We start from the raw sequence: 72,089 nt of genomic DNA on the forward strand, positions 1-72,089 counted from the left end.
ACACGTGAAATCTTCCATTGCACAGATTTATCAAGAAATGCAAGGAAAAAAGTTTCTGGTTACCATGGCAAACACCAAATGCATCCAAACCATTTCTATGTCCATAATACATCCAGAAGAGGTAAACTAACTGCATCATGCGTTTTGCATGTTTCAAGCACGGACAACTTTCAAAAAAACCATTCATTTGTTCGCTATTTCTTATCATAAACAAGCACCAACATCAAAACTATTCTAGTTTATTTAGTGAATGTGTTAATATGTTTGTCTGATTTTTCCATGGTTCTCTCTTTTTGTTGCTTGATCTTCCATGTTCTGTGCAATGCTAATGTCCGATTTAATATTGAAACTGCACAAGTATGTTTATTTTTATTGGCAGAATTGAATTATTTTTTTATATATTCTTTATGTTGCATAGCTTTACTGATTAATGTGTGTTCTTTTATGTTTTCATGATTGGCAGGACATTGTTATGTCTTTTTTGGTGGACACGTCCAATGCATGGACAAATGATTTTTGGGAGATTAATGAAGTCAACCACATATTGTCATTTGTTGGCTTTTTGTAAATGTATATATATAGTTGCCTTTTTTTGGGGATTCATGAAGGTATTAATTGTTGACTTTTGTATATTGCTTTAGTTGGCTATACACTTTTAGATGCAACTTTTGTAAAATTCTTAATTAGAATATAGTGTGATACAACTTTTGTAATATAATGATCATATTTTGAATAATATATTTTGTACAAATGTGTTTGATTGGATAATAAAATTATATTATCAATACTATATGGGTGAAAAAATAAGTGTTACTATTAATGGGTAAAAGTGTTACATTTTAAAATAAAACACAAATCTAAGTGTTGCGTATGAATCAATAAGTGATGTGTTTAAGAGGTGAAAATTTTAATAAAAAGTGATGCATTTAATGGAAAAAGTGTTGCATTATTAGGTTAAAAAATTATAAAAGTGTTGCTATTAATAGTAAAAAGTGTTGCAATTGCTTAAGAGTAACAAAAAAAAAAAGTGTTGCGTTGGAAAAAAAAAGTGTTGCATATAAAGAAGTGTTGCCTTTGCTATATATCACGACAGTTTGAGAAAATGTTGCATAAAATGACAAAAGCGTTGCATTATATCTAACATGACAGGACCTGATAAGATATAATGAAAAGCGTTACCTTAGGTATAATGCAACATTTATATGGTGAGAAACAACACTTTAGGGGTGATGTCTTAGCCTCATTTTGTTGTAGTGTGCATGGACATGAGTTCATTTGGTGAGGACTCAGCACTTGAGTGACTGGAGTTAGTTTCAATCAATTGAAGACTCATTTTAATCAATTGATGGTTGAGTAAGTCAATCAACAATTGAGTCAAGTTGGAATGCTAATAAATAAAATATCATTCTAGTAGTCAATCAACCTAGTGATTAACTAAAGCAAGACTAATGAACTAATAGGTGAGATTAGTTGACTAACACATCAACAAAATTCTAGAAGATAGTTGTTTATCTAAAAAATTTATGGTTGTGAGGCGACTCAAATGCTATGGAAGATAAATTAACTAAATACAGGATCAAACGACTCAACTAGTCATTACAAGCTAGGCGGTTAAATACATGAAAGTTCAATTGACTCATCTTAAATAATAAACCAACTAAGGTAAATTAATAATTGATTGATATGACAGATTCAACAGAGCTATTAGTAGCAAGAGCCCTATAAGAGGGGATTGATTGGAAATGTTGGTATCAACGGTTGACCACTTAAAATAAATGAGATTGAAAGCTAGTAATAACAAGTGATAACAAACTAAAAGAAAGCTCGAGTTATGTAATATTTTCTTATGTTGAATTTATTTTATCTAACATTATATATCCTTGATGATGTTGTAAACTCAAATTTATAAGAGTCTTCTCCACCTCTATAAAGTATAAAGACATTCTAGGAGTGATCCAATGATATATCATATATCAATAGAGTAGGAGTTTGTGAGTTGCCAAATCACTTATCTTAGTTTTTTTTGCATGTGTTTGTATGTTTATATTTATGTTATTCTATATTTTCCTCGTCTATTAATAAATTATAAACAAGAGCACAAAATAACAATGACTAACTATTAGCTTTTCTAGCCAGAATATCAATCCAACATCTATAACAGAGAAGAATTACTAAGTCATAGAATACATTGATTAGACGAGCAATGGAGTGGATGCCACTAACACGGGGAGGACGAGTCCAAATTAATTAGGAATAGAATATGTTCATTTTAGAGGGATCAATAATATTATTAATTTATGATATTGAAAGGGAAAAATATTTATTGATTCGAGTCCCCAACCTGATTTATTCATTCATACATTCTTCTTACTAACCAGGAATAATAATATTTGTAAGGAAGAAGACAAAATGAGCTTGCACTACATCACTCCAGGGCGGAGACGACAAATGGGCTGGTCACCACATACTTACCATCATCGGAGGTCCAAGTCAACTTTCCCTCCACTAATTGATTGCCGGAAGTGGGAGGTCCGCCGGCACCCCATTTTGCGCTCACAGTGAATGACTTCTGCTCGTTTAGCTCAGTGAACGTCAATTTAGTGGGGGTGACAGTAGCCGACACAGCAGTCTTCGATATGCTCACTGACACCGTGTAGCTCGTTTTTGCTGGTCCGACGTTTGTGACCGTCCGGGTCACTTTAGCCTCCGTCCTGCCTTTGGGGGCTAGCAAAATTGATGGGTAGTTGAGCTCCTCTTCGGTCACAATCTTTGAGCAGTCCACGACTCTGCGCGCTATATTTCTTGCGCCTTCTTCGCCGAATTTGTCACAGATGTAGGAGATATAATCATCGTCGGTGATGTCGTAAATAAGACCGGGATCGGCAGCTTTGTTAGGATTAACGTGTCCTGCGCCCTTGGCGAAATAGAGCGCCGGCTCAAGTAACTCATCAAAGACATCGGCGTCTGCCGTGGTTATGATTGCCGACTTGATAGCTGCCGGCGACCAAGTAGGATGTGCGGCCTTTAAGAGCGCGGCGACACCGCTGAGGTGTGGCGTCGCCATGGACGTGCCAGATATAATATAGTACTGATCCGGAGTGTCACTGGAATGAATATAGGCTGCGAAGATGTTAAGGCCAGGGCCGGAGATGTCTGGCTTGAGGATTCCTGGTGTTGCTTGAGATGGCCCCCGGGAGGAGAAGTAAGCCACAACGGGGGCGGGGGATACTCCGAGAACTGTCCCGTTGAAGACGATCGACGCGGAGGGGTCAGAAGCAGAGTTCAAATACGATATGAGGTCGGAACCTTCTTGGATGGTGAGCACTACTCCGGGAAAGTCCATCTTCCTGATCGAGATGGTGGCGCCCTCTATCTTCGAGGAAATGGAGATCAACGCCTTGGCACCGTGGGACTTGGCGAACGACGCCACACTTACAAGATTACCAAATTCGACCTCGCATACCCAGATGCTACCCCTGTGGCTATCATCGGGAGGATCCATGTCGCAGGACGGCGACTCGGTGGAGTAGTACAAGGGAAGAGAGCTTTCAGGGAAGTTGCTAGGTTGGTCGAGAGACTCTCCGGGGATTACCTTCCCACTGGGAAGCTTCACGGAGGCTCTGAAGCTTCGATCGACGCTGCTAGCTGCAACAGTGAGCATCCATGGCGCCTCGTTGGAGAGGGTGAAGTAGTCAGGTCCATCATTGCCGCCAGCACAGCTGACAAAGATGCCCTTCCTTGCCGCCGCGAATGAACCGATGGCGATGGGATCTTGGTCGAGAGGCGTAGAACGGCCACCGAGCGAGAGAGAAAGGATGTCGACGCCATCCTTGACAGCTACGTCCAACCCGGCGAGGATATCGGCAGAATTGCAGCTGCCGTCACCGCCGCAGACCTGGTAGATGGCGAGGTGAGCCCGAGGGGCCATTCCGGCGGCCGTGCCTTTGGCGAAGCCGAAGTAGCTCGCGTTTCGGACGAAGTTACCACCAGCCGTGGCGGAAGTGTGGGTCCCGTGGCCGCCCTCGTCAATGGGGTGACGCCAACCGGTGATCATCGACCTGGCTCCGATGAGCTTGTTGTTGCAACCGGTCTTGAGGTCGCAGGATCCCTTCCACGTCGAGGGTGGAGGCGGGACCCCCTCGTCGTCGTAGGAAGGGTGGCCGGGCGTCACGCCGGTGTCGAGAACTCCAATGATGACTCCGCTCCCGAGATTCGAGTCGTCCCAGAGCCCCTTACTCCCGACCTTGAGCCCGAGGAAATCCGGAGTGTGGGTGGTCATTACGTGCAGCACTCGGTCGGGGAACACGCGCACAAAGCCATTCTTCTTCCGTATCTCCTGTAGCTCTTCCTCCGTCAGCATGGCGGCGAACCCGCTGAATACATCGCTGTACGAGTGCAGTAGCCGCCGATCGACGCTAGACTGCTCGACGGCCGGCGGCAGGAAAGATTCGTGCCACCTCTTCAGGCTCCCTTCCGACAACGGTTCAGTTGGCTCTTCCACTTGAATAATGTAACGGCTCGCAGAAGAAGAAGGAGAGGCGACCAAGGGATTGGAGAAGACGACAAGGAGAAGAAAGAGTAGCCATGGGGTAAGAGTCATGTCTGGAATCTAAATTGCTATATCTTCTGATAAAGACGGATCCTTTTGTACTTATATATATAGGGAGCCGTACGATGCCAAATATGGAGACAATGTATACTTAAAATATAATAATAGTTACTCCGTTTTAGAATCTGCTTAATATATAATATATATTTAAAATTTAATAATTCGTCCTTTGTAGAATCTACTAAACACCTAATATATTCATATGATAGTTCATTGAAATATTAAATTATGTGTCTGTTAAATACTAATTACATTCCCATTTGGTGCCTATCATTCCTCAAACCCTCTTGCTACCTCTGTAGAAATTTTACTTGTATAACATTAAAAAAATTTCCGGCAGAGTTTTTAATAAAAGTAAAACCATGTCATATCACTTGACTAGTCAAATTATATTTTTGTTAATTTTATAGATGCCACTAAATGTAATAAATCATTACCGGATCACCAAGTCGAGTGAATAATTAATGGTTTTTATTTAAATATGAAAGAAATATGTTGTAAATATTTATTCAAGGATGATTGTGTTTTTTAGGGGAGAAAGAAATAATGTCACATAAAAATTAAATAAAATGAATTGAAGGTGGATATAAGAAATATTTAAGATATTTTTTATAAATTAAAGATTTTATATTTTTTTATTACTGTTGTTTAGTAATTAATAATTTTTATTGGTTATTGCCCAATTAAGTGCATAAAAAATAAGTAAAATAATTAAAAAAAGACATCCTTAATTATTAGAATTGTGAAAAAGATACTCTATTTGATTAAAAAAATTTTTTATGTCATATTTCTCATACATAATGTTCCGATCAAAGGTCGAGGAATGAAATAAATTCCATTGGAATGACACTTGGTTGATTGGAGTATTTGCCATGTAGTACTTAATTCTATTTCTTGATGGAATGGTCGTCTCACCATAGTTCCAACGAGAGGTAAACTAAAAAGGGACACTCTTAAATAATGTAGATCCGCTGCATTAACGACCCTCGTAGTGCTAGCCCCACAGATATGAAGGGAGATAAATATAGTTTACATGCGTTAGACGCATGGTGGGGTAAATCCTACGTCGTCTTAACGAAAATTAGAAGGACGGTCGAGTCAAGCTCGACTCAGCCCCATAGAAAAGAAATGAGCCACAGGCCAAATACTGACAGAGTGGATTTCTCGTCTGGGTAAACGAGTGTACAGAAGGCCTATAATCACTTCAGAGATAACATGACCAGGAAACCATGGGCCAAATACTGAGAACTGCAGAGATGATGCACTGGTGATGATGGACGGATGTTTGACTGTGCAAGACTTTTTCCTTCTTGGGGAAACTTCCTGCGCATATGTCAATGATCCAACAGAGAGTTAGGGACCAAAAACTAGGGGAAAAGATCCCTAGAAAGGCCCTCCGACATTCCAGTTAGTATGGTCCTAAACGGAGTAATCAAGAATCGAGAAGTGCTCGCATGAGAATAGAGCTCAAATGATGTAGATAGAGTATCTTGCCAACGGAAAGGACCCCCCTTTTTATACCACCTCTCATAAGCTCCATGATCATGAGATGTCATCGTGTGTAGGAGTTTGTTAGTTTGTTGTGTAATGAGTATTCGAGAAATCTTTTATCTATCCACAAATGTACCTCTTTTGTCGCTTCTAGCTTAGACCTTTGATGAAGCTGTTACAAGGGTATATATGTTGTCATAAATGGTTGCCTAATAGGAGACAAGATAGCTTCATAAGGAGGTCCTAAAAGAATATTCTCCGACAACTCTGACAAATTGTTAAAATGTTGTTTGCTGCTTGTCTGCTGAATATATCTTGGTCGGCTAATAAGGATGACTGTCCTTATGCTTATCCTTGCATTGAGCTGCTCTATTATGTATTGAATGTTGTCATAAATATAGAATCATATGATATGTTAAGCATGCTAGAAATCTACTTTGGTAACCCTCTGATAAACTATGTGTACTAAAAATCCTTTGAACAATAAGTATACAACTAAGTTTCTTAATTCCAGTCGACCTTATGACCGACTGTAGATGAAGAGCTTTATAAGGTTAACTACTTCGAATCCGACCGACCTTTTATCCATTCGAACATATATGGAAAGATTTGGGTTGGACATACATGGAGAGATTTATGATGTTGATTGCTTTAGGCCCCGTCGGTCTTTCATCTGGTCGTGTGCACATAGAGCTTTATGATGCTGAGTGCTTTAGGCCCGACCATTCTTTTATCCGGTCGAGCACACATATATATTTATGATGCTGACTGCTTTAGGCGTGATCGATCTTCCATCCAGTCGGGCGCACATAGAGCTTTATGATGCTGAGTGCTTTAGGCCTGACTGGTCTTTCATCTAGTTGCGCTCACATAGAGTTTTATAATGATGAGTGCTTTTGGCCTGACTGGTCTTTCATCTGATAGGGCACACATAGAGCTTTATGATGCTGATCGAGCAAACATTGCGCAAGCTAAATCCAAGAACCTTGATACTAGGTCAAACAACGAGGATATATTGGGGGGGGGGGGGGGTACACTCCTATCCCAACTTTGATTGGCACGTCACCTTGACCTTGACTGCCATGTCATCTTAATCTTGACTGCCAAATCATTTCCTGAACCTGCTTATCATCACCCGTATTACTAGCCTTCCTTTCAAGTTTAGTCGAAGGAGGTGTTGCCAACTGATTGGACCCAAGTCCTGTTTTCATCCGCTCACCCCTTTTTAGAAGGGTTATCTAACTATTCGTGCTCTTTTTCGCACCTCCCAGCCCTTAGCGATTGTCTCAAAAACTGTGTTGGTGGCTAACCCTTCCGCAGTAAAAAAGGATCATGGGTGCGCTGTAAGGCACTCGGACAGTAAAATGATTTGATTGTCATGTCCAACATAAATGCCTATTTATGGGTGGGTGTCACATAGCATCACTCCTTGTCTCTCAGAGCGACCACCAATGCACACTACTACGTGCGACACAATGGCATGTCGTTCCCTACAAATCAACATCTCTTCAAGAGCATGTTGTTTTGATCAAATTGTTGCAATTAAATTGTTCTTTATAAAAACCCTAAGCAGCCGACATCCTCAGTACTTCGTACTTCATCTTCTCCAATTTATTTTCCGTCGAACCTTCTCTCTCAATCTTTTCTTCTCTCATGCCTTACATGATCCAATAAGTCATTCATTCTCTACTTCTCTCATACTTTCCACTTTCTTATGGCCAAAGAATCTCTTGCCCCTGGTATACTTTCACCAAGTCTAGTTTTGACGACTCTGATTAAGATTTCTTATACTCTAGGTATGCCATTCCTAATAATTATCATATCACTCTTCCTTCTCCAAACAATCATCCTCATCACCCTCCTCTTAACCACATCAATTTCTTTTCTGACCAGCTAGCAGTCAGCCTTTAGTCCTTCCCTTTTTGTCAGTCATAAGTCAATATGTCCATACACTACAACAAAAACCCTCATAGACATCGGTTTTCCACCGGTGTCTATTACATTTTCGACCGATGTCTATGAAGGCGATATAAAAAGTCTGCCATTTTAGACATCGGTTTAAAACTGGTGTAGTATCACTTAATGACACCGGTGTTCGAATCGGTTATTAACCGTTGTAGTATCACTTAACAACACCATTTCAATAACGATGTAAAATCGATGTAATATTATATGTTAATAACACCAGTTTTGACAGTGGTATACGACCGATGTAATTTTAGTTAATAACACCAGTTTTGCAGTGGTGGAAAACCGATGTAATATCAGTATTTTTTAACAGTACAAATTTGATTTCCAAAACAGTAACAAAAAAAATACACAAATATTCACAAATTACACAAATATTCTTCATTCAACAGTATATATAAAATACACAAATATTCACAAATTACATAAATATTCTTCTTACAACAATATCCATAAAATACACAAACTAATAAATTAGTTACTTTGGTTTTGCAAAGTAACTAATATTCTTCTTACAACAGTATTTACAACTAATAAATTAGTTGCTACTTGAATTCTTGTAATTCTATATCCTGTTCGATTAATCTTTCTTCTACCATTTTCTTCTGAAGCAAGGCATCATCCAATTGTTTCTGTAAAGCCAGAGCTCGAGCTTCTGCTTTTTCCCATCCTAACAAGTAGATCATGCATGGTTTGTTCTTAAAACAACATAGTTTCTATGTTGGGAAGAAAATGAAAGGAAAAAAAATCTAACCTGAAATTGCTTCCTCAGCTACTTTTGCTTGCTTTGCCAAAAGATCATCTTTAGCATTGGACTCGCTGCGGAAAGAAGATAGTTGTTCGTTCAAGTTTTCTACAGATTTCTCCAACTCCAGGGTCTTCCCTTTCTGAGAGAAATCATAGGCATTTACAAATTGATTCCCAACATAAGAAGAGACATATGCTCAGTCTAGAAGAGCTGAAAATTTGTTTGGTACTGATGAGTTGTTGCCTTCTTTATTTATAATCCAAAAATTAACAATAAAAAACTAGTAATAAACAATCAAAATCAGTAATAGAAGATATCGATCTTTGAGTCCGAGAATTGTTTATACTGAAACATTAGTTGTGCAAAAATCTGTAATAAACCATCAAAAAGATTATTTGATTACTGCTAACCTCAATGTTCTTCCCTGTGGACTTCCTATTCCATATCCACGTCTTGCTCTCCATGATTCCCACAAATTGCTAAAAGATAGAAAGAGCTTGAATTAAGAGGCCAGTGAAAAAAATGTCTTGTTTAAATTAAAAATGAAATTGAGAAATCCTTTGACTCTTCAACAGTAATATGTCAAATAACTTATACACCACTTGATGCACCAAGTACCACAATTCACGTCACATCTAATTTATTGCGAAGTTCAACTCTTCAGATATTTACAAATATTAGCTCCAACACACGTTGAATTTTACACGTTGGTTTTGTAAATATTCTTCTTACAACAGTATTCTTCTTACAACAGTATTCATAATATTCATCTATCTATCATTTCAACCTAATAAATTAGTTACTTTGGTTTTGCAAAGTCTCCCAATTATGTAGGAACCTCAGTAGCTTTTATCCCAAGTTCAGAGAAGAAGAATAATAATGAGGAAAATCAATTTCTGTATTTACAACACTGTTTTAATGTTAAATGATGTTAACATGTTTGTTTAACATTGTTGTCTCCTTGTTTAGGAGCATTCTTCATAGCCCGCATGAATTTTTAAACAAAAATCATGTCTAGTACTGTTTTTCATTTTTCTTATTGATGGAATTGAACCCAAATCCATCGCTAAGAATTAATTTGTCTCTAGAGCACAAAAAATTATGAATTTTCATTACCTCAATCAAAGCATTAGTTTGCTTTTTGTTCTAGCATCTAAAGCAAAAAAAAGTACATAAAGGATAGAGGATAAGGAATAACCATGACAAGAAACCAGGAAAATATATAATAACAGTAGTCCTTCAAAGATAATGAAATAAAGTAACTAACTTAAATATGAAGGTGATGCGTAAGTTCAAAAATCTTAATAAAATACTTTGAGTGAGGCCATATTGATAACAGGTAGTCAAAGATTGTAAACCTCAAATTTCATTCCCATGCTTTGATGAATCATGGTATAGAAAGATTTTAAAATTTACGTACTACTAAACAAAAATATCATGAGGAAGAATCTATAGAAGTACCTGGACAACATGGAAAAATTCATTAAGAAGTACCTTAAGGCATTTCTAAAAAAACACATAAAGCTTATAAATTATCAGAACGTTTTTTCAAGTTTGCAGACACACTAGCCTCATTAAATTTGCAAATGCACAACATTGTACATACAGTGAGAAAGGATATGCAAATTCTATGGGTACTTGATTAGAGTGTTAGTCCTTCATTGGCAATAATAGATAAAAGCTCATACACTGATAACCGAAGCTAACAAAATTAAAGATTTTAGTAAAAATTAGAAAAATTAACATATACATTGACTGGGAGAGTGAGGCCACCCAATATGCCAGCAAGACTAGACAGGAAAGGAAGTGTTACTCCAATGAAGAACGAGATGAAGCCATAAAATACTCGGAAGCCAGATCGAACCCAAATCGAGCAGGGTCGATTTGTTCGGCTTGTATAACCTGCTTCAAACTGTCAAAAACAGGCATGGAGTATATCTGAAAACTGCTGAGGCAGTTAAACACAACCAAGAGGAATGTTGTTGCTAGAAGCCCTCTTGGGAGATCATGGCTGTGATATATATAAAGGGCATTTAGTATTCCTCCTTGAGGCATCTGGAAAACATATAAAGGTGTAAGAGGAAAATCATAATTCAAAAAATCTTTTAACAAGATGCAATATTCATTATCGACTGGCATACTTACTAGGTTACCATAACCCCAGAAGCCTCCAATGGCAATAGGGAATAAACACATTGCTATTAGAAGATAGGCGACCTTGGCTCCCCTCCACATTGGAACATGTGCAGGGTGTTTGAAAATTGATGCCATTGTTGCCTGGAAACCAAGATATAACAATTTCTATAAGGCAGTAAAGAGGGTAAAGAATCTGTACATTTCAATCCCACCACACTTTTACTAAAAAACTAGAAGCAATGTGACTGAAGCAACAAGAGCTCCATCTGTTCAAATGATTACTTGAGATCAGGAACTAAATACTTGGATTTATAAAGAAAGATTGTGTCCCCTGAATGCAAATGCTATTATTCCAAAAGCATTCAAGATCAAAAAAGCAGCGGAACAAAAGGAAGATGAGGGCAGTGGCTGATAGGAGATGGAAGGGGGTCTTTCTTGGCTAACAGACAGTACCAGGAAAACAAACTCTAGAGGGTGGAATTAGGCATCGAAAACTAAATTAAAAAAAAAAACCCTAGAGGGTGGAAATTAAATTACAAAAACCTGGAGGCGGTGGAGAAGTCGAAGAGCTTGCCGCAGCTGGAGAAGATGATGAGGGAGAGTTCGACGTCGCAGAGAACAAAGAGCTCATAGGCCTTCTTCAGCGGCCCGACCTTCCTCATGGAGAAGGTCACCTGCCTATTGATCTTGTCCTCTATTCTCCTCACCTCAACCCTCCCCCGCCCCATCCTCAACCTTTAGCAATCAGACGATTAAGAAGAATGAAAAGAGGAAACGAGAGGTTTTGAAGATGACCGTGTACCCAGCGAGCGAAGAGGCCGAGAAGGAGAAAATGAAGCACGGAGAGCCCTTTATGCCTGCAATTTTAGGGTTTTAGCAGGCAGACATACTTCGTTATTCTCGTACTACACTCGATCTCTCTGCTTCAGAAGAAGGAGACCCCTTTACACAAGATTAGAGATCTCGGTGTTGTTCTCTCTTCCTTCGGATTCCCTCATGTTGCCGACCAACCGTGCCATGTGTTAGGACAAAAATGTAGCTAGAGGGGGGGGGGGGGTGAATAGCTCGTCGCGTGTTCGTGGTCGGCATTGCTTGTTTCTTCAAAGATGTGCAGCGGAAATATACAAGAAACAATACACACAACGCTAACAAGTAGATTTACTTGGTATCCACCTCCAAAGGAGGTGACTAATCCAAGGATCCACACACTCACACAGCCTCCATTAATAAAACACTCCTTTATGGTAACTACTAAAGGCGGAGAAGCCCTACAATCTCACACTACAAGAAGAAAGGGAAATGATACACCAATACAAGCAAAAGCTTACAATGAGTATAGAAAACCCTAACCCTAGCTCTCTTCCTCTTGTTGTGGATCCGCCTCTTGACTTGGAATAACCTCCAAGAGCTTCAAGAACTGGCGGTGAGAACCCTGTGGAGAAGCTCTGTGATCCCTGGTGAAGATCGGGAGTCAACAGTGCAAGCTCTGCTGAAGGAAACGCTTGCCTGCAACTAAATACGATGCCAACGGTCGGATTCCGATCGATTGGATTGCTCCCAATCGATCGGGGAGGCTTTGGATCGAATAACCGATCGATCCAAAGCGCCTCTGTGCTTTCTGGAATAGCCTGGGTCGATCGGCTGATCGATCCAGGGCTTATCGCGCACAAACAACAGCTCCCAATCGATCCACTGATCCATTGGGACCTCTGGATCGATCCATGGATCGATCCAAAGGGGTTTTGTTCGCGGGGACTCACCCGATCGATTGGGCATGATCTAATCGATCGGCTGATCGATCCAGATCTACTGGATCGATCGGCTAATCGATCCAGATCTGCTGGATCGCTCGGCTGATCGATCTAGATCTGCTGGATCGATCGGCTGATCGATCCAGATCTGTTAGATCAATCAGCTGATCAATCCAGATCTTGGTTTTTGCCCAAAAGCAAGTCCAAGCCCCCTAAACCAACATCCAATCAACTATGACTTGTTGGTACATAAAACCTAACATCCGGTCACCCTTGACCAGCTAGGACTCTCTCACCAAGTGTCTGGTCAATCCCTTTGACCCACTTGGACTTTTCTCCTCTTGTCAAGTATCCGGACAATCCCTTTGACCTACTTGGACTTTCACTAGATGTCTGGTCAACCTTGACCCATCTGGATTTCCCCGTGCCTGGCTTCACTCACCAGGACTTCCCTTCTGCCTAGTTTCACTCGCTAGGTCTTTCACCTGGCTTCACTCACCAGGACTTCCCTTCTGCCTAGTTTCACTCGCTAGGTCTTTCACCTGGCTTCACTCACCAGGACTTTCCTTCTGCCTAGCTGAACTCACGAGGACTTTCACCTGGCTTCACTCACCAGGACTTTTCTTCTGCCTAGCTTCACTCACCAGGACTTTCTCCTGTCTGGCTTCACTCACCAGGACTTTCCAGTCAAGTATCCGATCAACCTTGACCTACTTAACTTTCCTTCACATCTCAACTGGTCAACCTTGACCAAAATCGGAATTGTATCAACAATCTCCCCAAATGAACAATTGCACCTGCATTGTCCATATCATCTAAACCCAATGTATTGTCAAACATCGAAACTCAAACCAAGACTCAAGCTTGGTTAACCAGGTCAACCTTGACTTAGGGAATATTGCACCAACAATCTCCCCCTTTTTTATGTTTAAAAATACCTCTTGTTAAGTTAGGAAATTAGGCTACTCCCATAGCCTCAACTCCCTTCATGCCAATATATGAATGATGGTTCCCTTCATTCTTCTCCTTTCCTAGAGGGCAAAATCCCCCTTTAGGTCCTGAAGGCCTAACTTAACCATGCATTCTCCCCCTATTGGCACACATCACAAACATGCCCCCATCTTTGGCACACATCAAAAGCAAACTCTCCCCCTGAAGAGTTACCCATCGTTGTTTACAACTTCACTCGTTGCTCACAACACAATAATGAAGGTCACATACCCTTCATTATCATCAATTGCTCATCCGTGAGCAAACAACACTTGAATAATAAAGATATCCACTCTCCATTACATTCAAATGCTCAACCTTGAGCATATTCGCTAAAGAAGGTCAACCACCTTCCAAGGTGTATGAAAAATATTTTTCATGTCCTTAAGGAGTAACTCCCCCTAATGACTTGCACGAAACTTCTGTCATTTGCACCAACAATGTCTTGGAATCCCTAAACCTTTAGGAAACCCAAATTTAGAAGTTTGAGGTTCATAAATTCAATAATGAAACCAAACCTCAACCTAAACTTCAATTTAGTCTTCCTCAACCAATCCATCCTTGTCTTCAACATGAAAACACCCTTTTTATGTATACAAATGTATTTTGAGGGGTTAGGAATGGTTTCCTAGACTAAACTTGGTTTGGAATGCTGAAATCAGGCTTTCCCAGCTAAAATCAGCATCTTCAATCGATTGGAGTTGGGTCCCAATCGATTGAACTGTCTTGAATCGATCCACTGATCGATTCAGCCAGTCTGGATCGATCCACTAATCGATTCAGTCAGTCTGGATCGACCCACTGATCGATCCAGCGAGCTTCTGCTCGTGAGATTTGCCTTCTCAATCGATTGGGTGATCGATTGGAGTTCTGATAGTTGCTGAAATTTCATTTCAGTCAACTTCAGAAACCCCTAGAAAATTCTACAAAAATCCAAAAATTGTGAAAGTTTGTGTAGACACTATTTAGGGCATAAATTATCATGGAAAAATAGTTTTCTAAGAAAATACTTCATATTTTCAAAGATTGACACAAATTAGAGAACTTGCAAAAACTTTAGTGCTTTCCTCTAGTTTGTGCCCAACTATTCAATGATGATCACTATCAAAGGATAATCTTCATCAAGGTTTTCCAAAACATTTTAAAATGATTTTCAAAACCAATATCCCACCATTTTCCTTGGGCTTAATGCACATGACTTGTACATTAGCTTTCCCAATGATGGGAAAACACATAACTATGTGTTTTGATGAACTTAAAACCCAAAAGAGTGCACTAAATCAACATCTTGAGTTTTGTTCATCATCCTAACATCTCACTTGAATGTGCACCAAAACACATACAAGTCACCTTATGGGTCTTTGTGAGATGTAAAGTTTGGTTTTGCCCTAATCTAGGGATCATGCATATCTATCTAGGCATTTTTGAATAATAAACATCCACCAAGGATGTTACTTGTTAATAAATGTCATTAGTCCATAATTGCAAGGAATTAAAAATTAATGCTTGAAATGATATGGCATACATCCAAATGAAACATTTTCAAAAGAAAATTTTCTTATAACTACATGATGTATGTATGGCATGACATGATATTTTTATGTTTTTCATAATAAAACATGAATGCAAAAGCAAATAAATAAATATGATGTCATGACATTTGATGGACAAGCAAAGCATGACAAGGTTTAGCATAAATAAAATACCTAGATTACCTATCTAAATGTCCTTAAACCTTAGCTAAGTTAAAAATTTAAGCCCTAGATTTCCCACTATTTCCCAAGAAAATTTCAAAAACCAAATTTGACATTTCTTTTGCTTTTTCTAACTTATACCAATTTAAATAAAGCATACTCCTCAAATTTTTGACACAAATTACTCTTCTAACGATTAATCAATTGAGTTAAGGCTTAACTTTGCCTTTAATTTCCTAAGAACATACTAAAATCCCAACTTGGTAGTTCTTATGATTTTCTCCAATTTTGTGTCATTCAAAATTTCATCCAAATTCTCAAAATATGACACATTTTACTCTTTCCAAGTGTGAACCCTTTATCCTTTTCATTTTCAAGGGTTAATACTAACTTTAAAAATGCTCCTTGAGTGTCAACTTCGTCATGATTAGGTTAGCTACTCTTCCACTTAGAGTTGACACTCTTTAACCCATCTAGGGGGTAGAGAATATGCTCCTAGGAACCCAAAACCTATTGGTACTCCTTGGATGCTTGAGGTACTCACTAGGGATAACTTCCCTAGATACCTTCTTAGTGACCTTGTTTGACTTCTTAGAAGCCTTGGTCACATTTTCTAGGTCAACTCTAGGGATTGCTTCCTTGTGACCTTCTTTGTGACTTTCTTGGACTTCTTAGAAGTCTTAGTCATATTTGTTGCAAAAATACTCTTAGGGATGACCTTCCTAATATTTTTGGCTTGTCCACTAGGCCTAGAGTTGGTTCCATAGTTATATGGAACTCTATGGTAAGTAGGTACATCCTTTTTAATTTTAGGTTTGTATCCCAAACCTCTATGGCCCTTGAATGACCCTTGTTATCCTAAACCTAGATTTTGCTCATTTTGCCCTTTAAGGATATTTTCCATCCTTTTTAGGGTCTTTTCTAGTTTTTCAAGTCTTGACCTCAAGACTTGATTTTCCATCACTATGTCCTTAGTTTTTAGTTTTCCATTAAGTCCATGAGCATTTTGGTTTCAAGGCTTGTAGCTAAAATCCTTAGTGTTATTACCTAGACTTTTACCTACCTTCTTAGTCCTAGGTTTGGTAGTCTTAGCATGGAGAGCCACATGATTTTCTTTAATAACATCATGCTTTCTATTCTTATGGTAAATAGCATTAAAATGATATAAATTTGTACTATCATGCTTTTCTCCATTATTTAAAGGAGCAGGCTCAATAAATGTTACCTTCCTTTTACCTTGGAGGCTCCCTCTTGAGTTGAGCTTCCTCCTTGAGCCTTGACCGCTTTCTTCCCCTTGGGGCATTGACTCCGATAATGTCCCTTTTGATTGCAAGAGAAGCACACAACGTGCTCCTTGCTCTTCTTTGTTTCGGGAGCGGTCTCCTTGGGCTTCTCCTTGCCCTTTCGCGCCACTTGGCCCTTCTTCTTGGCCAATTTGGGGCACTTGCTCTTGTAGTGCCCGTGTTCCCTACACTCAAAACATATAATATGATTTTTATTTTTAAGTGAACTATTTATACCTTCTTGTGTAGGGGTGGCACTTTCTCCTTTTGATCCAGAGGAAGAAGCTTCCTCTTGATCCGAACTTGATACTCCTCCAATAGATTTGTCTTGACTTGTGGAGATGGACGCTTCTTCATCCTCTTCTTCTTTTGACCCGGATGTGGAGGCTTCTTCTTGCTCTTGACCCGGTGTCAATGAAAATTGCTCCCCCTCAATCCTAGAGGTGGAGGCTTCATCATCTTGTACATGGAACAAGGAGTATGCTCCCTCCTTGTTCCCTTCATTGCATTCTCTTGAAGATGAAGCTTCTTCTTGGACTTCTTCTTCGGAAGTTGAGCATCTCTCAACTTCGGAATTCTCCTCCTCTTGGTCTTGCTCCAATGAGTCACCCTCTTTGGAATTTTCTTGGATTGGTACAGTGGAGGGGATTTCATGGATTGATACCAATTTGCTCCAAAGCTCCTTGGCATCCTTGAACTCTCCAATTTTTCCAAGAATGTGGTTAGGCAGTAGATTGACCAAAAGTTTGGTCACTTTATCATTGGCCTCACATCTTTGGACTTGCTCCGGGCTCCATTTGCTCCTCTTGAGAACTTTGCCCTTTGAATTCGTTGGAGCTTCGAAGGCTTCCATAAGAGCAAACCATTGCTCTATCTCCACCATCAAGAAATTTTCGATCCTTGATCTCCAAAGATCGAAGCTTGTCATTGTGAATGGTGGAGGCACCCGTGTGTCAAATCCAAGTCCATCTTGGAATTGCATCTTGAAGTTGAGTTTCTTGAATTCTTTGACTTTGATGAATTTGCTACAACTTCTTCACCCTCTAGCTCTTTGGCACTTCCGGCGATGATTCCGGTGAAGAGCGGCCTCGCTCTGATACCACTTGTTAGGACCAAAATGTTGCTAGAGGGGGGGGGGGGGTGAATCGCTCGTCGCGTGCTCGTGGTCGGCGTTGCTTGTTTCTTCAAAGATGTGCAGCGGAAATATACAAGAAACAATACACACAACGCTAACAAGTAGATTTACTTGGTATCTACCTCCAAAGGAGGTGACTAATCCAAGGATCCACACACTCACACAGCCTCCACTAATAAAACACTCCTTTATGGTAACTACCAAAGGCGGAGAAGCCCTACAATCTCACACTACAAGAAGAAAGGGAAAGGATACACCAATACAAGCAAAAGCTTACAATGAGTATAGAAAACCCTAACCCTAGCTCTCTTCATCTTGCTGTGGATCCGCCTCTTGACTTGGAATAACCTCCAAGTGCTTCAAGAACTGGCGGTGAGAACCCTGAGGAGAAGCTCTGTGATCGCTGGTGAAGATCGGGAGTCAACAGTGCAAGCTCTGCTGAAGGAAACGCTCGCCTGCAGCTAAATACGATGCCAACGGTCGGATTTCGATCGATTGGATTGCTCTCAATCGATCGGGGAGGCTTTGGATCGATCAACCGATCGATCCAGAGCGCCTTTGTGCTTTCTGGAATAGCTTGGATCGATCGGCTGATCAATCCAGGGCTTATCGCGCACAAACAGCAGCTCTCAATCGATCCACTGATCGATTGGGACCTCTGGATCGATCTAAAGAGGTTTTGTTCGCGGGGACTCACCCGATCGATCAGCTGATCGATTGGCTGATCGATCCAGATCTGCTGGATCGATCGGCTAATCAATCTAGATCTGCTGGATCGATCGGCTAATCAATCTAGATCTGCTGGATCGATCGGCTGATCGATCCAGATCTGTTGGATCGATCAGCTGATCAATCCAGATCTTGGTTTTTGCCCAAAAGCAAGTCCAAAGCCCCCTAAACCAACATCCAGTCAACCATGACTTATTGGTACATAAAACCTAACATCCGGTCACCCTTGACCAGCTAGGACTCTCTCACCAAGTGTCTGGTCAACCCCTTTGACCCACTTGGACTTTTCTCCTCTTGCCAAGTATCCGGTCAATCCCTTTGACCTACTTGGATTTTCACCAGATATCTGGTCAACCTTAACCCATCTGGATTTCCCCGTACCTGGCTTCACTCACCAGGACTTCCCTTCTGCCTAGTTTCACTCGATTGGTCTTTCACCTGGCTTCACTCACCAAGACTTTCCTTCTGCCTAGCTTCACTCACTAGGACTTTCTCCTTCCTGGCTTCACTCACCAGGACTTTCCAGTCAAGTATCCGGTCAACCTTGACCTACTTAACTTTCCTTCACATCTCAACTGGTCAACCTTGACCAAATGGGAATTGTATCAACAATCTCCCCAAATGAACAATTGCACCTGCATTGTCCATATCATCTAAACCCAATATATTGTCAAACATCGAAACTCAAACCAAGACTCAAGCTTGGTTAACCAAGTCAACCTTGACTTAGGGAATATTGCACCAACACCATGGTGGTCGTTGGCGTCCTCTCTCTGTTCGGATCTCGTCGGCCCCTACCTTAGCCGGGAAGAGCGAAGAGAGGAAGGAGGAGGAGGAGGAGGAAGAGAGGATCGGACAAGGGGGCAAAATGGAACGATTTATGCTGCGATTTTGCTTAGGACCGAAGGAGGTGGTTTTGATCCTAATCGGGAGAGGAAGGGGCGTTGATCTAGGAAGGGGAAGAGATCCAGGAAGGGGAAGAGGGAGATGAGGCTGAGAGAGATGGTCGTAGGTTTAGGTTTAGATTTAGGCTGAGAGAAGGGGCGCGATATTGGTTTAGGTTTGGAGGGAACTTTGTGAAGTGTTGTAAATTTTGGCTGGTGGAAAAATTAAATTATTATTTTTTAGTTCATTAACACCGGGTTTTAAAAACCACTGTTAAAATCGATGGCTATTAACAAAAAAAAGGCGCTTATATACATCGGCTAAAAAACCGATGTCTATGAGCGAAAATCTACGCTCATAGACACCGATTTTTGGAAAAACCGCTGTAAAATACTCAAACACATCAGTTTTTACTTAAAACTGTTGTTGTTCCACCGATGTCTATGAGGGTTTTTCTTGTAGTGATATCTCATTACAATAGTTTGTCCTGAATGCCTTTCGACATATGTGTGGAATGTTCATGTTGTTTTGTCTATTTAACATCCCTCCTACTTCCCACAAAATCAATATTTCCATATCTCTTTTCCTATTCCAAGAAATTAGAATCTGGAGCATTTCTTTTCCAGTCTTGACCAAAGGCAGTCTTCTTTGAGGACATGCCATCTTCGAACAAAGGCTGAAAAACTCATTTCTTCTTCATGGAAATGTCCAATCCTGCTACCTGGTCCACCGAGTGACAATCTTCCTTTCCTCCTCTCCGTGACCCTAGAAAGTTTAAGCAAGATCTGATATATGTTTCGTACCTCCCCAAGTTGAGCAATCAATGTTCTCCAAAGCACAAATGCAAAGGGCACAAGATTATCCTTGCCCCTGCTCCTAAAGATGAGCATCTTCCATGGGTTCGCCCCCGTGCTTGTACCTTTCGCTCCAGAAGTGTTCGTCTTCTAACAGTCCCTCCAAGGAGCAAGCCCAACACAGGAGGGCCTCTCTCAACTAAGCAGCTTCCCACCGCCTACATTTTTTTTATCTGCTCGTGCAGAAACCACTAGTACTGCATCGAGTCGGTATTATCAATCGCCGATCACTTTTGCTCTACCATCTGCCCAGGACGCAATTGTTTCACCAACCACCTCTTCATCTGTTGTTCCCATACTGCTAGAGGGTCATCTAACAGATGCTTGGGCAGATGTTGGAAATCAACTCAGCGATCTTGCCCCTATCAATTGATGGTTGAGCCAACTAGGCAATCAATTAACATTGGTTTTCCCATGAATAGAATGTTTTTAATCATAGGAAAGATACTAGATCAAGAATAGGAAAGAAAAGAAAGTAACTTTGAAGAACAAAACTTTACCTTCCTTCCTCATAAAAGAAAGTAAGTTGTGAAAAACAAAATGCTAAAGGATATTATATTCATAGCATAAAGCAATGAGAATGCCTAATAATTTAAAGTAGATTACTTAGTAATAAATATAGAATTCAATCCTTTCTAATCATTATGTCATCATTATGAACAGTTAGTTAAAAATAGAGAAGTTATGATTATACAAGATAATTGAATGTCAAGCGTCAACCAGTGTAAGCATCACCAAGCCATATTAGGTCCAAAGTTAGGCGAAGAAGGGAATCTAAAAGACAATCCTTCAATACTTGTATATTTAAGTCCTTATCATGTGTCTTTATACAACAACAAGAAGCCATAAGCTATCATAGGCTATTGGAGTTAACTATAATTAAATAGCATTACAATTATGATCCATGGACACAAGATTATTAACAAAAATTATGCTTGTTTTTCGAGCTTAACACATCCCTCCTTTTTTATATGATTTCGGAAGTTGGAATTCGGGGGAGTGTTCTTACTTATACTGAAGCACACAATATTTGGGTTGCTGAATTGAGAATGTCCAATCGCATCCAAGGTATGGACATAACACCTATTTTTATTTTCAAGAGTGCATTTTTTATGATTTTGTTTAGCAACTACAATTGCCTTATCAATGGAATATTTTAGGACCAAAGGGAAGCCTTGTTGGACCCCGTGGTAGTTTTGATATGATCAACCAAGTTGGTTAGGTCCTGCGTTTTGTCTAATCCCTGTGTCTAAGTGTGCAGGAACTTAGGAGCACATGAAGTCGAGCGGAAGACGCAGCTGGCGAGAAGGACGGCACGGGAAGGGAGCCGACGGGCTCGGTGCGTCCGAAGGACGGAAGAACTGCGGAAGAGTACAACCGGTGGGCGAGAAGAACGTGCGCGGCATTCGAGGGACGTAAAGCCGGGGAGGAAGCCTGCTCGAGGAGAAGGCCGAGAACTAGGTTCGGGTGAGCCCTATTCCGGTAGGCCGCAATCACCCAAGGAGCCGAACCGGAGCAAGTCAACTGGAAGTTGACTTGTCAACGGTTCGGTCGATCGAACCCCATGATCGGTCGACCAAACCCTTCTTCAACTGAAGACCAATCGCTGGTGACACGTCAGCAAGCCAGCCGTTGGGGGACTGATCGGTCGACCGAACCTCTTGATCGGTCGACTGAACCAACATCTATCGAGAGACTCAGCGAGCGTTTAGATCGGGCCAGCGCAGAGGAAGAACGTTGGCCGATCGGTCGACCGAACATAAGGATCGGTCGACCGAACAAAAGCTCATCCTCTGAGACTGCACCTGGACGAAAGACTGGGCAGGTACAGCAGGTTCGGTCGACCGAACCTGGGGATCGGTTGACCGATCCCTCTCGAGTCAAACCTGATCCCGAAGATCAGGTTAACAGATAGGCTCTAGAACCCCAATATAAAGAGGGTCTCGGGCAGCTACTCAGGAAAAATGATTTCATATGAAAAACCAACTCTGTAATTCATCTTCTGCAACTTCTGTGCTTTCAAAGTGTAAAAGGCTTCTCCGCCTTCAGATAAGGAGTTTTCTTACTGAGCCTTTCATCGTCCTGGATTAACAACCCTCTTGGTTGTAACCAGGTTAAATTTGTGTCCTTTTCTCTTCTTATTTTTATTCTCAATATAGTTGCATTTATTTTAGAGTTGAAATTGCTTGAGGAGGGTATAGTTTCATTTGCAGGCAATTCACCCCCTCTTGCCGGTCCCCGCTGCACCAACAAGCCTTGGGTGCATCTAGAAGTGGTGGATGACCCACATTGCTTGTAGAACAAAATAGAGTTCTTAATATTAGTGTGGGCACTTATATGTCAAGACACTCCTTATGTATTTTATGGATAATTATTTCATAAAGACAAGTATTTGTTGTTAATTATTTACTTTTTTGTACATATGTGATTAATGATAAAGTCCCACAGATTAATGAGTATATTAATTTGAAAATAATTTTTGATCGGATAGATATCTAGAGGAAACATTGAAATCTAGATTAACGTTGATTATGACTAGATCGAGATAGACTCAGGGATAGATATCCAAGTTGTACTTAGGGTGTCTTGAGCTTAGAGGTATACACAGTACATAACCTGCTTTAGAGGAAACCGCATATTAAGCATCATTGGTCATTCCACTTATGAATGAGTGTAACTGATCTTTTGACTTGAGACCTTCATTTATTCTATGCATGTAGTTATGTACTTTAGCGTCGTTAAAAGTAGTCTTTAATTGGATTGTGATTAATAGGGTAGTTGGATGTATAGTAAAGCATAGAGAGAATAGTATTGAGTTAATAGAGGATTCAATGCTCTCTTGGATTAGGAGTTAACATCCTGGTCACTTGATAGAGATATCAATGACTAGAAGTCCTTAGACATAGAAGGAATGATTTACCATTTAAGAGTTTATTATATCTTAGAAATCATGTAAAATAATTAATTTGGTGTTAATGCATAATGTATCGAATTAATTGGGATGTATTGACAAATGGTGAAAGTACAAGTATGCCGGTTAAGGTGAATCAGAAGCTTGGAAAGTAATGAAGTTTTAACAAATCAAGAGTGTATTAGATGCTAGATTAGTAGAAATTCCATTGGAGTAGTCTATGCATGTTGAAGTGCTACTGAATCTGTAGGATCGAAAAGAATTTAGATATCTCCACAATGGTATGATATTGTCCACTTTGGGCCTAAGCCCTCATGGTTTTGCTCTTGGACTCTACCCAAAAGGCCTCATGCCAATGGAGATATCTTTTCTCTTATAAACTCATGATCTTTCCCATGTGTTTTCAATATGGGACTATGTTTGCAACCTTGCAACTCCAACAATCCCCCCCTCAAACAAAGGACCATAGGCTTCCCACGTCCAATCCTCGACCCACCAAGTCTTCCTGCCCCTCGGTCCACCCGACCTACTAGGACTTCATTGCCTAGTCGCAACTAGGACTTTCCTGCCTGGTGTCTGGTTCTCTTGATCCGAACATAAAAGCCCCTACTTTCTTTGTTTGAGGTCAATATTGTATCCAGATGACTCAATCAGACCATAACTCTTGTGCACAGTCGGCGGTTAAACCTTCTGGCAGTCCGGGCTCTGATACCAATTGTAGGATCGAAAAGAATTTAGATATCTCCACAATTGTATGATATTATCCACTTTGGGCTAAGCTCTCATGGTTTTGCTCTTGGGCTCTACCCAAAAGGCCTCATGCCAATGGAGATATCTTTTCTCTTATAAACTCATGATCTTTCCCATGTGTTTTCAATATGGGACTATGTTTGCAACCTTGCAACCCTAACAGAATCAACGTGGAACTAAAGTTGGGTAGGTAGAAATCTTGGTTTATAAAGAATGAAGTTCTAGATACACGATTTCTAAGCACGTGAATTCCAAATAAATTGAGATAAACTAATATTAGACAAATTGAGAAAGTCTCATAGACATGAGTTCATTTGGTGAGGACTCAACACTTGAGTGACCGGAGTTAGTTTCCATCAATTGAAGACTCATTTTAATCAATTGATGGTTGAGTAAGTCAATCAACAATTAAGTCAAGTTGGAATGCTAATAAATAAAATATCATTCTAGTAGTCAATCAACCAAGTGATTAACTAAAGCAAGACTAATGAAGTAATAGGTGAGATTAGTTGACTAACACATCAACAAAATTCTAAGAAGATAGTTGTTTATCTAAAAAACTTATGGTTGTGAGGTGACTCAAATGCTATGGAAGATAAATTAACTAAATACAGGATCAAACGACTCAACTAGTCATTACAAGCTAGGGCGGTCAAATACATGAAAGTTCAATTGACTCAACTTAAACAATAAACCAACTAAGGTAAATTAATAATTGACAGATATGACAGATTCAACAGAGCTATTAGTAGCAAGAGCTCTATAAGAGGGGATTGATTGGAGATGTTGGTATCAACGGTTGCCCACTTAAAACAAATGAGATTGAAAGCTAGTAATAACAAGTGATAACAAACTAAAAGAAAGCTCGGGTTATGTAATATTTTCTTATGTTGAATTTATTTTATCTAACATTATATATCCTTGATGATGTTGTAAACTCAAATTTATAAGAGTCTTCTCCAACTCTATAAAATATAAAGACATTCTAGGAGTGATCCAATGATATATCATATATCATAGAGTAGGAGTTTGTGAGTTGCCAAATCACTTATCTTAGTTTTTTTGCATGTGTTTGTATGCTTATATTTATGTTATTCTATATTTTTCTCGTCTATTATTAATATTTAAACAAGAGCACAAAATAACAATGACTAACTATTAGCTTTTCTAGCCAGAATATCAATCCAACATCTATAACAGAGAAGAATTACTAAGTCATTGAATATAGTGATTAGACGAGCAATGGAGTGGATGCCAATGACACGGTGAGGACGAGTCCAAACTAATTAGGAATAGAATTTGTTCATTTTAGAGCGATCAATGATATTATTAATTTATGATACTGAAAGGGAAAAAATATTTATTGATTCGAGTCCCCAACCTGATTTATTCATTCATACATTCTTCTTACTAACCAGGAATAATAATATTTGTAAGGAAGAAGACAAAATGAGCTTGCACTACATCACTCCAGGGCGGAGACGACAAATGGGCTGGTCACCACATACTTACCATCATCGGAGGTCCAAGTCAACTTTCCCTCCACTAATTGATTGCCGGAAGTGGGAGGTCCGCCGACACCCCATTTTGCGCTCACAGTGAATGACTTCTGCTCGTTTAGCTCAGTGAACGTCAATTTAGTGGGGGTGACAGTAGTCGACACAGCAGTCTTCGATATGCTCACTGACACCGTGTAGCTCGATTTTGCTGGTCCGACGTTCGTGACCGTCCGGGTCACTTTAGCCTCCGTCCTGCCTTTGGGGGCTAGCAAAATCGATGGGTAGTTGAGCTCCTCTTCGGTCACAATCTTCGAGCAGTCCACGACTCTGCGCGCTATATTTCTTGCGCCTTCTTCGCCGAATTTGCCACAGATGTAGGAGATATAATCATCGTCGGTGATGTCGTAAATAAGACCGGGATTGGCAGCTTTGTTAGGGTTAACGTGTCCTGCGCCCTTGGCGAAATAGAGCGCCGGCTTAAGTAACTCATCAAAGACGTCGGCGTCTGCCGTGGTGATGATTGCCGACTTGATAGCTGCCGGCGACCAAGTAGGATGTGCGGCCTTTAAGAGCGCGGCGACACCGCTGAGGTGAGGCGTCGCCATGGACGTGCCAGATATAATATAGTACTGATCCGGAGTGTCACTGGAATGAATATAGGCTGCGAAGATGTTAAGGCCAGGGCCGGAGATGTCTGGCTTGAGGATTCCCGGTGTTGCTTGAGATGGCCCCCGGGAGGAGAAGTAAGCCACAACGGGGGCGGGGGATACGCCGAGAACTGTCCCGTTGAAGACGATCGACGCAGAGGGGTTAGAAGCAGAGTTCAAATACGATATGAGGTCGGAACCTTCTTGGATGGTGAGCACTACTCCGGGAAAGTCCATCTTCCTAATCGAGATGGTAGCGCCCTCTGTTTTTGAGGAAATGGAGATCAATGCCCTGGCTCCGCGGGACTTGGCAAATGCCGCTACACGTAAAAGGCGGCCGAGTTCGACCTCGCATACCCAGATGCTACCCCTCTGGCTATCATTAGGAGGATCCATGGCGCAGGACGGGGACTCGGAGGAGTAGTATAGGGGAAGATAGCTCTCAGGGAAGTTGCTAGGTTGGTCGAGAGACTCTCCGGGGATTACCTTCCCATTGGGAAGCTTCACGGAGGCCCTGAAGCTTCGATCGACGCTGCTTGCTGCAACAGTGAGCATCCATGGCGCCTCGTTGGAGAGGGTGAAGTAGTCAGGTCCATCATTGCCGCCAGCACAGCTGACAAAGATGCCCTTCCTTGCCGCCGCGAATGAACCGATGGCGATGGGATCTTGGTCGAGAGGCGTAGAACGGCCACCGAGCGAGAGAGAAAGGATGTCGACGCCATCCTTGACAGCTACGTCCAACCCGGCGAGGATATCGGCAGAATTGCAGCTGCCGTCACCGCCGCAGACCTGGTAGATGGCGAGGTGAGCCCGAGGGGCCATTCCGGCGGCCGTGCCTTTGGCGAAGCCGAAGTAGCTCGCGTTTCGGACGAAGTTACCACCAGCCGTGGCGGAAGTGTGGGTCCCGTGGCCGCCCTCGTCAATGGGGTGACGCCAACCGGTGATCATCGACCTGGCTCCGATGAGCTTGTTGTTGCAACCGGTCTTGAGGTCGCAGGATCCCTTCCACGTCGAGGGTGGAGGCGGGACCCCCTCGTCGTCGTAGGAAGGGTGGCCGGGCGTCACGCCGGTGTCGAGAACTCCAATGATGACTCCGCTCCCGAGATTCGAGTCGTCCCAGAGCCCCTTACTCCCGACCTTGAGCCCGAGGAAATCCGGAGTGTGGGTGGTCATTACGTGCAGCACTCGGTCGGGGAACACGCGCACAAAGCCATTCTTCTTCCGTATCTCCTGTAGCTCTTCCTCCGTCAGCATGGCGGCGAACCCGCTGAATACATCGCTGTACGAGTGCAGTAGCCGCCGATCGACGCTAGACTGCTCGACGGCCGGCGGCAGGAAAGATTCGTGCCACCTCTTCAGGCTCCCTTCCGACAACGGTTCAGTTGGCTCTTCCACTTGAATAATGTAACGGCTCGCAGAAGAAGAAGGAGAGGCGACCAAGGGATTGGAGAAGACGACAAGGAGAAGAAAGAGTAGCCATGGGGTAAGAGTCATGTCCGGAATCTAAATTGCTATATGTTCTGATATATCAGATGGAACCTTTTGTACTTATATATATATGGAGCCGTACGATGCCAAATATGGAGACATTGTATACTTAAAATATAATAATAGTTACTCCGTTTTAGAATCTGCTTAATATATAATATATATTTAAAATTTAATAATTCGTCCTTTGTAGAATCTACTAAACACCTAATATATTCATATGATAGTTCATTGAAATATTAAATTATGTGTCTGTTAAATACTAATTACATTCCCATTTGGTGCCTATCATTCCTCAAACCCTCTTGCTACCTCTGTAGAAATTTTACTTGTATAACATTAAAAAAAATTCCGGCAGAGTTTTTAATAAAAGTAAAACCATGTCATATCACTTGACTAGTCAAATTATATTTTTGTTAATTTTATAGATGCCACTAAATGTAATAAATCATTACCGGATCACCAAGTCGAGTGAATAATTAATGGTTTTTATTTAAATATGAAAGAAATATGTTGTAAATATTTATTCAAGGATGATTGTGTTTTTTAGGGGAGAAAGAAATAATGCCACATAAAAATTAAATAAAATGAATTGAAGGTGGATATAAGAAATATTTAAGATATTTTTGATAAATTAAAGATTTTATATTTTTTTTATTACTGTTGTTTAGTAATTAATAATTTTTATTGGTTATTGCCCAATTAAGTGCATAAAAAATAAGTAAAATAATTAAAAAAAGACATCCTTAATTATTAGAATTGTGAAAAAGATATTCTATTTAATTAAAAAAAATTATTATGTCATATTTCTCATACATAATATTCCGATCAAAGGTCAAGGAATGAAATAAATTCCACTGGAATGACACTTAGTTGATTGGAGTATTTGCCATGTAGTGCTTAGTTCTATTTTTCTTGATGGAATGGTCGTCTCACCATAGTTCCAATGAGTGGTAAACTAAAAAGGGACACTCTTAAATAATGTAGATCCGCTGCATTAACGACCCTCGTAGTGTTAGCCCCTCAGATATGAAGGGAGATAAATATAGTATACATGCGTTAGACGCATGGTGGGGTAAATCCTACGTCGTCTTAACGAAAATTAGAAGGACGGTCGAGTCGAGCTCGACTCGGCCCCATAGAAAAGAAATGAGCCGCAGGCCAAATACTGACAGAGTGGAATTCTCGTCTGGGTAAACGAGTGTACCGAAGGCCTATAATCACTTCAGAGATAACATGACCAGGAAACCATGGGTAAAAATAATTTGACAAAAATGCTATGTTTGCTAACACATGGGAAGCTATCTGTTCGCGTTAAGCAGGAGTATTAGAAGGGCATCCTTCTACCGACATGAGGAGGAGTCCTTAGATCATGTATTCTAGGGTACATCATATTTGGAACGCGAGTAACCACAACATATTTAAGGGGATGAGGTTTGATGCATAGTTGATTTTTAGGAAGATGCATATTTATGTTTACAAGTCGCTCAATGTATACTCCTAATACACGTGAGTGTCATTTTATTATGCACTCATCATACATTACACATTCATAGCATGCATGTAGGTTAGCTCGGTTCATCAAGTATGTTGATCCTATTTGAGAACTGCAAAGATGATGCACTAGTGACGATGGACAGATGTTTGACTGTGCAAGACTTTTTCCTTCTTGGTGAAGCTTCCTTGTGATCCTGCGCATATGCCGATGATCCAACAGAGAGTTAGTGACCAAAACTAGGGAAAAAATCCCTAGAAAGGCCCTCTGACACTCCAGTTAGTATGGTCCTAAATGGAGTAATCAAGAATTGAGAAGTGCTCGCACGAGAATAGAGCTCAAATGATGTAGATAGCGTATCTTGCCAACGGAGAGGATTCCCCCTTTTTATACCACCTCTCATAAGCTCCATGATCATGAGATGTTATCATGTGTAGGAGTTTGTTAGTTTGTTGTGTAATGAGTATCCGAGAAATCTTTTATCTATCCACTAATGTACCTCTTTTGTCGCTTCTGGCTTAGACCTTTGATGAAGCTGTTACAAGGGTATGGTGTCATAAATGGTTGCCTAATAGGAAACAAGATAGCTTCAGAAGGAGGTCCTAAAGGAAAATTCTGCTGCTTGTTTGCTGAATATATCTTGATCGTCTAATAAGGATGGCTATCCTTATGCTTATCCTTGCATTGAGCTGCTCTATTATGTATTGAATGTTGTCATAAATCCGATAAGAGAATCATTTGATATGTTAAGCATGCTAGAAATCTACTTAGGTAACCGTCTGATAAACTGTGTGTACTGAAAATCCTTTGAACAATAAGTATACAACTAAGTTTCTTAATTCCAGTCGACCTTATGACCGACTGTAGATGAAGAGCTTTATAAGGTTAACTACTTCGAATCCGACCGACCTTTTATCCATTCGAACATATATGGAAAGATTTGGGTTGGACATAAATGGAGAGATTTATGATGTTGATTGCTTTAGGCCCCGTCGGTCTTTCATCTGGTCGTGTGCACATAGAGCTTTATGATGCTGAGTGCTTTAGGCCCGGCCATTCTTTTATCCGGTCGAGCACACATAGATATTTATGATGCTGACTGCTTTAGGCGTGATCGATCTTCCATCCAGTCGGGCGCACATAGAGCTTTATGATGCTGAGTGCTTTAGGCCTGACTGGTCTTTCATCTAGTTGCGCTCACATAGAGTTTTATAATGATGAGTGCTTTTGGCCTGACTGGTCTTTCATCTGATAGGGCACACATAGAGCTTTATGATGCTGATCGAGCAAACATTGCGCAAGCTAAATCCAAGAACCTTGATACTAGGTCAAACAACGAGGATAGATGGGGGGGGGGGGTACACTCCTATCCCAACTTTGATTGGCACGTCATCTTAATCTTGACTTCCAAATCATTTCCTGAACCTGCTTATCATCACCCGTATTACTAGCCTTCCTTTCAAGTTTAGTCAAAGGAGGTGTTGCCAACTGATTGGACCCAAGTCCTGTTTTCATCCGCTCACCCCTTTTTAGAAGGGTTATCTAACTATTCGTGCTCTTTTTCGCACCTCCCAGCCCTTAGCGATTGTCTCAAAAACTATGTGTTGGTGGCTAACCCTTCCGCAGTAAAAAAGGACCATGGGTGCGCTGTAAGGCACTCGGACAGTAAAATGATTTGATTGTCATGTCCAACATAAATGCCTATTTATGGGTGGGTGTCACATAGCATCACTCCTTGTCTCTCAGAGCGACCACCAATGCACACTACTACGTGCGACACAATGGCACGTCGTTCCCTACAAATCAACATCTCTTCAAGAGCATGTTGTTTTGATCAAATTGTTGCAATTAAATTGTTCTTTATAAAAACCCTAAGCAGCCGACATCCTCAGTACTTCGTACTTCATCTTCTCCAATTTATTTTCCGTCGAACCTTCTCTCTCAATCTTTTCTTCTCTCATGCCTTACATGATCCAATAAGTCATTCATTCTCTACTTCTCTCATACTTTCCACTTTCTTATGGCCAAAGAATCTCTTGCCCCTGGTATACTTTCACCAAGTCTAGTTTTGATGACTCTGATTAAGATTTCTTATACTCTAGGTATGCCATTCCTAATAATTATCATATCACTCTTCCTTCTCCAAACAATCATCCTCATCACCCTCCTCTTAACCACATCAATTTCTTTTCTGACCAGCTAGCAGTCAGCCTTTAGTCCTTCCCTTTTTGTCAGTCATAAGTCAATATTTCCATACACTACAACAAAAACCCTCATAGACATCGGTTTTCCACCGGTGTCTATTACATTTTCGACCGATGTCTATGAAGGCGATATAAAAAGTCTGCCATTTTAGACATCGGTTTAAAACTGGTGTAGTATCACTTAATGACACCGGTGTTCGAATCGGTTATTAACCGGTGTAGTATCACTTAACAACACCATTTCATTAACGATGTAAAACCGATGTAATATTATATGTTAATAACACCAGTTTTGACAGTGGTATACGACCGATGTAATTTTAGTTAATAACACCAGTTTTGCAGTGGTGGAAAACCGATGTAATATCAGTATTTTTTAACAGTACAAATTTGATTTCCAAAACAGTAACAAAAAAATACACAAATATTTACAAATTACACAAATATTCTTCATTCAACGGTATCTATAAAATACACAAATATTCACAAATTACATAAATATTCTTCTTACAACAATATCCATAAAATACACAAACTAATTGTTGGTGCAATATCCCTCAGGTCAAGGTTGACCTGGGTAACCAAGCTGAGTCTTGGTTTGGGTTTAGATGTTTGACAATAAGATATTTATTGAAGAAGAGTCAAGTAGGTCAAGGTTGACTGGATACTTGACTGGGAAGTCCTAACTGGGATGTTAGGCAAAATGAAAGACCTAGTGAGTGAAGCTAGGCAGTATGAAAGTCCTGGTGAGTGAAGCCAGGTAGAAGAAAAGTCCTGGTGAGTGAAGCCAGGCAGAAGGAAGTCCTAGTGAGTGAAGCTAGGCAGATGGAAATCCTGGTGAGTGAAGCCAGGTGAAAGTCCTAGTGAGTGAAGCTAGGCAGATGGAAATCCTGGTGAGTGAAGCCAGGTGAAAGTCCTAGTGAGTGAAGCTAGGCAGATGGAAAACCCTAGTGAGTGAAGCTAGGTGAAAGCCCTGGTGAGTGAAGCCAGGCAAGGGAAAATCCAGATGGATCAAGGATGATCGGACATCTGGTGCTGGGAAGTCCAAGTAGGTCAAGGATGATCGGACATCTGGTGCTGGGAAGTCCAAGTAGGTCAAAGGATTGACTGGATACTTGGCATGAAAGAAAAGTCTAAGTAGGTCAAAGGGATTGACCGGATACTTGGCACAGAGAAAAGTCCAAGTGGGTCAAAGGGATTGACCGGACACTTGGTAAGGGAGTCCTAGCAGGTCAAGGGAGTGACTAGATGCTAGGCATGACATACCAACAGGTCAAGGTTGACCGGATGTTGGTTTGGGAGGTTTGGGACTTGGTTTTGGACAAAAATCAAGTGCTGGATCGATCAGTGGATCGATCCGGCTCGAATCGATCGATGGATCGATCCAGGACCCCCGAGAGCCTCCGGATCGATCCGTGGATCGATCGAGGTCAATCGATCGATGGATCGATTGGGGGCCTCGCGCGATAAGCGCCGGATCGATCCGTGGATCGATCGATCCGTTCAGAGGCGCTCCGGATCGATCCGTGGATCGATCCAAAGCCTCCCGATCGATTGGGAAACATTGAATCGATCGGGATCCGACCGCTGACATCGTTTATAGCTGCGGTCGATGCCTGTGGTATCGCTTCACCGATTCACTCCAGCTCTCTCGCCAACTCCTCCACTCACCGCCAGTTCTTGAAGGATCTTGGAAGCTCTCCAAGTCAAGAGGCGGATCAAAGCCAAGAAGAGAAGCTAGGGTTAGGGTTTTGTACTCATTGTAAGCTTGTAAGCTTGTATTTCTTGTATCCTTTCCCTCTCTTCTTGTATTGAGTCTTGTAGGGCTTCTCCGCCTTTGGTAGTTACCATAAAGGAGAGTTTTATTTAGTGGAGGGTGTGTGTGTTGGTGTGGATCCTTGGATTAGTCACCTCTTGTGAGGTGGATACCAAGTAAACCAACCGTGTTAGCGTTGTTGTATTTGTTTCTGTATTTTCCGCTGCATATTCTTGAAGAAACAAGCAACGCCGAGCAACGAGCGAACGCGACGAGCTATTCACCCCCCCCCCTCTAGCTACTTTTGGTCCTAACACTAATAAATTAGTTACTTTGGTTTTGCAAAGTAACTAATATTCTTCTTACAACAGTATTTACAACTAATAAATTAGTTGCTGCTTGAATTCTTGTAATTCTATATCCTGTTCAATTAATCTTTCTTCTACCATTTTCTTCTGAAGCAAGGCATTATCCAATTGTTTCTGTAAATCCAGAGCTCGAGCTTCTGCTTTTTCCCATCCTAACAAGTAGATCATGCATGGTTTGTTCTTAAAACAACATAGTTTCTGTGTTGGGAAGAAAATGAAAGGAAAAAAAATCTAACCTGAAATTGCTTCCTCAGCTACTTTTGCTTGCTTTGCCAAAAGATCATCTTTAGCATTGGACTCGCTGCGGAAAGAAGATAGTTGTTCGTTCAAGTTTTCTACAGATTTCTCCAACTCCAGGGTCTTCCCTTTCTGAGAGAAATCATAGGCATTTACAAATTAATTCCCAACATAAGAAGAGACATATGCTCAGTCTAGAAGAGCTGAAAATTTGTTTGGTACTGATGAGTTGTTGCCTTCTTTATTTATAATCCAAAAATTAACAATAAAAAACTAGTAATAAACAATCAAAATCAGTAATAGAAGATATCGATCTTTGAGTCCGAGAATTGTTTATACTGAAACATTAGTTGTGAAAAAATCAGTAATAAACCATCAAAAAGATTATTTGATTACTGCTAACCTCAATGTTCTTCCCTGTGGACTTCCTATTCCATATCCACGTCTTGCTCTCCATGATTCCCACAAATTGCTGAAACATAGAAAGAGCTTGAATTAAGAGGCCAGTGAAAAAAATGTCTTGTTTAAATTAAGAATGAAATTGAGAAATCCTTTGACTCTTCAACAGTAATATGTCAAATAACTTATACACCACTTGATGCACCAAGTACCACAATTCACGTCACATCTAATTTATTGCGAAGTTCAACTCTTCAGATATTTACAAATATTAGCTCCAACACACGTTGAATTTTACACGTTGGTTTTGTAAATATTCTTCTTGCAACAGTATTCTTCTTACAACAGTATTCATAATATTCATCTATCTATCATTTCAACCTAATAAATTAGTTACTTTGGTTTTGCAAAGTCTCCCAATTATGTAGGAACCTCAGTAGCTTTTATCCCAAGTTCAGAGAAGAAGAATAATAATGAGGAAAATCAATTTCTGTATTTACAACACTATTTTAATGTTAAATGATGTTAACATGTTTGTTTAACATTGTTGTCTCCTTGTTTAGGAGCATTCTTCATAGCCCGCATGAATTTTTAAACAAAAATCATGTCTAGTACTGTTTTTCATTTTTCTTATTGATGGAATTGAACCCAAATCCATCGCTAAGAATTAATTTATCTCTAGAGCACAAAAAATTATGAATTTTCATTACCTCAATCAAAGCATTAGTTTGCTTTTTGTTCTAGCATCTAAAGCAAAAGAAAGTACATAAAGGATAGAGGATAAGGAATAACCATGACAAGAAACCAGGAAAATATATAATAACAGTAGTCCTTCAAAGACAATGAAATAAAGTAACTAACTTAAATCTGAAGGTGATGCGTAAGTTCAAAAATCTTAATAAAATACTTTGAGTGAGGCCATATTGATAACAGGTAGTCAAAGATTGTAAACCTCAAATTTCATTCCCATGCTTTGATGAATCAAGGTATAGCTGTTGGATCGAAAAGAATTTAGATATCTCCACAATTGCATGATATTTTCCACTTTGGGCCTAAGCCCTCATGGTTTTGCTCTTGAGGAAAATTTACGTACTACATGATATCTCCACAATTTTAAAGATTTTAAAATTTACGTACTACTAAACAAAAATATCATGAGGAAGAATCTATAGAAGTACCTGGACAACATGGAAAAATTCATTAAGAAGTACCTTAAGGCATTTCTAAAAAAACACATAAAGCTTATAAATTATCAGAACGTTTGTTCAAGTTTGCAGACACACTAGCCTCATTAAATTTGCAAATGCACAACATTGTACATACAGTGAGAAAGGATATGCAAATTCTATGGGTACTTGATTAAAGTGTTAGTCCTTCATTGGCAATAATAGATAAAAGCTCATACACTGATAACCGAAGCTAACAAAATTAAAGATTTTAGTAAAAATTAGAAAAATTAACATATACATTGACTGGGAGAGTGAGGCCACCCAAGATGCCAGCAAGACTAGACAGGAAAGGAAGTGTTACTCCAATGAAGAACGAGATGAAGCCATAAAATACTCGGAAGCCAGATCGAACCCAAATCGAGCAGGGTCGATTTGTTCGGCTTGTATAACCTGCTTCAAAGCTGTCAAAAATAGGCATGGAGTATATCTGAAAACTGCTGAGGCAGTTAAACACAACCAAGATGAATGTTGTTGCTAGAAGCCCTCTTGGGAGATCATGGCTGTGATATATATAAAGGGCATTTAGTATTCCTCCTTGAGGCATCTGGAAAACATATAAAGGTGTAAGAGGAAAATCATAATTCAAAAAATCTTTTAACAAGATGCAATATTCATTATCGACTGGCATACTTACTAGGTTACCATAACCCCAGAAGCCTCCAATGGCAATAGGGAATAAACACATTGCTATTAGAAGATAGGCGACCTTGGCTCCCCTCCACATTGGAACATGTGCAGGGTGTTTGAAAATTGATGTCATTGTTGCCTGGAAACCAAGATATAACAATTTCTATACGGCAGTAAAGAGGGTAAAGAATCTGTACCTTTCAATCCCACCACACTTTTACTAAAAAACTAGAAGCAATGTGACTGAAGCAACAAGATCTCCATCTGTTCAAATGATTACTTGAGATCAGGAACTAAACACTTGGATTTATAAAGCAAGATTGTGTCCCCTGAATGCAAATGCTATTATTCCAAAAGCATTCAAGATCAAAAAAGCAGCGGAACAAAAGGAAGATGAGGGCAGTGGCTGATAGGAGATGGAAGGGGGTCTTTCTTGGCTAACAGACAGTACCAGGAAAACAAACTCTAGAGGGTGGAATTAGGCATCGAAAACTAAATTAAAAAAAAAAACCTAGAGGGAGGAAATTAAATTACAAAAACCTGGAGGCGGTGGAGAAGTCGAAGAGCTTGCCGCGGCTGGAGAAGATGATGAGGGAGAGTTCGACGTCGCAGAGAACAGAGAGCTCGTAGGCCTTCTTCAGCGGCCCGGCCTTCCTCATGAAGAAGGTCACCTGCCTATTGATCTTGTCCTCTATTCTCCTCACCTCAACCCTCCCCCGCCCCATCCTCAACCTTTAGCAATCAGACAATTAAGAAGAATGAAAAGAGGAAACGAGAGGTTTTGAAGATGACCGTGTACCCAGCGAGCGAAGAGGCCGAGAAGGAGAAAATGAAGCACGGAGAGCCCTTTATGCCTGCAATTTTAGGGTTTTAGCAGGCAGACATACTTCGTTATTCTCGTACTACACTCGATCTCTCTGCTTCAGAAGAAGGAGACCCCTTTACACAAGATTAGAGATCTCGATGTTGTTCTCTCTTCCTTCGGATTCCCTCACGTTGCCGACCAACCGTGCCATGTGTTAGGACCAAAATGTAGCTAGAGGGGGGGGGGGGGGGGGGGAATAGCTCGTCGCGTGTTCGTGGTCGGCATTGCTTGTTTCTTCAAAGATGTGCAGCGGAAATATACAAGAAACAATACACACAACGCTAACAAGTAGATTTACTTGGTATCCACCTCCAAAGGAGGTGACTAATCCAAGGATTCACACACTCACACAGCCTCCACTAATAAAACACTCCTTTATGGTAACTACCAAAGGCGGAGAAGCCCTACAATCTCACACTACAAGAAGAAAGGGAAATGATACACCAATACAAGCAAAAGCTTACAATGAGTATAGAAAACCCTAACCCTAGCTCTCTTCCTCTTGCTGTGGATCCGCCTCTTGACTTGGAATAACCTCCAAGAGCTTCAAGAACTGGCGATGAGAACCCTGTGGAGAAGCTCTGTGATCCCTGGTGAAGATCGGGAGTCAACAGTGCAAGCTCTGCTGAAGGAAACGCTCGCCTGCAGCTAAATACGATGCCAACGGTCGGATTTCGATCGATTGGATTGCTCCCAATCGATCGGGGAGGCTTTGGATCGATCAACCGATCGATCCAGAGCACCTCTGTGCTTTCTGGAATAGCCTGGATCGATCGGCTGATCGATCCAGGGCTTATCGCGCACAAACAGCAGCTCCCAATCGATCCACTGATCCATTGGGACCTCTGGATCGATCCATGGATCGATCCAAAGGGATTTTGTTCGCGGGGACTCACCCGATCGATTGGGCATGATCTAATCGATCGGCTGATCAATCCAGATCTACTGGATCGATCGGCTAATCGATCCAGATCTGCTGGATCGCTCAGCTCATCGATCCAGATCTGCTGGATCGATCGGCTCATCGATCCAGATCTGCTGGATCAATCAGCTGATCAATCCAGATCTTGGTTTTTGCCCAAAAGCAAGTCCAAGCCCCCTAAACCAACATCCAATCAACTATGACTTGTTGGTACATAAAACCTAACATCCGGTCACCCTTGACCAGCTAGGACTCTCTCACCAAGTGTCTGGTCAATCCCTTTGACCCACTTGGACTTTTCTCCTCTTGCCAAGTATCCGGTCAATCCCTTTGACCTACTTGGACTTTCACTAGATGTCTGGTCAACCTTGACCCATCTGGATTTCCCCAAGCCTGGCTTCACTCACCAGGACTTCCCTTCTGCCTAGTTTCACTCGCTAGGTCTTTCACCTGGCTTCACTCACCAGGACTTTCCTTCTGCCTAGCTTCACTCACCAGGACTTTTCTTCTGCCTAGCTTCACTCACCAGGACTTTTCTTCTGCCTAGCTTCACTCACCAGGACTTTCTCCTGCCACACCTAGCTTCACTCACCAGGACTTTCCAGTCAAGTATCCGATCAACCTTGACCTACTTAACTTTCCTTCACATCTCAACTGGTCAACCTTGACCAAAATCGGAATTGTATCAACAATCTCCCCAAATGAACAATTGCACCTGCATTGTCCATATCATCTAAACTCAATGTATTGTCAAACATCGAAACTCAAACCAAGACTCAAGCTTGGTTAACCAGGTCAACCTTGACTTAGGGAATATTGCACCAACAATCTCCCCATTTTTTATGTTTAAAAATACCTCTTGTTAAGTTAGGAAATTAGGCTACTCTCATAGCCTCAACTCCCTTCATGCCAATATATATATGAATGATGGTTCCCTTCATTCTTCTCCTTTCCTAGAGGGCAAACTCCCCCTTTAGGTACAGAAGGCCTAACTTAACCATGCATTCTCCCCCTATTGGCACACATCACAAACATGCCCCCATCTTTGGCACACATCAAAAGCAAACTCTCCCCCTGAAGAGTTACCCATCGTTGTTTACAACTTCACTCGTTGCTCACAACACAATAATGAAGGTCTCATACCCTTCATTATCATCAATTGCTCATCCGTGAGCAAACAACACTTGAATAATGAAGATATCCACTCTCCATTACATTCAAATGCTCAACCTTGAGCATATTCGCTAAAGAAGGTCAACCACCTTCCAAGGTGTATGAAAAATATTTTTCATGTCCTTAAGGAGTAACTCCCCCTAAAGACTTGCACGAAACTTCTGTCATTTGCACCAACAATGACTTGGAATCCCTAAACCTTTAGGAAACCCAAATTTAGAAGTTTTGAGGTTCATAAATTCAATAATGAAACCAAACCTCAACCTAAACTTCAATTTAGTCTTCCTCAACCAATCCATCCTTGTCTTCAACATGAAAACACCCTTTTTATGTATACAAATATATTTTGAGGGGTTAGGAATGGTTTTCTAGACTAAACTTGGTTTGGAATGCTGAAATCAGGCTTTCCCAGCTAAAATCAGCATCTTCAATCGATTGGAGTTGGGTCCCAATCGATTGAACTGTCTTGAATCAATCCACTGATCGATTCAGCCAGTCTGGATCGATCCACTAATCGATTCAGTCAGTCTGGATCAACCCACTGATCGATCCAGCGAGCTTCTGCTCGCGAGATTTGCCTTCTCAATCGATCGGGTGATCGATTGGAGTTCTGATAGTTGCTGAAATTTCATTTCAGTCAACTTCAGAAACCCCTAGAAAATTCTACAAAAATCCAAAAATTGTGAAAGTTTGTGTTGACACTATTTAGGGCATAAATTATCATGGAAAAATAGTTTTCTAAGAAAATACTTCATATTTTCAAAGATTGACACAAATTAGAGAACTTGCAAAAACTTTAGTGCTTTCCTCTAGTTTGTGCCCAACTATTCAATGATGATCACTATCAAAGGATAGTCTTCATCAAGGTTTTCCAAAAACATTTTAAAATGATTTTCAAAACCAATATCCCACCATGTTCCTTGGGCTTAATGCACATGACTTGTACATTAGCTTTCCCAATGATGGGAAAACACATAACTATGTGTTTTGATGAACTTAAAACCAAAAGAGTGCACTAAATCAATATCTTGAGTTTTGTTCATCATCCTAACATCTCACTTGTATGTGCACCAAAACACATACAAGTCACCTTCTGGGTCTTTGTGAGATGTAAAGTTTGGTTTTGCCCTAATCTAGGGATCATGCAAATCTATCTAGGCATTTTTAAATAATAAACATCCACCAAGGATGTTAATTGTTAATAAATGTCATTAGTCTTTAATTGCAAGGAATTAAAAATTAATGCTTGAAATGATATGGCATACATCCAAATGAAACATTTTCAAAAGAAAATTTTCTTATAACTACATGATGTATGTATGGTATGACATGATATTTTTATGTTTTTCATAATAAAACATGAATGCAAAAGCAAATAAATAAATATGATGTCATGACATTTGATGGACAAGCAAAGCATGACAAGGTTTAGCATAAATAAAATACCTAGATTACCTATCTAAATGTCCTTAAACCTTAGCTAAGTTAAAAATTTAAGCCCTAGATTTCCCACTATTTCCCAAGAAAATTTCAAAAACCAAATTTGACATTTCTTTTGCTTTTTCTAACTTATACCAATTTAAATAAAGCATACTCCTCAAATTTTTGACACAAATTACTCTTCTAACGATTAATCAATTGAGTTAAGGCTTAACTTTGCCTTTAATTTCCTAAGAACATACCAAAATCCCAACTTGGTAGTTCTTATGATTTTCTCCAATTTTGTGTCATTCAAAATTTCATCCAAATTCTCAAAATATGACACATTTTACTCTTTCCAAGAGTGAACCCTTTATCCTTTTCATTTTCAAGGGTTAATACTAACTTTAAAAATGCTCCTTGAGTGTCAACTTCGTCATGATTAGGTTAGCTACCCTTCCACTTAGAGTTCACACTCTCTAACCCATCTAGGGGGTAGAGAATATGCTCCTAGGAACCCAAAACCTATTGGTACTCCTTGGATGCTTGAGGTACTCACTAGGGATAACTTCCCTAGATACCTTCCTAGTGACCTTGTTTGACTTCTTAGAAGCTTTGGTCACATTTTCTAGGTCAACTCTAGGGATTGCTTCCTTGTGACCTTCTTTGTGACTTTCTTGGACTTCTTACAAGTCTTAGTCATATTTGTTGTAAAAATACTCTTAGGGATGACCTTCCTAGTATTTTTGGCTTGTCCACTAGGCCTAGAGTTGGTTCCATAGTTATATGGAACTCTATGGTAAGTAGGTACATCCTTTTTAATTTTAGGTTTATATCCCAAACCTCTATGGCCCTTGAATGACCCTTGTTATCCTAAACCTAGATTTTGCTCATTTTGCCCTTTAAGGATATTTTCCATCCTTTTTAGGATCTTTTCTAGTTTGTCAAGTCTTGACCTCAAGATTTGATTTTCCATCACTATGTCCTTAGTTTTTGGTTTTCCATTAAGTCCATGAGCATTTTGGTTTCTAGGCTTGTAGCTAAAATTCTTAGTGTTATTACCTAGACTTTTACCTACCTTCTTAGTCCTAGGTTTGGTAGTCTTAGCATGGAGAGCCACATGATTTTCTTTAATAACATCATGCTTTCAATTCTTATGGTAAATAGCATTAAAATGATATAAATTTGTACTATCATGCTTTTCGCCATTATTTAAAGGAGCAGGCTCAATAAATGTTACCTTCCTTTTACCTTGGAGGCTCCCTCTTGAGTTGAGCTTCCTCCTTGAGCCTTGACCGCTTTCTTCCCCTTGGGGCATTGACTCCGATAATGTCCCTTTTGATTGCAAGAGAAGCACACAACGTGCTCCTTGCTCTTCTTTGTTTCGGGAGCAATCTGCTTGGGCTTCTCCTTGCCCTTTCGTGCCACTTGGCCCTTCTTCTTGGCCAATTTGGGGCACTTGCTCTTGTAGTGCCCGTGTTCCCTACACTCAAAACATATAATATGATTTTTATTTTTAAGTGAACTATTTATACCTTCTTGTGTAGGGGTGGCACTTTCTCCTTTTGATCCGGAGGTAGAAGCTTCCTCTTGATCCGAACTTGATACTCCTCTAATAGATTTGTCTTGACTTGTGGAGATGGACGCTTCTTCATCCTCTTCTTCTTTTGACCCGGATGTGGAGGCTTCTTCTTGCTCTTGACCCGGTGTCAATGAAAATTGCTCCCCCTCAATCCTAGAGGTGGAGGCTTCATCATCTTGTACATGGAACAAGGAGTATGCTCCCTCCTTGTTCCCTTCATTGCATTCCCTTGAAGATGAAGCTTCTTCTTGGACTTCTTCTTCAGAAGTTGAGCATCTCTCAACTTCGGAATTCTCCTCCTCTTGGTCTTGCTCCAATGAGTCACCCTCTTTGGAATTTTCTTGGATTGGTACAGTGGAGGGGATCTCATGGATTGATACCAATTTGCTCCAAAGCTCCTTGGCATCCTTGAACTCTCCAATTTTTCCAAGAATGTGGTTAGGCAGTAGATTGACCAAAAGTTTGGTCACTTTATCATTGGCCTCACATCTTTGGACTTGCTCCGGGCTCCATTTGCTCCTCTTGAGAACTTTGCCCTTTGAATTCGTTGGAGCTTCGAAGGCTTCCATAAGAGCAAACCATTGCTCTATCTCCACCATCAAGAAATTTTCGATCCTTGATCTCCAAAGATCGAAGCTTGTCATTGTGAATGGTGGAGGCACCCGTGTGTCAAATCCAAGTCCATCTTGGAATTGCATCTTGAAGTTGAGCTTCTTGAATTCTTTGACTTTGATGAATTTGCTACAACTTCTTCACACTCTAGCTCTTTGGCACTTCCTGCGATGATTCCAGTGAAGAGCGGCCTCGCTCTGATACCACTTGTTAGGACCAAAATGTAGCTAGAGGGGGGGGTGGTGAATCGCTCGTCGCGTGCTCGTGGTCGGCGTTGCTTGTTTCTTTAAAGATGTGCAGCGGAAATATACAAGAAGCAATACACACAACGCTAACAAGTAGATTTACTTGGTATCCACCTCCAAAGGAGATGACTAATCCAAGGATCCACACACTCACACAGCCTCCACTAATAAAACACTCCTTTATGGTAACTACCAAAGGCGGAGAAGCCCTACAATCTCACACTACAAGAAGAAAGGGAAAGGATACACCAATACAAGCAAAAGCTTACAATGAGTATAGAAAACCCTAACCCTAGCTCTCTTCCTCTTGCTGTGGATCCGCCTCTTGACTTGGAATAACCTCCAAGTGCTTCAAGAACTGGCGGTGAGAACCCTGAGGAGAAGCTCTGTGATCGCTGGTGAAGATCGGGAGTCAACAGTGCAAGCTCTGCTGAAGGAAACGCTCGCCTGCAGCTAAATACGATGCCAACGGTAGGATTTCGATCGATTGGATTGCTCCCAATCGATCAGGGAGGCTTTGGATCGATCAACCGATCGATCCAGAGTGCCTCTATGCTTTCTGGAATAGCCTGGATCGATCGGCTGATCAATCCAGGGCTTATCGATCCACTGATCGATTGGGACCTCTGGATCGATCTAAAGAGGTTTTGTTCGCGGGGACTCACACGATCGATCAGCTGATCGATTGGCCATGATCCAATCGATCGGCTGATCGATCCAGATCTGCTGGATCGATCGGCTAATCAATCTAGATCTGCTGGATCGATCGGCTGATCGATCCAGATCTGCTAGATCGATCGGCTGATCGATCCAGATCTGCTGGATCAATCAGCTGATCAATTCAGATCTTGGTTTTTGCCCAAAAGCAAGTCCAAAGCCCCCTAAACCAACATCCAGTCAACCATGACTTGTTGGTACATAAAACCTAACATCCGGTCACCCTTGACCAGCTAGGACTCTCTCACCAAGTGTCTGGTCAATCCCTTTGACCCACTTAGACTTTTCTCCTCTTGCCAAGTATCCGGTCAATCCCTTTGACCTACTTGGATTTTCACCAGATATCTGGTCAACCTTGACCCATCTGGATTTCCCCGTACCTGGCTTCACTCACCAGGACTTCCCTTCTGCCTAGTTTCACTCGCTAGGTCTTTCACCTGGCTTCACTCACCAGGACTTTCCTTCTGCCTAGCTTCACTCACTAGGACTTTCTCCTTCCTGGCTTCACTCACCAGGACTTTCCAGTCAAGTATCCGGTCAACCTTGACCTACTTAACTTTCCTTCACATCTCAACTGGTCAACCTTGACCAAACGGGAATTGTATCAACAATCTCCCTAAATGAACAATTGCACCTGCATTGTCCATATCATCTAAACCCAATATATTGTCAAACATCGAAACTCAAACCAAGACTCAAGCTTGGTTAACCAGGTCAACCTTGACTTAGGGAATATTGCACCAACACCATGGTGGTCGTGGGCGTCCTCTCTCTGTTCGGATCTCGTCGGCCCCTACCTTAGCCTGGAAGAGCGAAGAGAGGAAGCAGGAGGAGGAAGAGAGGATCGGACGAGGGGGCAGAATGGAACGATTTATGCTGCGATTTTGCTTAGGACCGAAGGAGGTGGTTTTGATCCTAATCGGGAGAGGAAGGGGCGTTGATCCAGGAAGGGGAAGAGGGAGTTGAGGCTGAGAGAGATGGTCGGAGGTTTAGGTTTAGATTTAGGCTGAGAGAAGGGGCGCGATATTGGTTTAGGTTTGGAGGGAACTTTGTGAAGTGTTGTAAATTTTGGCTGGTGAAAAAATTAAATTATTATTTTTTAGTTCATTAACACCGGGTTTTAAAAACCACTGTTAAAATCGATGGCTATTAACAAAAAAAAGGCGCTTATAGACATCGGCTAAAAAACCGATGTCTATGAGCGAAAATCTACGCTCATAGACACCGATTTTTGGAAAAACCGGTGTAAAATACTCAAACACATCAGTTTTTACTTAAAACTGTTGTTGTTCCACCGATGTCTATGAGGGTTTTTCTTGTAGTGATATCTCATTACAATAGTTTGTCCTGAATGCCTTTCGACATATGTGTGGAATGTTCATGTTGTTTTGTCTATTTAACATCCCTCCTACTTCCCACAAAGTCAATATTTCCATATCTCTTTTCCTATTCCAAGAAATTAGAATCTGGAGCATTTCTTTTCCAGTCTTGACCAAAGGCAGTCTTCTTTGAGGACATGCCATCTTCGAACAAAGGCTGAAAAACTCATTTCTTCTTCATGGAAATGTCCAATCCTGCTACCTGGTCCACCGAGTGACAATCTTCCTTTCCTCCTCTCCGTGACCCTAGAAAGTTTAAGCAAGATCTGATATATGTTTCGTACCTCCCCAAGTTGAGCAATCAATGTTCTCCAAAGCGCAAATGCAAAGGGCACAAGATTATCCTTGCCCCTGCTCCTAAAGATGAGCATCTTCCATGGGTTCGCCCCCGTGCTTGTACCTTTCGCTCCAGAAGTGTTCGTCTTCTAATAGTCCCTCCAAGGAGCAAGCCCAACACAGGAGGGCCTCTCTCAACTAAGTAGCTTCCCACCTCCTACATTTTTTTTATCTCCTCGTGCAGAAACCACTAGTACTGCATCGAGTCGGCATTATCAATCGCCGATCACTTTTGCTCTACCATCTGCCCAGGACGCAATTGTTTCACCAACCACCTCTTCATCTGTTGTTCCCATACTGCTAGAGGGTCATCTAACAGATGCTTGGGCAGATGTTGGAAATCAAATCAGCGATCTTGCCCCTATCAATTGATGGTTGAGCCAACTAGGCAATCAATTAACATTGGTTTTCCCATGAATAGAATGTTTTTAATCATAGGAAAGATACTAGATCAAGAATAGGAAAGAAAAGAAAGTAACTTTGAAGAACAAAACTTTACCTTCCTTCCTCAGAAAAGAAAGTAAGTTGTGAAAAACAAAATGCTAAAGGATATTACATTCATAGCATAAAGCAATGAGAATACCTAATAATTTAAAGTAGATTACTTAGTAATAAATATAGAATTCAATCCTTTCTAATCATTATGTCATCATTATGAACAGTTAGTTAAAAATAGAGAAGTTATGATTATACAAGATAATTGAATGTCAAGCGCCAACCAGTGTAAGCATCACCAAGCCATATTTGGTCCAAAGTTAGGCGAAGAAGGGAACCTAAAAGACAATCCTTCAATACTTGTATATTTAAGTCCTTATCATGTGTCTTTATACAACAACAAGAAGCCATAAGCTATCATAGGCTATTGGAGTTAACTATAATTAAATAGCATTACAATTATGATCCATGGACACAAGATTATTAACAAAAATTATGCTTGTTTTTCGAGCTTAACACATCCCTCCTTTTTTATATGATTTCGGAAGTTGGAATTCGGGGGAGTGTTCTTACTTATACTGAAGCACACAATATTTGGGTTGCTGAAGTGAGAATGTCCAATCGCATCCAAGGTATGGACATAACACCTATTTTTATTTTCAAGAGTGCATTTTTTATGATTTTGTTTAGCAACTACAATTGCCTTATCAATGGAATATTTTAGGACCAAAGGGAAGCCTTGTTGGACCTCGTGGTAGTTTTGATATGATCAACCAAGTTGGTTGGGTCCTGCGTTTTGTCTAATCCCTGTGTCTGAGTGTGCAGGAACTTAGGAGCACATGAAGTCGAGCGGAAGACGCAGCTGGCGAGAAGGACGGCACGGGAAGGGAGCCGACGGGCTCGGTGCGTCCGAAGGACGGGAGAGCTGCGGAAGAGTACTACCGGTGGGCGAGAAGAACGTGCGCGGCATTCGAGGGACGTAAAACCGGGGAGGAAGCCTGCTCGAGGAGAAGGCCGAGAACTAGGTTCGGGTGAGCCCTATTCCGGTAGGCCGCAATCACCCAAGGAGCCGAACCGGAGCAAGTCAACTGGAAGTTGACTTGTCAACGGTTCGGTCGATCGAACCCCATGATCGGTCGACCAAACCCTTCTTCAACCGAAGACCAACCGCTGGTGACACGTTAGAAGCCACGTCAGCAAGCCAGCCGTTGGGGGACTGATCGGTCGACCGAACCTCTTGATCGGTCGACTGAACCAACATCTATCGAGAGACTCAGCGAGCGTTTAGATCGGGCCAGCGCAGAGGAAGAACGTTGGCCGATCGGTCGACCGAACATAAGGATCGGTCGACCGAACAAAAGCTCATCCTCAGAGACTGCACCTGGACGAAAGACTGGGCAGGTATAGCAGGTTCGGTCGACCGAACCTGGGGATCGGTCGACCGATCCCTCTCGAGTCAAACCTGATCCCGAAGATCAGGTTAACAGATAGGATCTAGAACCCCTATATAAAGAGGGTCTCGGGCAGCTACTCAGGAAAAATGATTTCATACGAAAAACCAACTCTGTAATTCATCTTCTGCAACTTCTGTGCTTTCAAAGTGTAAAAGGCTTCTCCGCTTTCAGAGAAGGAGTTTTCTTACTGAGCCTTTCATCGTCCTGGATTAACAACCCTCTTGGTTGTAACCAGGTTAAATTTGTGTCCTTTTCTCTGCTTATTTTTATTCTCAATATAGTTGCATTTATTTTAGAGTTGAAATTGCTTGAGGAGGGTATAGTTTCATTTGCAGGCAATTCACCCCCCTCTTGCCGGTCCCCGCTGCACCAACAAGCCTTGGGTGCATCTAGAAGTGGTGGATGGCCCACATTGCTTGTAGAACAAAATAGAGTTCTTAATATTAGTGTGGGCACTTATATGTCAAGACACTCCTTATGTATTTTATGGATAATTATTTCATAAAGACAAGTATTTGTTGTTAATTATTTACTTTTTTATACATATGTGATTAATGATAAAGTCCCACAGATTAATGAGTATATTAATTTGAAAATAATTTTTGATCGGATAGATATCTAGAGGAAACATTGAAATCTAGATTAACGTTGATTATGACTAGATCGAGATAGACTCAGGGATAGATATCCAAGTTGTACTTAGGGTGTCTTGAGCTTAGAGGTATACACTGTACATAACCTGCTTTAGAGGAAACCGCATATTAAGCATCATTGGTCATTCCACTTATGAATGAGTGTAACTGATCTTTTGACTTGAAACCTTCATTTATTCTATGCATGTAGTTATGTACTTTAGCGTCGTTAAAAGTAGTCTTTAATTGGATTGTGATTAATAGGGTAGTTGGATGTATAGTAAAGCATAGAGAGAATAGTATTGAGTTAATAGAGGATTCAATGCTCTCTTGAATTAGGAGTTAACATCCTGGTCACTTGATAGAGATATCAATGACTAGAAGTCCTTAGACATAGAAGGAATGATTTACCATTTAAGAGGAGTTTATTATATCTTAGAAATCATGTAAAATAATTAATTTGGTGTTAATGCATAATGTATCGAATTAATTGGGATGTATTGACAAATGGTGAAAGTACAAGTATGTCGGTTAAGGTGAATCAGATGTTTGGAAAGTAATGAAGTTTTAACAAATCAAGAGTTTATTAGATGCTAGATTAGTAGAAATTCCATTGGAGTAGTCTATGCATGTTGAAGTGCTACTGAATCTGTAGGATCGAAAAGAATTTAGATATCTCCACAATGGTATGATATTGTCCACTTTGGGCCTAAGCCCTCATGGTTTTGCTCTTGGACTCTACCCAAAAGGCCTCATGCCAATGGAGATATCTTTTCTCTTATAAACTCATGATCTTTCCCATGTGTTTTCAATATGGGACTATGTTTGCAACCTTGCAACCCCAACAATCCCCCCCTCAAACAAAGGACCATAGGCTTCCCACGTCCAATCCTCGACCCACCAGGTCTTCCTGCCCCTCGGTCCACCCGACCTACTAGGACTTCATTGCCTAGTCGCAACTAGGACTTTCCTGCCTGGTGTCTGGTCCTCTTGATCCGAACATAAAAGCCCCTACTTTCTTTGTTCGAGGTCAATATTGTATCCAGATGACTCAATCAGACCATAACTCTTGTGCACAGTCGGCGGTTAAACCTTCTGGCAGTCCGGGCTCTAATATCAATTGTAGGATCGAAAAGAATTTAGATATCTCCATAATTGTATGATATTATCCACTTTGGGCCTAAGCTCTCATGGTTTTGCTCTTGGGCTCTACCCAAAAGGCCTCATGCCAATGGAGATATCTTTTCTCTTATAAACTCATGATCTTTCCCATGTGTTTTCAATATGGGACTATGTTTGCAACCTTGCAACCCTAACAGAATCAACGTGGAACTAAAGTTGGGTAGGTAGAAATCTTGGTTTATAAAGAATGAAGTCCTAGATACACGATTTCTAAGCACGTGAATTCCAAATAAATTGAGATAAACTAATATTAGACAAATTGAGAAAGTCTCATAGACATGAGTTCATTTGGTGAGGACTCAACACTTGAGTGACCGGAGTTAGTTTCCATCAATTGAAGACTCATTTTAATCAATTGATGGTTGACTAAGTCAATCAACAATTAAGTCAAGTTGGAATGCTAATAAATAAAATATCATTCTAGTAGTCAATCAACCAAGTGATTAACTAAAGCAAGACTAATGAAGTAATAGGTGAGATTAGTTGACTAACACATCAACAAAATTCTAAGAAGATAGTTGTTTATCTAAAAAACTTATGGTTGTGAGGTGACTCAAATGCTATGGAAGATAAATTAACTAAATACAGGATCAAACGACTCAACTAGTCATTACAAGCTAGGGCGGTCAAATACATGAAAGTTCAATTGACTCAACTTAAACAATAAACCAACTAAGGTAAATTAATAATTGACAGATATGACAGATTCAACAGAGCTATTAGTAGCAAGAGCTCTATAAGAGGGGATTGATTGGAGATGTTGGTATCAACGGTTGCCCACTTAAAACAAATGAGATTGAAAGCTAGTAATAACAAGTGATAACAAACTAAAAGAAAGCTCGGGTTATGTAATATTTTCTTATGTTGAATTTATTTTATCTAACATTATATATCCTTGATGATGTTGTAAACTCAAATTTATAAGAGTCTTCTCCAACTCTATAAAATATAAAGACATTCTAGGAGTGATCCAATGATATATCATATATCATAGAGTAGGAGTTTGTGAGTTGCCAAATCACTTATCTTAGTTTTTTTGCATGTGTTTGTATGCTTATATTTATGTTATTCTATATTTTCCTCGTCTATTATTAATATTTAAACAAGAGCACAAAATAACAATGACTAACTATTAGCTTTTCTAGCCAGAATATCAATCCAACATCTATAACAGAGAAGAATTACTAAGTCATTGAATATAGTGATTAGACGAGCAATGGAGTGGATGCCAATGACACGGTGAGGACGAGTCCAAATTAATTAGGAATAGAATTTGTTCATTTTAGAGCGATCAATGATATTATTAATTTATGATACTGAAAGGGAAAAAATATTTATTGATTCGAGTCCCCAACCTGATTTATTCATTCATACATTCTTCTTACTAACCAGGAATAATAATATTTGTAAGGAAGAAGACAAAATGAGCTTGCACTACATCACTCCAGGGTGGAGACGACAAATGGGCTGGTCACCACATACTTACCATCATCGGAGGTCCAAGTCAACTTTCCCTCCACTAATTGATTGCCGGAAGTGGGAGGTCCGCCGGCACCCCATTTTGAGCTCATAGTGAATGACTTCTGCTCGTTTAGCTCAGTGAACGTCAATTTAGTGGGGGTGACAGTAGTCGACACAGCAGTCTTCGATATGCTCACTGACACCGTGTAGCTCGATTTTGCTGGTCCGACGTTCGTGACCGTCCGGGTCACTTTAGCCTCCGTCCTGCCTTTGGGGGCTAGCAAAATCGATGGGTAGTTGAGCTCCTCTTCGGTCACAATCTTCGAGCAGTCCACGACTCTGCGCGCTATATTTCTTGCGCCTTCTTCGCCGAATTTGCCACAGATGTAGGAGATATAATCATCGTCGGTGATGTCGTAAATAAGACCGGGATTGGCAGCTTTGTTAGGGTTAACGTGTCCTGCGCCCTTGGCGAAATAGAGCGCCGGCTCAAGTAACTCATCAAAGACGTCGGCGTCTGCCGTGGTGATGATTGCCGACTTGATAGCTGCCGGCGACCAAGTAGGATGTGCGGCCTTTAAGAGCGCGGCGACACCGCTGAGGTGAGGCGTCGCCATGGACGTGCCAGATATAATATAGTACTGATCCGGAGTGTCACTGGAATGAATATAGGCTGCGAAGATGTTAAGGCCAGGGCCGGAGATGTCTGGCTTGAGGATTCCCGGTGTTGCTTGAGATGGCCCCCGGGAGGAGAAGTAAGCCACAACGGGGGCGGGGGATACGCCGAGAACTGTCCCGTTGAAGACGATCGACGCAGAGGGGTTAGAAGCAGAGTTCAAATACGATATGAGGTCGGAACCTTCTTGGATGGTGAGCACTACTCCGGGAAAGTCCATCTTCCTAATCGAGATGGTAGCGCCCTCTGTTTTTGAGGAAATGGAGATCAATGCCCTGGCTCCGCGGGACTTGGCAAATGCCGCTACACGTAAAAGGCGGCCGAGTTCGACCTCGCATACCCAGATGCTACCCCTCTGGCTATCATTAGGAGGATCCATGGCGCAGGACGGGGACTCGGAGGAGTAGTATAGGGGAAGATAGCTCTCAGGGAAGTTGCTAGGTTGGTCGAGAGACTCTCCGGGGATTACCTTCCCATTGGGAAGCTTCACGGAGGCCCTGAAGCTTCGATCGACGCTGCTTGCTGCAACAGTGAGCATCCATGGCGCCTCGTTGGAGAGGGTGAAGTAGTCAGGTCCATCATTGCCGCCAGCACAGCTGACAAAGATGCCCTTCCTTGCCGCCGCGAATGAACCGATGGCGATGGGATCTTGGTCGAGAGGCGTAGAACGGCCACCGAGCGAGAGAGAAAGGATGTCGACGCCATCCTTGACAGCTACGTCCAACCCGGCGAGGATATCGGCAGAATTGCAGCTGCCGTCACCGCCGCAGACCTGGTAGATGGCGAGGTGAGCCCGAGGGGCCATTCCGGCGGCCGTGCCTTTGGCGAAGCCGAAGTAGCTCGCGTTTCGGACGAAGTTACCACCAGCCGTGGCGGAAGTGTGGGTCCCGTGGCCGCCCTCGTCAATGGGGTGACGCCAACCGGTGATCATCGACCTGGCTCCGATGAGCTTGTTGTTGCAACCGGTCTTGAGGTCGCAGGATCCCTTCCACGTCGAGGGTGGAGGCGGGACCCCCTCGTCGTCGTAGGAAGGGTGGCCGGGCGTCACGCCGGTGTCGAGAACTCCAATGATGACTCCGCTCCCGAGATTCGAGTCGTCCCAGAGCCCCTTACTCCCGACCTTGAGCCCGAGGAAATCCGGAGTGTGGGTGGTCATTACGTGCAGCACTCGGTCGGGGAACACGCGCACAAAGCCATTCTTCTTCCGTATCTCCTGTAGCTCTTCCTCCGTCAGCATGGCGGCGAACCCGCTGAATACATCGCTGTACGAGTGCAGTAGCCGCCGATCGACGCTAGACTGCTCGACGGCCGGCGGCAGGAAAGATTCGTGCCACCTCTTCAGGCTCCCTTCCGACAACGGTTCAGTTGGCTCTTCCACTTGAATAATGTAACGGCTCGCAGAAGAAGAAGGAGAGGCGACCAAGGGATTGGAGAAGACGACAAGGAGAAGAAAGAGTAGCCATGGGGTAAGAGTCATGTCCGGAATCTAAATTGCTATATGTTCTGATATATCAGATGGAACCTTTTGTACTTATATATATATATGGAGCCGTACGATGCCAAATATGGAGACATTGTATACTTAAAATATAATAATAGTTACTCCGTTTTAGAATCTGCTTAATATATAATATATATTTAAAATTTAATAATTCGTCCTTTGTAGAATCTACTAAACACCTAATATATTCATATGATAGTTCATTGAAATATTAAATTATGTGTCTGTTAAATACTAATTACATTCCCATTTGGTGCCTATCATTCCTCAAACCCTCTTGCTACCTCTGTAGAAATTTTACTTGTATAACATTAAAAAAAATTCCGGCAGAGTTTTTAATAAAAGTAAAACCATGTCATATCACTTGACTAGTCAAATTATATTTTTGTTAATTTTATAGATGCCACTAAATGTAATAAATCATTACCGGATCACCAAGTCGAGTGAATAATTAATGGTTTTTATTTAAATATGAAAGAAATATGTTGTAAATATTTATTCAAGGATGATTGTGTTTTTTAGGGGAGAAAGAAATAATGCCACATAAAAATTAAATAAAATGAATTGAAGGTGGATATAAGAAATATTTAAGATATTTTTGATAAATTAAAGATTTTATATTTTATATTATTATTGTTGTTTAGTAATTAATAATTTTTATTGGTTATTGCCCAATTAGGTGCATAAAAAAATAAGTAAAATAATTTAAAAAAGACATCCTTAATTATTAGAATTGTGAAAAAAAATATTCTATTTGATTAAAAAAAATTATTACGTCATATTTCTCATACATAATATTCCGATCAAAGGTCAAGGAATGAAATAAATTCCACTGGAATGACACTTGGTTGATTGGAGTATTTGCCATGTAGTACTTAGTTCTATTTCTTGATGGAATAGTCGTCTCACCATAGTTCCAATGAGAGGTAAACTAAAAAGGGACACTCTTAAAGAATGTAGATCCGCTGCATTAACAACCCTCATAGTGCTAGCCCCACAGATATGAAAAGAAATGAGCCGCAGGCCAAATACTGACAGAGTGGAATTCCCGTCTGGGTAAACGAAGGTCTATAATCTCTTCAGAGATAACTTGACCAGGAAACCATGGGTAAAAATAGTTTGACAGAAATGCTATGGTTGCTAACACATGGGAGGCTATCTGTCGACTTTAAGCAAGCGTATTAGAAGGGCAGCCTTCTACCGACACACTACAACAAAAACTGCAAACGACAACGGATATTATCCGTTGTCGTAGGGTAAAAAAATCGTTGTAACTGAGGGTGTTGTAGAATGTATTACCCTACGACAACGGTTTTGAATCCGTTGTCTTTGTACACATTTGACAACGGTTTTTATCCGTTGTTGTTTATATGCCCAAAATTTGGCTACGAAGGATACGACAACGTTTTAATACCGTTGTGGTAGATAATTTCAACGACAGAAATAAACCGTTGTGGTACATACGTTTTACAACAGATATAAACTGTTGTGGTGGATAATATTTGACATGTTTTTTTTTTAACAACAGTTTTAATATATTTTACTACGGATAAAACCGTTGTCTTTTATCACTTTTTACAAAAAAAATTCGTTGTGGTTTACCAGTTTTTACAACATTTTTAACTATTGTCTTTAATGTTCATTAATACCAAACAACCAATCTTATTTTACTATAAGCAAACCACCAATACAAAACTAAATATTTACTACATTAAATCCAAAATAAACATCCATATATAATTCATCTTGTAGCCACATATACAAAAATATACAAAATGAGTTGTTACTCATCAAAATACACATGTTTTCCATTCTCCATATACACTAAATCACATGTTTTCCCTTTGTTGTTCTCCATATGGATTTTAATTTACAAAATAGCAAGGCAAGCTACATCTAACAAAGCTCACTTCTTGCATCAAAAAAACGCAAGCCACCTCACGAATTGGCAGACCTGCAAGAGAAAAATGAACAATGCTAATAAGTAAAAATAGAGAACTCAGACTTTTGCTAGGGAAGTTCTGTTGCCTGAGGAACCTATCAAGATGTCATCTATGTCTCTCTTAAAAATTTTACAAAAAGTTATTATTGTATTTAACTAGCAACTAAAAAAGATGATAAAAAAAGATTAGTATCACTCATACGCCTAGATTTAACTGATAGTGGATTTTGGCATTGGTTGGTGATCACTAAATATCATCTGCATTGATAAGATATTACTCCTAACAATGGTAGTAGAATGAAGAAGGAAGATAGTGAGCTTGTAGCAATGGAAATCAAAACTATCCACAACAAGGTTGTCTTAAGTAAAGAGGAAGGAGAACGTCTCTTGAACATGTATTGCCCTTGGAGGAATATTAATACAATAAAAAGAGGCAACCATAGATGTATGCAAATGTGATATAACCATTATTTTGTGTCTATAATTATGAATTAAACTTCCACATCAGAGCAATGCAGTAGTGAGGCAAACATCGTTTCTAACTATCGAAACCATGCACCTTATTAAAGAGTAAATTTAAGTTGCCCTTTATAATAGTGGTCATGATTTCATGAAACATAGTGCAAGTTTAAAACCAGCATAAAATGTACCAGAGAATGTACGTATATAGTGAAAAGGTATTATTACCTTTAGAAATTGAACTAAGATATTGTTGTTGTGGCATAGGAGTTGATATCTGCCAAAGTTTCTAGGAGCAGTGATATCTAGCTTAGCATAGTTTACTAAATAATTAGCACTACATGCAGCTAACATTATTTGAGTAAACTATCATGCAAGATCAATAGAATCCATGCAAAGCGCATTACATCCATTAACATCTTGAAACAAAATATTCATGCAATTTTCTGTGCCATTTTCCAAACTGCATTACCTTTGAGACCTGGTGGGCACAATATGCTTTTCCATTTTGCAAGTCACAAGTTGCCAAGAGCTGCAAATTGATCTGCAATAAACAGACCCATCACAAAAGCATAAGTGAAAGTAAAAAAACATGGGTTCAAAGCCTATCCAATTAAAACTTGAACCAAAAGAATTGGATCATCATGATGAGTTATGGTAGGGTGAATTGTTTGTAGAGGTAAAACAATTCCACAAATTCCTCAAAATAGAAATCACATACGCACAGCTTTAATAATTACATAGGACACCTAAAAGAACCAAAGTGTCAATCAAATAAGTGTAGATTAAGAGCTATAATATTCACTATATTCCAGCTGGGAAAAATAGATTTTTCATTCCCATTTCATCAATACAAAGAGAAAATCTTACTGCAACTGCAATATATAGAGCAAAACAAGAAAATCTAACTGGAAAAATAGCTGCAATGCACGTGCAATTCACAGGTAATTTACACTGCTCGTCCAAGCAAAAGTATATAGAGCAAACTATTAAGAAATCAAACTACAGTATATAGATGTTTTGTATATCAATATACTATGGATCATACACGAAATGCCTTTACAAGCTCTTCATTTCATTATTCTCAAGGAATCACTAACATGCATATAGATTAACATAGTTGTGCTTGATGAAGCATCATAATTGTCATTCGCGCTTGTAAAAAAGAAAAAATAATAAATTATAGTAGGAAAAACCAGATGAAGTCATGGCATATAGACGAAAATCATAAGGAGAATACAAACAAGAAGCAATTGTTTTCACAACTAAATAAGTTACTCACACAACCCAGCCATATTAATTTTGGACCACAAAGAGAGGCAATAAATAAGGAAAATGTCAACTAATTCTGCTCATGGTAGAAATGCATAATTATTGGCAGTAAGGAATCACAATCAATAAGTCATGGAGTCACAAATAAAGTGTTCAACCATCTTTTGAAGTCTAGTAATTTATACCTAGTAATGAATATAGTCTAGTACGCAATCCGCCCATTCGGATCGCACTTCGTCAATTTCTTCGTTGGAGTAAATTGTTTTCTTGAACTGTTAACAAACCCAGATTAATTTAGTAAAAAAATCAGTAATGAAGAAGCAAAGTCAAATAAAAGAAATTATTTGAGAAAACTGAGAATATGTCAAATATTACCATTGAGCTAAGTGAATCCATCTCGCCGGTAGCATTTCCTTCAATAATTTCTCTCATAAATTTCATCACATAAAACCCACATTGTTTAGCATCAGGTTGTCGAGGACCCTATGTTAACAAAAAGTTATCAACGAATAATGCACAATTAAATAGTTTTAAATTAATCACCAGTAAACATATGTGTGTATATAAAATATACAAACCTTTATGACTTCCCACATAGGCTTCTTTTTCCCTTTCCTTTGCTTGTTCGAATTGAACAATTTCAAGCTCCTTTGTACAACAAGAGTTAACAAATTCCTCAAAATTAAATTAAATGCTTAATTAAAAAACAAATATGTACTCACATATCCACTACATATTTCCAGTCCTCATAACGATTGTGATGATTAAGTGAATCGAACAAATAAACCATCTCCACATAAGGGTCGATGACAGTCAAAATCCAATGACAACTATGCACAAAATAGATAGTCAATGCATAAATTCAACAGAATTGTTGAAATAAATCTATTAAAAATGAAATTGTAATATTTATTTACCCAACATTGTGAGGTGCCAAAACTAGCTATTTTTTGTTGCACCACTCAGCCTATCAGCCAACACACTTGCCCAGCTATTCAAGTATTCAGTCTTTTCATTTTTGTCAAGTTTGGATACATATGGCATTACTGGAAGTGTTTGTGGATCCACAAATCTGAACTTATCGACCTTGTTTTCTTTTTTCATCTTTTTGAAGAGAAACCTTCCATTCAAGCAAAAAAATGTTAGCCTGTTAATACAAATAAAATGAAAAAAATGAGTGATGTGAAAACTTACCACATGTAAGCAACCAGACAATTAGCAGATATTGGCTCCAACTCATAAATAGGTGTGATGTCTTCAATGTTCACTAGCAGTTCATACTCATGGTCAAAGAAATCATGATCAAAGACAATTGATATAGTTTTTTCGGGGCTGTCCAAAACACGCATACAGTAACAGTACAATAAATGTAAGGACCGTGGCACATTTGATGGCAAGACAGGATTACTTCTTTTTGCAACACTTTTCTTCCTTTGAGGCTTCTACAAATTGCAAATGTAAATATGTTAGTAGAAAGTTTTATCTCTTATGTTCAGCATCTTTCTGAACAACCCTTTAATTGGGTTTCAAAAACCATCAATGTTCTTGTTCATGCATGTAACCTCAATGTACAGATTACATGTGTGTGCTAGCTCTTATATATCTTGTATTACTAAATTGTATCCAACAAATACGTACAACCTTCAATCAAAATCTAAGAAGGTTTGGTTGGAAAAATCCAGCTAAACAACTATGCCAAGCAAATGAGTAAAAAATCAAAAAAACCATACATGTAACCAAATCAGAAGCTGGAAATTTGTTGTTGCTGAAACGATTCCTCAAAAATTCCCACTGAAGAATTAAATTTGTACTCACAATGTGGTGGCCGAATGAGTCAGAAAGTTACCTCATTTTTCATCACTACCCAAAGTGCAGGCCAAGCAACATGGGTCTCAATTGCGCCACCAATGGTGTCACATTCATTTGGAATGGGAAAGGGCAACCTTGTTGAATTCTCCACAACCTCATCAATCGAGACGCGCATGCAATTCATGGGTAACGGGACACCATGAAGTAATTTTCCATCCCCATTGGCATGAATAACTGTACCATAGGCCACAATATTGGACTTTGATTCCAGTGACAGTGCAACTGGCATACCCTAGAAGACAATCAATCATGTCACACATTGATGGACTCATTATTGAAAATAATATTAAGTATCCACAATTAAATACATATATACCTGCAAAAACTCAGTCTTGCTTAAAACTTGCATGTCCTCATCATTCAAAATTTTCCTCTTCTCTGGTTTGATCTTATCCTCACTCGTGGTAGGCAACTTCACCGAGCAACTACCTTTCTCCTCAAACTCAAAGTCGCATCCACCCTTTTTGAACATTTCTTCAAGTTTCTGTATGTGTGTATCTTGTTCTACTATCCGTGCACTTTGTTCTGAGATTAGCTTCTTTGCATCTAACAACTCCTTTTGATGACGAAGGATTAAGTCACCATCCTGCAGAGGAGTATTCCAGATTTTGGAAACATTAAAATAGATTGTTGGAGTAATATGACCTCCAATCCCCCTAACACGCCCAGCATGTTCTTCAGAATCTAGTGCGTTTGTGAGGATATCTTTCCTAGCCCCTTCAAACCGCAGCTTCCCCTCCTTTTTTTGTTGAACATAATCATCCTAACATGCCCAGACAAACAAAATAGTTACTAACAACAAAATTAATCAATAAAAAATAGTTATTTTTCATGTATCACATACAATCTTTTTTGCTGTAATTTTGAGATCATCGCCTTCAAATTCACCCTCCTTATTGGCTCGTCCTCTCTTCCAAACAATAGCTCGATTTATATCATCATCATTACAAAAATCAGATGCCTACAAAAAAAATGAATCATGCCCTGTTCCTACAAAATCAGATTCAAAAATAAACCACCAGCTTCAACATACTCACAATTTCGTCAGCGAAACGTGCATATCCTTTACGGGACAGCCGATGAGGGTATACGTTCTGCCTTCTTCTATTCTTTTGTTCATCACTTACTCTCTACTTAAAAATTAAAATCAATTAAATTCACTATCAACATTCAAAATATATATATGTGAACTTTAATGCAAATTGTCTGTGGTGTAGAGAAAAAATAGCAATCTATGGAAGGTTCAAGGAAACAAACAGTTAGAGAACCCTTACCCTTAGAATTACACAAGGAAACAATTAATGTTATCTGTTAGAAGTATTGTTATAACAATACTTCTCTCTTCTATTAAGAAACAAAGCAAATAAAAGAGAGATGATGTTATCTAAGCCATTATCAAAAACATATTACTTGTTTCTTCGACTTTATGTTATCACAAAAGTGAAGATTTCAGAAAGCAGTAAAAGTATGAACCCTAGCATCGAGTAGATTTGCGTAAGATAAAAAACCCCTAGTATGGGTTTTTTCAGAAGGTGGAGAACTGGAAATTTTAAAACTGACAGCGAATAAATGAATCACACTATGTTAAATAAAGATCCTATTGTAGAACATCAGTTAAGGACCATTAGGACTATCTTCTAAAAATTAAAATCAATTATGAATCTTACCCTGAAGTCGGGAGACATGCGCGTTATTACAAAGGAACTCCAATCCTCTTGTGAAATACCATAGTCAATCGGGGGATCTTTCAACTCATCAGGTTTATCTAGCTTGCTGAAAACAAACTTTTGAGTGAGAAAAGCTTTATATTGACGCCATTTATTATTTGCTGAATTTAAACATCCTTTCCTCCAAGTTGGGTCAATATTGTATGTCAGCTGTAAAAACATATAAAAAATTTAACAAGAACGTTAAATATAGCATAACCACAGCCTACTGCTCATTTTAGTTCTCAAAGCATTCTAACTTACATTCACCGATTCCCATATTAACTCTTTAACATCATTTGGCACTTGCTTCCATGATTTGTAAGTTATTGAGATCTTTTCTCGAACGAGAACGCCAATGTAGCTTTGCATTTCACCCGCAAATTCTCCAACTGGCTGTCCAATTTTATTGAAGCTAACATCCTTTTTAATTCCTTGGACCCTTAGCCTAACAAGCCTATCCAAACGGGTACGCCCCCTCGCTGTTCTAGTTGACTCCGTTTCTGTAGATTTCATTGAAGTTTGACCCTCGCAACTATTGTTAGTGGCAGAATATGAAGAACTTTCTTTAGCCTTCTGAATCCTCAGTAATCTCTTTGCATTAGCGGCCATATTGTCCACATCCAAATTCTGATGAGAACCCTATTTCCTGCAAAAGGCAGCAACCTGTTAGGCATTTAAATTATAGAGAAAATAAAGCGAGAATGAAGACAAATAATAGTTATATTACAATAAGAATAAATATGTTAACAAAATAGATCAACAAATAAAATTTACACACAGGTTAAACAATAGATTACACTTAATTATTGTCAATCCATGTCCCATCACAGTCTTCACGAACGCATGATGGTTCATTTTCATCTATGGCGTCAACGTCCATTGATTCCATTGATATAAACCCTCCTGTGAAACTTGGATAGTGGATTGTAGCATTTTCCAACTCATCACCATTTATGTATTCCATGTGATCCCTAGTAGGAGTGGCAAGTACAACATGCCATGCAGGATCTTGAGGATCTTCAATGTAGAATATCTGCTTTGCTTGACTCCCTAAGATAAAAGAGTCAGATTTAAATCCAATTCTGTTGAGGTTTACCAACGTGAAACCAAGGTCATCAACTTTAATACCAGTATTATTCTCAACCCAATTACATTTAAACATCGAAACTTGAAAATTGTGATAATCGAGTTCCCAAATTTCTTGAATAACTCCATAGAAAGTCATGTCCGACACAATTGGATTTTTGTCCTTCGCACTAGCAACTTGCATTGTCTATGCAACTAAGCTTACTCCGGAGTTTTGAACAGCTCGTGTATCATCGCGCTCTTTTGTATGATACGTAACTCCATCAATCAAATAACTAGAGTACTTCAACACTTGATTGCTAGGTCCACGCGTTATCCACTTCAATCTTTCTAATATTTGAGAGCTGGAATTGCCAAATGCTCTCACACGATCACGTAACCACCCAATAAACGTCCGGTTATGCTCATCTTGTAGCCACTTTTTGGATTTGTCTTTATGAGGAAAGCTTGAGTTCAAAAATTCCATGTGCTCCCTAATGAACAGATTAGGGATAAGTTAACTAATGGAATACTAATAAGTTAATTAGTAGAACGTAAGAACAGTGCAATAAATATAAATAAGTAAAAGAATTACTCGATATAAGGATCAACGTCAACATCATTTTCCAAGACATAACGATGTGCTTGATGCAACTCATCATGACAAGTTGAGTGTAATATTGAGCTAGATAGAGGCCTAGTAAGTTGTACTTGCTGATACCTTGATGGGATCCCAATTGTATGCACACTAGACATGTAATCCGAGCAAAATTCCACAGCCTCTTCAGCAATATAACATTCGGCTATACACCCTTCAGGACGATTGTGATTTCGCACATACCCTTTCAAGATCTTCATGAATCTTTCAAATGGGTACATTTGCCTATACCAAACCGGTCCACACAATTTGACCTCCCGTACAAGATGAACGGTTAAATGAATCATTATATCAAAAAAAGATGGGGGAAAATATTTTTCAAGCAAACACAACACTGTCACAATCTCTCTTTGCAAATCATTCAACTTCGAGACATCTATCACTTTATTACATAGCACGTTGAAGAAGCCACAAAATCGAGTGATAGTTGTTGGTGCAACCTTAGGTCAAGGTTGACCTAGTTGACCAGACTCGAGTTGACTTGACTCGAGTTGTGTTTTGATGTTTGACGAGTTATGTTTGACAATGTTTGACGTGAACAGAAAAGTTGTATCTTGATGTTTTACAAGGATACAAGCTTGGGAGATTGTGGGTGCAACCCGTGGTCAAGGTTGACCTGACTCGGAAAAAAGTTCAAGCAGGGAGCTTGGCATGGGAAAAGTCCAAGCAGGGAGTTTGGCATGGTGAAAAGTCCAAGCAGGGAGTTTGGCATTGTGAAAAGTCCAAGCAGGGAGCTTGGCACGGGAAAAGTCCAAGTATGGAGACTTGGCACGGAGAAGTCCAAGTATGGAAGCTTGGCACATTGGAAGTCGGAGAGGGCTCGGTAGCTCGTTCTCCGGACTGTGGTCAGAGAGGGCTCGGGAGTTTGTTCTCTGGACCGGATGGAAGTCGGAGAGGGCTCGGTAGCTCGTTCCCCGAACTGTGGTCAGAGAGGGCTCGGTAGCTCGTTCTCTGGACCGGATGTGGAAAGTCTTGGTGAGTGAAGCCAGGCAGACGGATAAGTCCTGGTGAGTGAAGCCAGGCAGTGGGAAAGTCCTGGTGAGTGAAGCCAGGCAGTGGGAAAGTTCTGGTGAGTGAAGCCAGGCAGTTGTGAAAACCCTAGTGAGCGAAGCTAGGTGAAAGTCCTGGTGAGTGAAGCCAGACAGTGGGAAAGTCCTGGTGAGTGAAGCAAGGCAGTGGGAAAGTCCTGGTGAGTGAAGCCAGGCAGTTGGAAAGTCCTAGTGAGTGAAGCCGGGCAGATTGGAAATCCTGGTGAGTGAAGCCAGGTGAAAATCCTAGTGAGTGAAGCTAGGTGAAAGTCCTGGTGAGTGAAGCTGGGCAAGGGAAAATCCAGATGGATCAAGGGTAATCGGACATCTGGTGTTGAGAAAGTCAAGGGAGTGACCGGATACTTGACACAAAGAGAAAAGTCCAAGTGGGTCAAAGGGATTGACCGGACACTTGGTGGGGAGTCTTAGCAGATCAAGGGAGTGACCGGATGCTAAGCATGATGTACCAACAGGTCAAGGTTGACCGGATGTTGGTTTGGAAGGCTTGGGACTTGGTTTGGGCAAAAACCAAGCTCTGGATCGATCAGTGGATCGATCCAGTGATACATTGGATATCTGGATAGGTCTGGTGACCGATCAGTAACCAAACAGTAGCCTACTGAGTGTTATCTGATCGGTCTGCAGACCGATCAGGAAACAACGATCAGAAGGCAAGAAGTTCGGGAGAAAAAGGAAGGGACATGCATGCTGATCGGTCCCTGGACAGATCAGAGGAAGCTCTGATCGGTCCCCAGGACCGATCAGGGTCTTCCTGGACCGATCAGGACATAGCCTGATCGGTCCCCAAGACCGATCAGAACACTCCTGGACCGATCAGGAGTGTGCCTGATCGGTCCAGGCCCTAGCCGTTGCGACACAACGGCTAGTTTATGTGTCTTCTTCTTTGCAGGTTATATATCGAGATTGAGGGCCTCTACAGGAACATTTTTTCTTGCTCTTCCTCCTTACTGCGATTTGAGCTTTGCTGAGCTCTCGGTTTGCTGAAGCTTCGCGTGAGCTTCGTGCTGGTTTTCTAGCTGCTGGAGCCATGAAGCTGCTGCTTCATCAACGGACTCCGACGAGAAGGCAAGCAAGTGTGTTTACAATTTCTATTGTTCTTGTTTGTTTCCTCTATTATTGTACTCCTCTGTTTTGTTGTTGCAAAGACTTTGTGGTGAGGTTTCTCCACCCAGAAGGAGTTCATATTAGCCGGTTATCCGGGGTTTCATCCACCGACGGATTGATAGGCTTCGTCCACCTTACGGACACGCCGAGGAGTAGGAGTTTCATCTCCGAACCTCGTTACATCGCTGCGTCTAAGGTTTGATCTTCTCGTTCTCATTTCTATAATTGTATTTCCGCTGCGCTAACTAGATTTGTAGAAAGAAACGCGAATTTGGGGTCGGCTATTCACACCCCCCCCCTCTCTGTTGGTGCAATATCCCTCAGGTCAAGGTTGACCTGGGTAACCAAGCTGAGTCTTGGTTTGGGTTTAGATGTTTGACAATAAGATATTGATTGAAGAAGAGTCAAGTAGGTCAAGGTTGACTGGATACTTGACTGGGAAGTCCTAACTTGGATGTTAGGCAAAATGAAAGTCCTGGTGAGTGAAGCCAGGTAGAAGAAAAACCCTGGTGAGTGAAGCCAGGTGAAAGTCCTAGTGAGTGAAGCTAGGCAGATGGAAAACCCTGGTGAGTGAAGCCAGGTGAAAGTCCTAGTGAGTGAAGCTAGGCAGATGGAAAACCCTAGTGAGTGAAGCTAGGTGAAAGCCCTGGTGAGTGAAGTCAGGCAAGGGAAAATCCAGATGGATCAAGGATGATCGGACATCTGGTGCTGGGAAGTCCAAGTAGGCCAAAGGATTGACTGGATACTTGGCAAGGAAGGAAGTCCAGATGGGTCAAGGTTGACCAGACATCTGGTGGAAGTCCAAGTAGGTCAATGGAGTGACCGGATACTTGGCACGACGAGTAAAAGTCCAAGTGGGTCAAAGGGATTGACCGGACACTTGGTGGGGAGTCCTGGCAGGTCAAGGGAGTGACCAGATGCGAGGCATGATGTACCAACAGGTCAAGGTTGACCGGATGTTGGTTAGGGAGGTTGGAACTTGGTTTTGGGCAAAACCAAGTCTGGATCGATCCATGGATCGATCCAGTGGATCGATCGGTGGATCGATCTAGATTCTTCCCAGCGAATCAGAAGCTCGGATCGATCCGTGGATCGATCAGAGGTCCCGATCGATCAGTCGATCGGATGCTGCTTCGCGCGAAGCGCCGGATCGATCCGTGGATCGATCCGTGCGTTCGAGCGTAGGCGCTGGATCGATCCGTGGATCGATCCAAAGCCTCCCCGATCGATTGGGAACATTCGAATCGATCGGGATCCGACCGTTGCGTCGGGTTTAAAGCCGCAGGCGAGCGTGGTCTTCGGCATCTCTTTACGAGCTCTTCTCAGATTCATTCCAGCTCCTCCACAGCTCTCTACAAGCACGTGATCGCCAGTTCTTGAAGGTTCTTGGAGGCTTTCCAAGTCAAGAGGCGGATCTATTGCAAGAGGAAGAAGTTAGGGTTAGGGTTTTTACTGCACATCTTGTAAGCTTTTGCTTAACTTGTATTTCCCTTTCTTCTTCTTGTATTGAGAGTGTTGTAGGGCTTCTCCGCCTTTGGTAGTTACCATAAAGGAGTGTTATTCATAGTGGAGGGTGTGTGCGTTGGTGTGGATCCTTGGATTAGTCACCTCTTGTGAGGTGGATACCAAGTAAAATCCTAGTGTTAGCGTGTTTGTGTTTGTTTCTGTATTTTCCGCTGCGCATTCTTGAAGAAACAAGCAACACCGAGCAACGAGCACGCGACGAGCTATTCACCCCCCCTCTAGCTACTTTTGGTCCTAACAAGTGGTATCAGAGCGAGGCCGCTCTTCACCGGAATCATCGCCGGAAGGGTCAAGCATAACAACAAAAGCTAGAGGGTGAAGAAGTTGGAGCAAATTCATCAAAGTCAAAGAATTCAAGAAGCTCAACTTCAAGATGCAATTCCAAGATGGACTTGGATTTGATACAAGGGTGGCTCCACCATACACTTCTACGAGTTTCGATTCTTGGAAATCAAGAATCGAAAATTTTCTTATGATGGAGATAGAGCAATGGTTTGCTCTAATGGAAGGCTTCAAAGCTCCAACAAACTCCAAGGGCAAGCTTCTAAAGAAAAGCAGATGGAGCTCAGAGCAAATTCAAAGGGGCGAGGCAAATGACAAAGTAACCAAGCTTCTGGTCAACTTATTGCCTAGCCACATCTTGGCTCGAGTTGGAGAATTCGAAGATGCCAAGGAGCTTTGGAGCAAATTGGCCAAGCTTCATGAAGAGATCCCCTCCACTGTACAAGATCATGAAGAATCCAAAGAGGGTGACTCTTTGGAGCAAGACCAAGAGGAGGACCCCGAGGTTGAGAGATACTCAACCTCCGAAGAAGAGGAAATCCAAGAAGCTTCATCCTCAAGGGAATGCACCGAAGGGAACAAGGAGGGAGCATACTCCTTGTTTCACATTCAAGATGATGAAGCCTCCACCTCTAGGATTGAGGGGGAGCAATTCTTGGTGACGCCGGATCAAGAAGAAGGAGAAGCTTCTACATCCGGGTCAAGTGAAGAAGAAGAAGATGGTGCCACCTCCGAAATTCAAGAAATAGCAAATGGAGGAGCAAGTGTCATCCCTACACAAGAAGGTATAAATGTTTCAATTAAAAATAAAAATCATATAATATGTTTTGAGTGTAGGGAAAGTGGGCACTACAAGAGCAAGTGTCCCAACTTGGCCAAGAAGAAGGGTCAAGTGACGAAAAAGGGCAAGGAGAAGCCCAAGGAGACCACCCCCGGGACAAAGAAGAGCAAGGAGCACATTGTGTGCTTCTTGTGTCAACAAAAAGGGCATTACCGAAGTCAATGCCCCAAGGGGAAGAAGATGGTCAAGGCTCATGGAGGAAGCTCTAGTCAAGGAGGAGCCTCTAAGGTAAAGAAGAAGGTAACATTTATTGAGCCTACTCCTCTACATTATGGTAAAAAGCATGATAGTTCAAATTTATATCATTTTAATGCTATTTACCATGAAAATAGAAAGCATGATAGTGTTAAAGAAAAACATATAGCTTTTCATGCTAAAACTACTACACCTAAGGCTAGGATTGTAGGTAAAAATCTAGGCGTAAACTCTAAGGATTTTAGATACAAGCCTAGAAACAAAAATGCTCATGGGTCAAATACTAAGGACTTAGTGAGAGAAAATCAAGTCTTGAGGTCAAGACTTGATAAAATGGAAAAGACCCTAAAAAGGATGGAAAATATCCTATTAGGGCAAAATGAGCATAACCTAGGTCTAGGAGCACAAAGGTCATCTAATGGCCATAGAGGTTTGGGATACAAACCAAAGGCTAAGAAGGATGTGCCCTCTTACCATAGAGTTCCATATAGTTATGGAACAAACCCTAGGTCTAGTGGTCAAGCCAAAAATACTAGGGAAGTCATCCCTAAGAGTATTTTTGCAATAAATGTGACTAAGACTTCTAAGAAGTCTAAGAAAGTCACAAACAAGGTCACAAGGGAGGTTATCCCTAGAGTTGACCTAGAAAATGTGACCAAGGCTTCTAAGAAGCCCAACAAGGTCACTAGGAAGGTATCTAGGGAAGTTATCCCTAGTGAGTACCTAGAGCATCCAAGGAGCACCAATAGGTGTTGGGTTCCTAGGAGCATCTTCTCTACCCCATAGATGGGTTAGAGAGTGTCAACTCCGATTAGAAGGGTAGTTAACCCAACTTTGAGGAAATTGACACTCAAGGAGCATTTTCAAGGTTTTAGTTAACCTTTGAAAATGAAATGGAATTAATGATTACTCCTTGAAAGAGTAAATGTGCCAAATTGGAGAAGTATTGATTTTATCTTAAATGGCACATATTGGAAAATTAATAAGAACTATCAAGTTGGGTTTATGGTATGTTCTTAGGCAATTTAAGGCAATCCGGGCCTTAAATTTAAAAGTGCTACTCTTGAGGAAAAATGGAATATGCCAACATTTGAGGACATGTTTATTTTAATTGGCATAAATTAATCAAGGGAATAAGAAATGCAAACTTAGGCTTTGGCATTTTCTTGAAGCACTTTAGGGCAATCTAGGGTTTAAGTTTTAGGATTAGCTAAGATTAATGATACTTAGATAGGTAATCTAGGTATATTTTATTTATGCTAAACCATGCCATGATTGTTTGCTCATAATATGCCATGACATCATATTTTATCTTATTTGGATTTTGCATTCATGACTTATCATGAAAAATACAAAAATACCATGTCATGCCATACATACATCATGTAGTTATAGAAATCTTTCTTTTGAAAGCTATTTTATTTTGATGTATGCCATAACATAATCATGCATTAAGTTTAATTCCTTGTAATTAAGGACGAATGGCATTTAACAACACTTATTAACAAGTGACATTCTAGGTGGATGTCTAATATCTCTAAAATGCCTAGATAGATATGCATGATCCCTAGATTAGGGCAAAACCAAAATCTACATCTCACAAAGACTATAAGGTGACTTATATGTGTTTTAGTGCACATTAGATACAAGTGAGATGTTAGGATGATGAACAAAACTCAAGATGTTGATTTAGTGCATTCTTCTGAGTTTTAGATTCATCAAAACACATAGTTATGTGTTTTCTCATCATTGGGAAAGCTAATGTACAAGTCATGTGCATTATGCCCAAGGAACATGATGGGATATTGGTTTTGAAAATGTTTTTAAAATATTTTTGGAAAACCTTGGTGAAGGCTATCTTTTGATAGTAATCACCATTGAATAGTTAGACACAAACTTGAAGAAAAACACTAAAGTTTTTGCAAGTTTTCAAGTTTGTGTCAATCTTTGAAAATATGATGTATTTTCATAGAAAGCTATTTTTCCATGATTAAGTATGCCCTAAATAATGTCTACACGAAATTTCATAATTTTTGGATTTTTGTAGAATTTTCTAGGGGTTTCTGAAGTTGACTGAAATGGAATTTCAGCAACTATCAGAGCTCCGATCGATCCATGGATCGATTGGAGTTCCTGAATCGATCCATGGATCGATTCAAACGGCAATTCCCGCGAGCAGAAGCTCGCTGGATCGATCAGCCGATCGATCCAGGGAGTCTGAATCGATCCGTGGATCGATTCAGAAAGGTTCAATCGATTGGAACCCAACTCCAATCGATCCAAGTTGCTGATTTTGGAAGGGAAGATTTCAGCATCTTTGAACCTCTTTGAGTCTAGGTAACCATTCCAAACCCCTTAAATACATTTGTATACATACAAAGGGTGTTTTCATGTTGAAAACAAGGATGGATTGGTTAACGAAGACTAAGTAGAAGTTTCGGTTGAGGTTGTTTCAAATTTTGAATATTTGAACCTCAAAACTTCTAGGTTTGGGTTTCCTAAAGGTTTAGGGATTCCAAGTCATTGTTGGTGCAATGACAGAAGTTACCACCATGTCTTTAGGGGGAGGGACTCTTTAAAGACATGAAAATTATTTTTCATGAACCTTGGAAGGTGGTTAACCTTCTGTTGTGAACTTGCTCAAGGTTGAGCATTTAAACTTGAAATGGGGAGAAATGGGGAGTGGATATCCTCATTATTTCAAGTGGACACTCATGTGGTAGATAATGCTCAAGGTTGGGTAGTTGTCTACATTGAGGGAGAAGTTAAGGATAAATGAAGGGTATGGGACCTTCATTATCGTGTTGATCACAACGAGTGATGTTGTGAACAACGATGAGCAACTGTCACGCCCCAGGTAGTCCCTGTCCGAAGAAATTTCGGCAACATCTCCCCTGTACGGCGGACAATATGAAGCTCAGTATACATATATCTCTATACCTCGGCCACACACGGCCGGAATAATACAATACAAATAAGAAACAAACCACGCAGTTTATATCAACATTCCACACAGATATAATATATGATCAATCCACGCAGTTTAATAAAGAAAGACGATATAGAACCTCGAAGATATATGTAAACAGCCTACTCCACTACAACGAAGAAACAAATCCACGAAGTAATGGAAATACAACCGCAGCGGAAAACAAAAGTAGCAAACCCGAATGTGCAATGTAAAGTCCACAATACAAACCCACAATACAAGTATATAAGATGCAAAAGCAAAATATAATCCGACAAAGGAAATTCTCGCGATAATGGGGCTAGCGACTGGAATCTCTCCTGACGGCCTCAACCTGAAAAATAGTAACAACGGGGTGAGTTCAAAGAACTCAGCAGGTAATCCAATAGATATGTACAGCAACATATAACTACCAGTAATATCCTAAGGTACAGTCTCCTAAACCATAGGACCTACAGTACAGTCTCCTAACAATATAACAGGTATGCATAGCTGAATAAACTGTAATGAGTAACCAGAAGCATGTAATACAGTTTACAGCAAGAATAATAAGAAATGCATAACTGAAATAAACTGTACTCACCTGCGAGGCTTGGGCGAATGACTGTGGACATACACAGATAAAGATAGTCAGAACAAATACGCATGTATCCTGTATGCATGTCAATCATATGCAGTCACCCAAGTGCATCATCCAATATGCAACAATCACAATAAATGCAATCTGTGCATATGATGCGATATGACATGGTCACCCCTGACGCTAGTCAGCCGTCTCACACGCGATGGCGAGACCGAGTAGGTAGGGCTGTGACACCGTGCACTCTGTCGTCACTACCCCTGATGAGTGACCGAGTGGACGGGATGCTGTCGGAGTACACCTATCCTCCTACCTCAAACATAGTGAGGGAGCGTAACGCTCTCAACTCCCGGTACGCAATGACGGGGAGGGATCCCTGTCCGCTACCACGCTGCAGTCACACTACCCATGAGCGGACCAGCGGAGCGCTACAGAGCAACTGCCATACACACCCTGGGTGCTGTGCCACTACCCATGCAGTGGTCACGTTGTGTGCAGGCCCGTGTAGCCGGCCGACGAGCTCAACAATAATGGAGTCGTCAATCGCCCAGCATGCAATCATGCAGGATGGTGCATGATGCTACAGTATGTCATACCTGAACATAGCCTCCTCCATATATGCGGGTGCCCAAAAGGTAAACGCATATATATAACCATGATATAAACAGCATAAATCGGAAGACATCACATATAACAATGATGTAAGTAACATGAATCCAAGAGCATGTATCACACATGTAAGCAACCAATCCAGTAGAGTAGAGCACTATAGATATGCATCTCAATGAATATATATACACATGGCAAGAGGTAAATATCCAATCCTGAAGTAAAGCAACTAACAGATGAAGCATGCGATAGGTATCAACTAGCTAAGACCAGGGAAGAAATAAATCTACCACCTATCACTAGTAACTATATATAAACTATACATATCATAAGACAGTATCAAAAGATAAGTCAAAGGGTACCCGCCTCAAAGAGAAGGTACAATCCAATCCTAATCCGAAGTCGAGACGCCCGTCTCGAATCAGAGTCCTGTGTCAACAAACAATGTATATATTTTATTTAGCTAAATCAAATGAATAGCTAAATAAAATCTCTAAAACTAAATTAGGGCAAAACCCTAATCACATCAATCACAACTTACCAATTTAAATCTAATGGTCGATTAGGGTTAGTTACCTAATCCCTAACCACCAATTAGATTAGAAATCCAACGGTTGATTAGGGTTAATTACCCTAACCCTAACCATTTCATTGGATTTATTCTACACAATTACATCTACACAATTTAACAACTAGTTACAACATGTATCAAAATCCCTCCACATAAACCACTAAGTAAAACCCTAATTCCAATCTAGAACAAGATCATCTAGAATTCAACTCCGAAACATGATCTACAACAAGATCAATTATCCTATTCCTTACCTCAAATCCAGTTGTTGTTGTTGCTGGATGGTTTACTGCCGAAATCAGAAAGTTCACAAATAGAACAGAGCAGATCGAACCTACTGTTGATGCTGGATTGAGGTGATTGTTACTGCCGGAACCAAACACAATTCCACAGCAAGAATGGAACCTCACCTCCCCTCACTGGAATCAATAGGATCAAGAAGGAATCAAAACAAAGATCACATATCAACATGAAATGATGATCTCTGATCAAGCAACACATAATTCCAACAAGAACTCACCTTCAATTCGAGACCTCAATCAACAGCAAGGAGGTGGAGGTCCACTGATCCGATCAAGGGAAAACCTAGCACGAGTCTGATCCGATTCCTTCCCCTAATCCAACAACACCTCCCTGATTCCAACCTCTCCAAATCCGTGACCTAATTCCACCGCCAAGAAGATGAGGATCGGTAAACAGAGAAGAAAACCGAAGCTCTAATATCCACAGCTAGGTTTAATAGATTACCTTCGAAACCCTAGGTCATCTTCAAGCCAGCGATCGAATCGGGGAAGAAAGGATCGGCAAAACCCAGAAGGATCGGGGAAGGAAAGGCTCGGGGAAGACCTGAGAACATGAGATCAGGAGGATCCGCCTCCTTGTTCGACCTCTAGCAAGGTTCCGGCGACCTCCTCCTCA

The 72,089-nt window shown here is 40.7% G+C and overlaps 4 protein-coding genes and 1 long non-coding RNA gene across 6 annotated transcripts in view; all 5 read right to left on the reverse strand.

Moving 5' to 3' along the window:
- Positions 1-2,335: 2,335 nt before the first annotated feature.
- On the reverse strand, positions 2,336-4,594 carry LOC122044336 (subtilisin-like protease 4). The gene has a single exon (XM_042604837.1). The coding sequence runs from the start codon at positions 4,358-4,360 to the stop codon at positions 2,426-2,428; it is 1,935 nt and encodes a 644-aa protein (XP_042460771.1). The 5' UTR covers positions 4,361-4,594; the 3' UTR covers positions 2,336-2,425.
- Positions 4,595-25,315: 20,721 nt separating this feature from the next.
- Positions 25,316-27,626, reverse strand: LOC122044337 (subtilisin-like protease 4). The gene has a single exon (XM_042604838.1). The coding sequence runs from the start codon at positions 27,572-27,574 to the stop codon at positions 25,400-25,402; it is 2,175 nt and encodes a 724-aa protein (XP_042460772.1). The 5' UTR covers positions 27,575-27,626; the 3' UTR covers positions 25,316-25,399.
- Positions 27,627-33,403: 5,777 nt separating this feature from the next.
- On the reverse strand, positions 33,404-34,191 carry LOC122040357 (filament-like plant protein 1). The gene is made up of 3 exons (XM_042599676.1): positions 34,032-34,191; positions 33,628-33,760; positions 33,404-33,543 (listed from the first exon to the last, which is right to left on the reverse strand). The coding sequence occupies exons 1-3, from the start codon at positions 34,107-34,109 to the stop codon at positions 33,404-33,406; spliced, it is 351 nt and encodes a 116-aa protein (XP_042455610.1). The 5' UTR covers positions 34,110-34,191.
- A 16,028-nt stretch (positions 34,192-50,219) lies between these two features.
- On the reverse strand, positions 50,220-52,495 carry LOC122044338 (subtilisin-like protease 4). Its single transcript, XM_042604839.1, has one exon. It carries the CDS (start codon positions 52,448-52,450, stop codon positions 50,276-50,278), a length of 2,175 nt encoding a protein of 724 aa, XP_042460773.1. The 5' UTR covers positions 52,451-52,495; the 3' UTR covers positions 50,220-50,275.
- Positions 52,496-69,696: 17,201 nt separating this feature from the next.
- Positions 69,697-72,089, reverse strand: part of LOC122044339 — a 2,690-nt gene continuing 297 nt past the window's right edge. The window contains exons 1-4 of one of the 2 annotated variants that reach the window (XR_006129518.1): positions 71,919-72,089; positions 71,692-71,832; positions 71,426-71,590; positions 69,697-69,745 (exon numbers count right to left, since the gene is read on the reverse strand). The exon at positions 71,919-72,089 is cut by the window's right edge and continues 297 nt beyond it. This is a non-coding gene — a long non-coding RNA (uncharacterized LOC122044339). Of the gene's footprint in view, positions 69,746-70,968; positions 71,030-71,425; positions 71,591-71,691; positions 71,833-71,918 lie in introns of those variants that run through there. The other variant, XR_006129517.1, reaches the window with a different exon arrangement.

Source organism: Zingiber officinale, chromosome 2A (assembly GCF_018446385.1).
Source record: "Zingiber officinale cultivar Zhangliang chromosome 2A, Zo_v1.1, whole genome shotgun sequence".
NCBI lineage: Eukaryota > Viridiplantae > Streptophyta > Magnoliopsida > Zingiberales > Zingiberaceae > Zingiber > Zingiber officinale.

What these genes read in the sequence shown, in the direction of transcription:
- LOC122044336 (XM_042604837.1), bottom strand. Translation starts at nt 4,360, where the DNA reads ATGCTGACGGAGGAAGAGCTACAGGAGATACGGAAGAAGAATGGCTTT.
- LOC122044337 (XM_042604838.1), bottom strand. Translation starts at nt 27,574, where the DNA reads ATGACTCTTACCCCATGGCTACTCTTTCTTCTCCTTGTCGTCTTCTCC.
- LOC122040357 (XM_042599676.1), bottom strand. Translation starts at nt 34,109, where the DNA reads ATGTTTCAGCAATTTGTGGGAATCATGGAGAGCAAGACGTGGATATGG. An exon ending in CCACAGGGAAGAACATTGAG is followed by an intron (nt 33,761 to 34,031) that starts GTTAGCAGTAAT and finishes GATTTCTCTCAG; the next exon opens with AAAGGGAAGACCCTGGAGTT. An exon ending in AGCTGAGGAAGCAATTTCAG is followed by an intron (nt 33,544 to 33,627) that starts GTTAGATTTTTT and finishes TCTACTTGTTAG; the next exon opens with GATGGGAAAAAGCAGAAGCT.
- LOC122044338 (XM_042604839.1), bottom strand. Translation starts at nt 52,450, where the DNA reads ATGACTCTTACCCCATGGCTACTCTTTCTTCTCCTTGTCGTCTTCTCC.